At 35.7% G+C, this 72,089-nt stretch overlaps 1 protein-coding gene and 1 long non-coding RNA gene across 7 annotated transcripts in view; both read left to right on the forward strand.

Moving 5' to 3' along the window:
- The window catches only part of DGKB (diacylglycerol kinase beta), a 333,385-nt gene extending 312,514 nt beyond the window's left edge, over positions 1 to 20,871 (forward strand). For all 6 annotated transcript variants that reach the window (XM_039712589.1, XM_039712598.1, XM_039712580.1 and 3 more), the window contains 3 exons: positions 6,367 to 6,487; positions 8,224 to 8,284; positions 18,417 to 20,871. In XM_039712589.1, coding sequence (XP_039568523.1) covers positions 6,367 to 6,487; positions 8,224 to 8,284; positions 18,417 to 18,524 — 290 coding nt within the window. In that variant the 3' untranslated portion in view covers positions 18,525 to 20,871. The remainder of the gene's footprint in view (positions 1 to 6,366; positions 6,488 to 8,223; positions 8,285 to 18,416) is intronic.
- Positions 20,872 to 22,738: 1,867 nt separating this feature from the next.
- LOC120503301 lies at positions 22,739 to 54,694 on the forward strand. The gene is made up of 5 exons (XR_005627705.1): positions 22,739 to 22,847; positions 23,061 to 23,132; positions 51,163 to 51,256; positions 52,487 to 52,546; positions 54,525 to 54,694. It is a non-coding gene; the product is annotated as an uncharacterized LOC120503301 (long non-coding RNA).
- The last annotated feature ends 17,395 nt before the right edge of the window (positions 54,695 to 72,089 follow it).

Here is a 72,089-nt window from a genome sequence, read left to right on the forward strand (position 1 = left end):
TGTCTTTTTATATTTTGGGGATAAACTCATCATTCTGTGATTAATGAGAATTGGGAGATGATTGTGTACATGGAAAAAAAATCCATTACACAGTCGTAGGCTGAGCTGTGTTAAATGATTCCATCTGAGGATAGAGCCTGTGTGCTAGACTGGTACAAGATAAGATACTAGGTGAAACTGGAGTTCCACTGAAATCAGTAAGAATTATGTCACTAAATTCAGCAGAGAGAGGATTTTATTGATTGCATTCATTTTAAGTGACAAAACTAGCACTTTTGCATCTTACCCCATTATCCCATCAGGGCTATTAAGTGCACCATCAATTCTGATGGTGGAGCAAAATTCTACTGTATTCCTCACATATGATTAAATGTAGGTAATATATATCATTTGTGTATGTCCACAGAGGTATAAAATGTGTTTGCATTTTTGTGTGTTTTTATGTACATAAAATATCTGCATAATTTATTATCACCATATCTGAGTATCTCTCCAGGGTGAGAATTACATCAATGATATATCTTCCTTCACACTAAGAGGAAGGTTTAGCTTGTTTTGTTTTAATATTAGGAAAACAAAATATGAAGACAAAAATAAAAGCTAGAGAATCAATACTGGCGTGAAATACATGTATGGATCCACCAGAGATTTTCATGTTTACAAGCAAACTCAGCAACACAAAATACTTAAAACAGGGTCACATACCATAGATATAGGACTTGATATGTATCCCTGAAGTCAACATTAAGTAAGAGAACAGACTTTTGATAACAGAATGTTAACATTCAGGATTTGCTGATTTATTTTCTGTGTCTGCTCCAAACTTCACATGTGATCTTGGCCAGGTCAGTTCTGAAAACTCTTGTGCTTAACTTTATGTGGTAGAAATAATATTATGACTCTTCTGGGTCTACAAACAATATATTCAGCTGAATATGTGAACAAATATTTTCCAGGACCTAAACATATCTGTGTACAATTTTCACTTTGTAAAATGGACATAATAATATTATTTTTCCCCAATGCTTTGTCTGTTTTATTTGTCTATAAATTCTTGGATAGGAAAGCTGTCTTGTGTATATGTCTGCAAATCAGTAACAAAACAGAGCATTGACATCATCTGGGCCTTGAGATACAACTCTGATATAAACAATTACAAGTACTGAGGCAAATGTTACTTCAGGTAGCTTCTCTCAAGAAGACATAACAAAACCCAGGATGTACAGATTGCACAGAATTTACTAATTTTTTGTAACCAGGAATTAGAAAAAGGTGTTTGTATGAAATCAGGAAAATATTATGACAGTAAACACATTTCTAGCATTTTTTAACAACAGTCCCTATCACTACATATGGAAGGGACCTCACATTCCTGCATAATGGGTAACTGGAGATTTAATACATGCTGTGTTCTAGGAAGATACTGAAGCAATCATGTGGTGCAGAGCACTGAGCTTGGGAGTTTTTCAAAGATCCTCTGGCTTCATACCAGCTTTCAAATTCTTATCCAGTATTTTAACTGGAACCAAAAATTTCCAGAGTGATGATTACTAGGGTTTGATTACATTTAGTAAGCTATGGAGCCTCTTCTCTTCGAAGACAAACTGCTGCCAGAGACAGATTTACCACTGACCAACAGTGTTTTTATGCAAATGTGCCTGAGTGAGTGCAGTAACCCCAAGTTATAATAGAGTCATTCAATCTCTTGCCAGGACAGCAATATTTATATATTGTAAAGATAGATTGGATATCAAAACCAGTTCCATTACAGAGGGAAACTTCTCTATGTAAATCAGTTTTTCTAATCACACCATGTTTCTTCCCACCCACCCCCTACCCCATTTTGCTTTTCTTGCTTTATCTTCATAGATGAATTCCAAATGTGTTTTTCTCTTGTGTGTTCACTCTGAATATTGAAGCATTCAGCTAACGCCAAGATAATGGGTAACGTAAACTCATTAGGAAACTTTAAAGTCTCCAAGTGTGTTTCTCTGGGCCTTGGGAAGGGCTGTAAAGGGCTTACAGTCACATACAATGTTTTGTCTGTCACTTGTGCAAGTTTCTGTTTGAACTTCTCTTCTTCTGCTGCCTTGTGGGAAGAAATGGGCAGTCAGCTCCCCCGTGGCTTTATCTGCCCATCAGGAATGAGTGCAAGGGTCAGATGCCCCTCAGCATGCTGGGCCTGTCTGCTGACAGCAGTGCTCCCCTGGGACAGCTGCCTTTGTTTGCTGACAGGGCTAATATGAGGAGACACGTGAAGTACTTTGGTTTGTGGAAGAGACAGGAGAGACATGGTCCTGTGAAAACATTCCCACACACTCTAATGGCTCATTCACATAGAAAACAAGCGAGAGCCTTCAGCTCTTTCACGGAGCTCAAAGTAGAACAAACGGGCTGGGGAACCCCAAGGCACCAGTCAGAAAACACTTTCCTAATGGACTGAGATGCTCTCTGTGATAGCTTACCTATGAGACCTCAGCTCTCCTTTAGGCAACTACATGAACTGGTTAGAAAGAAAAACTGCTCAGTATCTGATAGTTGCTTTTATTCACTCTTAGTTGTGAAATTCTTCTTGAAAATCTAATATTCAGTTTCCTAAACCTAAACTTTCTAAAACTAGTTATAATGGGTGAAACATGCATTGGAAAATTTTATCATTAAAAGCACCAATTATTTCTCTTTAAAATAAAATCAATAGGATGAAGAAGAAACACAAGAAAGAAATGTGTCCCTAAAAAGAAAAACATAATTTGCTTTATAGTTGTTAGAGACACAGATACACAAGAATATAATTTGAGGATCAAAAAGAGTGACTTTCACAATGAGGCCTCCAACACAATAGGGATACATGTCAGAAAAATCCACATTGCAAACTGTTTTAAGTAACAAATGAGGCTTAGAGAGTGGCAGCATTCATTATTCTTCACTACAGTTTATAAGATGCATAAGAAGTCAGCAAGAATAGTGATACTGGATCAACCCACTAGTTTGTGTGGCTCAGTATCTGACCTCTAACACCAACCTGTATTAGAAATAAATCAAAGCAAACTTACAGTGATTCTTTTCTGTTAAGATATCCTACCGAATATGTATCATTTTTTATTTAAATAATTTCAGTTTAGTGTGGCCTCCTGGCATAACAACATATTATGTTAAAAGGATTTCCTGCTTGTCTACAAGTACTATAAAACTCAGTTCTTGCGTTTGAGAAATACTGAATTACATGACTGTCTTCACCTACTCCGTTGCACTTAGTATTTTGTCATCTTTCCTCCATTCATCTCCTTACTTCCTGAAGGCTACTCGTCTAATTTATTTTCATACAGAAGTTGCTCCATATTTGTTACCACATTTGTTCATCTATCATTTCCAGTTATTTTTCTTCCTCTGCATTGCTGAGTGAACTGGAACTACAAATTCCATACCTTATGGATGTACCAATTGCAGTACTTGATGATCATAAATTGAGCATTGAGCTGATATGTTCATAGAACATAGAATGTTCATTCCAGCATGACAGTACCAATTATAGTCCAGCAAAATAAGCATATACACATGGAGACACACACACCATATTTATTTCCAAATATTGTATCTATGTATATATATGACAGTCTACATATCTGTAGTGAGTGCTCTTTCTCCTTATGGGCATTAAGTTACATATATTGAGCTTTCTGCCTTTGTAAAGCCCTGTTACTCAGTACTATAAAATTCCTAAACTTTTTTTATAATTGGGTTTTGTTTTTCCTTTGTTGAATCTTCATTACACACTGTCTGCTTCTATTTCCAGATTATTTTGGGGTCTATGTTGAGCAGTACAGAGGCCCACACTGATCTTTCTGAAAAATCAGTGATAAACTTCTACCAGAATGAAGAATGACTTCCCCTTTCCTATCTGTTAATTTAATAGAAGATCAGATCTCCTTTAACAGAGCTTACTTAGTCTCTTTCAAAGTCTTTGGTAGAGACCTTTTAAGAAGAAATACCATCCCACTGTTTATGTCTTGGCCCTTTATATTCAACCAGTGTACCTATAGCCATGTAACATCCTTGAAGAGTGGGACTAAAATAGACACACTCCATTTTCCACTTTTCACTTGAGTTCTTATCAAAGTCAATATATCTCAAGGATTTGTTCAAATGGATATGACTATGCAAAAGCATCAGGTCAAATATATCAGCAATAGCAGGAGTGTGAACTAATGCAGTCAATAATTGCATGTTACATTTGCTTTCGTTTTTACTGCTTCTGAAGGAAAGTTATGTCTAATTTAAGCCTGATTCTAAAAATATTCATATTTGGCCTAAAATAACTCCACTTTGGGAATGTGCCATTGCAAATGTGAAGTTTTTGAAAGGGTTTCACTTTTTTTGGTAGATGAGAGTATTGTTCAGTTCCATCTTCCAATGTTTAATATACCACATTTAATGAAAAATGCAGTAGAGATCAAAGGGCAGGATTTGGCCCTTAATTACCCTGCTCCTACTTGGACTAATCTCACAGCTTCTGAAAAATTATGCATCAAATATATATCTCTGAAAATGTCACTGGGCTGAATGTTGCACGTGTTGCCTGAGCTGTCAGAAATAAAAATCTGTTCTTAATTATCCTTCCATTAAAAAAAAATTTCTAATGGCCCAGTGAATAGGAATTTGATGTTTTCTTTGGCTAAATATTTTAATGATCTAAAAAGTTGTATGTGCCTTTATAATATATAAATTTTTGATTAAGTCTCTGTGGCTATCAAGAAAAGCAACATTTCTTTAAATCTCACTTAAGTTTAAATGTTAGTTACTTATGTAAAACATTTTAAGAAAAAAAAAATGCAGTGGAAAGCCAGACATACAAAATTGCATGTGTTACATGGATACAAGCTATAAAAATATATAGCTAGAATTAATTATATTGTACATTTTAAACTTTTGACCATCTTATTGTTTTCACTTAATGGGCAAGAATATTGTTTATTTTTTTCTTTATTAATGTTATATGGAACTAATTGCACTGTGATGAGAAAATGAATAAACCAGAAAATATTAAGAAAGTATAAGAAGAAAAATGAAGGCTTTGGATAGTATCAGATTTTCTGCTGGAAACAGAATAATCCAGATCATAAATTCTATTTGCTTTTAATATATTTTTTCCGTCATCACAGTACTTCTTTCAGTTAATTACCTTCATTGAAAGCCAAAGAAGTGAACAGAAAAGACTCCCACTGAAACTTTGGAATAGCCTCATAGATACAATTTTTAGCATGAAATTTTACCTTCATTAAGGGTTGAGGGGCTTAAAATACACAGAGCATTGTGGTCTCTTTTCTTTGGAGTTTTCAGTGTGATGATAGACTCCAACATTTTATCTCAATGCTTTGCTTCACTGAACAATGTACCTTTTGGAAACATTGATGTTAACAGCCAATTTATAAAATACACATATTACACAGCTAGCAAAGAAGTGTTTCTTCTTCTTGTCCTTTTGGTCTTGGCACCATGTATTTATGCAGGAGAATATAAAACATTTCATGCTAAGCACTCTAGTTGATTCTGGATAATATTTCATTACCTTGGTTGCTTCTGAAAGCAGACTGCTTATTACTATTTAGGTATCTGTACCTGAAATTCTACACAGAATTTTTCCTTACTCTTTGAAGCTAAGTAAACTAATATTTGTTTTAAAACTTTTAGAATTTCAATACCAAAGTACTATTTAGTCAAAAAGAAGCGTGAAACAATAATATATAACTGCGTGCAAACAAGCATGATGAAGTTGGAAAGCTAGGTGGATAGTTAAGGTGTTTTTCTTCCTTTTTGCATTGCCTGTGTGTACTAATTAAGACACTGATCCAATGCAAAAAATAATAACATCTCATAATGATAATGCATGCACATTAAGGGTGCATTGGAGTTGTACACATTGTCTGGAAAGTACTGTATAGAGGAGGATCCTGTAGGGTCTGGAGCACTGACTTTTTTTTTTGCAGATTTTAAATATGTGTTGAAAAAATAAAAAGCATAAATTTATGCACTGTAAACATCTCATTCTTTGTGTGTCAGGTAACCAAAATGAAGGAATGTCTTTTATTTTCTCATATAATGAAATTATTTATTTAGTCTTCATGTATTAAAATAAACCATGGATATAATTATTCTATTTCAGAATAATTTTTGTTAGGATATTGTAGAATCATGGGCCCAGTTGTGTCCAACTTAAAGCTGCAATTCTCCTCGGGAATAATCATTTTTGCCAGTTCTGTTCTCCACATCTTTTATTATCAGTTTGTCTTCTGAGACTTCTCATTGGTCAATATGACTGCTGTCAAAATGCTGTCAAGACAAAATGTGGATTTTTTTCAACTTTTGCAGATCTAAGTGACCAGCTTATGGAAGTGGTGGGTCTGGAAGGAGCCATGGAGATGGGACAGATATACACAGGTCTGAAAAGTGCTGGAAGACGGCTTGCCCAGTGCTCATCTGTTGTCATCAGGTATCAGCAGCTTTAATTTACACTGCAGTGTTGGAGTGCAACTGGAGAGTTTTATATATTGACTTTCTTTTGTAGTATAATAGTCATAACTATTTATTTTTTTTTGTTGAAGTATCATTTTTTCATACTAAATTAATGTATTCCATCCATATTCTATGCCTATATGTCTTCCTTTCTTTAAATGTGTCACAAAACTAAAAAGAGGTATTTACATTCAATCTTCACATGTTGTATTCAAGTGCCATTTTTTGAAGAAGTGTTGTCAAGCATTTGGAGCAGAAGGAATAAGCCATGAACATCTTGGGGTTTATTGTTGACATATACTCCATGCAATTTCAAGCCAAAAGTAATTTAGCATTACTTTGTCACATTTTAACCCATTTATAATGCATACCACACCAGGGAATAGTAGTGTGTAATTAGTAATTGTAAAGCACTTTTTGATCTGTGGAAGTCAAAGTGCTCTGTTTTTAATTTATTTGTTATTTACTGAATTCTGACAAGCCACTATGATTAAATCTATTGGTATGTGCGAGCCGATGATGGTGGAGTACTCTAATCTCATTGTGTTTTATCATTTCTAAGATAAGAACATTCACAATAGAGTAAACTTGAATTACAACACAAGGAAAAAGTAATTGTTCTATCTTTTGGATTAAATAAGGACCGAAAAGGAATTGACCGACTCTTTTTCAGTCAAGAATTCCTCAGTAAGAATTTTCCAAAATTTATTAAACCCATAAGCTCTGCAATTAATGAGCCTAAAACAGAAGAGCAACAATAAAAAAATAAGTAGGAACCCTTCATGAACTATAAACTGAGAGCTCATTAAACATTCTTCCCTTCCTTCATTTATGGCCATAGGTGGTAGGGCATAATTCCATGAAGTGTTAGTTTGTTTTCAAAAAACATCCAGTCCAGAATTTCCATTGACCAACATGAGTCACTAATTTTTCCGTTATTACATTTATCCACTCCATGCTGTTTTTAATAGTCTTGTATGCATACAATTAGTATACAAAAAATACAGTTGGAAAATGTATACAAAAATATGGTTGGAAAAGACCATAAATGTAGTAAATTTATTTTTTTCTGTTCTCATTTTGTTACACTTTTCTTAATGTGACACCCAAAACTAGAGAGGGAATACTGTCTGTATCTTTCTGTTGAAATCAGCACCCCTTTGCTAACAATTCAAATTTATAACATGGCATGTTAAACACTCTGAATATAGTGCAGACGTCATTCTCTGTGACTGTTCTGACTAACTCAGACACAGTGATTCTAGTAAGTGGTGATGATAGACCTAAAATTTTTTTCTCATTTCCTTTATAGTAGAATAATATATATACTATATACTCGTGCAATCTAAATTATAAAAAATAGCACAAATTTGTTTGTCTTTTCTGTTAGTAAGGTTTCTTCCTGAAGTTATTGTGTCATTCATTCATTATTTCACAAATTACAGACTCTTCTTCCATGAAAGAGTAGTGTAACACTAGCAAGATACATTAATATTTGCCATGTTTTTGCTTTGTGTGTTGAAAATCAGACTAAGCTTTTAAAGTTGACTAGGTTACATTTGTAAGCATATTGAGTCATACTGGAAATTTCGTAGGAGTTTAGGGTGAATCAGGGTTATATCTGTATGCCATCACATATGTGCCTTTTCAATAAATACATTTATCAATTTTTTCTAGTTTCTTTTTCTTATATGATGAAATTTGTACCTTTAGGACCAGCAAGTCTCTGCCTATGCAGATAGATGGGGAACCTTGGATGCAAACTCCTTGCACGGTAACTGCAACTGATTATTTTTCTTTCTCCTCTTTTTCACTGGTAGAAATATTTCTTGTGTTTAGAAGACAACTGTTTTCATCAGTGTTAACTCACTTTTCTTGAATAACATCTTCACAAACTGTTTTTATATACTTCAGTACTCCCTGTATTTTTAATTTATCATTCTGAATTCAAACACAGGTTAAAGTGGAATTAAAAGACATCTGTTTCAGAAGTTTGGAAAATACTTGAGGAGTGCAGTCTCAGTATCCCTTTACCCAATATGACCATTTATTTATGATGGTGTATCAGATTTAGGCTCTCTATTGCTGAGGAAAATTCAATCCTTGTTTTGATGCTAAAATGTAGAAAGTAACTAATGTTAGTCTTAAAATTTAGAAAGCTTTTGTATTGTGTTTTTCAGAGTTCATATGAAGAAAGTTTTATTTAAAGCTGAATTCTTAACTCTTCTGCTTCAATTTTACAATAGGACTAATATTTTTTTAAGTCCTTAGAGTTTAAGGGGTAAATAAAGGAAATTAATTAGTTTCTTGTTTCAGTACCCGCACATATGAAGTGAGAGCACACAAACATTAATCAGGATAGGATAGGATAGGATAGGATAGGATAGGATAGGATAGGATAGGATAGGATAGGATAGGATAGGATAGGATAGGATAGGATAGGAACTTTGAGTGACTCTTTAGAGACAATGCAAGAAAAGGCGTATCTGTAAGAACTCTCCATTTTCATCTCCAATAAATTATAGAGGCTAACCAGGCATTCAGAGAGGAGGCTGAAGAAAGCCAAGTTCTTTATTGTCCTGTGTAATCTTATTAGTATGTTTTAATATAAAGTTCTACTAATTTTGCTTCCCTAAAGAAGACCTGTGCTTTTAAGTAGATGAATTGCTGCAGCCTTGCAGCTTGCAAATATGACAAAATAGTACTCTGACAAGGAAGAAATCCCACTACATACAAGTGGGAGCAGTTTTCAAAAAAAAGGGTACTGGATTCCTCTCACGAGCTTTATGTTGCTGGTAGGATTAAAATTTACACAAAAAATAAAAGTAGTGACGTACAGGAAGGTGCTAATGGGCATGAAACTGATAATATATGGGTTTGGATGACAGAAGAGGGTTGTGTTTACCAGATACACCATAGTGTACAGCTGAACAGTGTGAAGAATGCTGAATTCTCATTCTCTAGGGAAGTGCTCAGATTCTGCAATGTGAGGAGAATCATAGAAACACATACTGTGTGAAGGCTGAACAGTCGGGACTTTATGAGATTTGTTGCAGAAAACCATTTGGAGTTATGAGATATCATTATCTTTACCTCTTCTACAATGGTGGTTCAGTGCAGAGCAACAGCACTGAACCCAGCTTATTACTTACTTATTTGGGAAAAAGACATGGAAATTTTCAGTTGCCAGATTACGGAAGAGAACTTATGGAAGGTTGCTGGCAATAACATGTGCTTCTTTTTTTTCTTTTTTTTTTTTTTGTCCTGATGCTTGCTCTGTGCAGAATCCCTGTTATCTGATTGATAATGCTAGCACAAGCTGCCAGTGCAATTGAGAACAAACCTGGAAAAAAGACAGTTCTTACATTTCAATTACTGTCCTGAGGAAACAGTAAATTACTGTTGACAATTACTGCTGTCCAGTTTTAAAGGGGATAGAAAAGGGGATAGAAATGGCATATACTCTTCTGAGGAACCTATTCTTTTTGCTATACCATTTTTATGAGAATGTACTTGGCACTATGTAAGAAAACCATGGTGTTGAATGTACTTGTTTAGTCTTTGAGGAACAAATACATGCACTATTTGCTATACCAATGCACTTCTATGAATTTAGATATAGTATTTTTTTTTGTTATTTTATTCATTTTTGTGGGGTTTTTTTTCTGCTGAGCTTCAATATTTATTGCAATAGCTCCTTGCACTGTTGTATATGTGCCACCCTCTGTTTCCTACATCTTACAAAGTAAAAAATATATATGGTCCGACCTCTTTCTTCCCCACTAATTCTAACTACAGTAGAGGTTTTTTCTTTAAGTTATCTGCAAGTTGATAGGAATTCTTCCTTAGATAATAGGAAGATAATACCCACCTATGTCCTTAGACATAGGTGGATATTAGGTTTCTCTCAACCAAAGATCAAGATTTGATATCTGAGTTTGTGCTTCACAGTGATCTTTCTTTGGAAGCCAAAGCATACTTGATCATGTAAATACCAGGGTGATATCTGTGATGTGTATCCAAACCAGAGTCTGTGCAAAATCCCCAAAAAATCAAAATAATACTTTAGGCTTAGTCAGCTATGTAATCAGTCATTTGAGCCAGCAAGAGCTCACATTTCAAAAAACTGATAAGGAGGACAATATAAAAATCAATAGGTTTGTCTGTTTTAGAGAAAAAACTGCCATTTTCTCTCAAAATGAAAGCAGATGAATAATGACACATTTTTTTAATTTAAAAAAAAAAAAAAAACCATCATGGCCAGATAAAGAACTCTCTATGTTTAGTTCCCTAGGACACTTGTGATAATTTGGCTTTCCTTTCCTTTTGCCTCTTAGGAAGTTTCGTTCTTTAGTCCTTATAAGAAATTGAGGCCTATATATAAAGATGTATTGTGCATCTTTATATAACTTCCTGCATTGTGCAGAGACATGGGGAGACCTTCCCAGGCTACCTTTTCTCATTAGGATGCTGAGGCAAGGCACTTACTAGTTTACTGGCTATGTTGTTTGAAGGAAGAAGCTGCAGTTGTGTTTGGATATACCATCTCACTAGTTTTAGGAGAGAGAGGTCTGCACCTTGTTAGGTTGCACACATCAGTGAGACACAGCAGCTGAGCCTCAGGTTTTTGATTCTTTTGTGTCCCAGCCAGAAAGCTATTGTTAAAAAAAAAAATAACAAACCCAAACAGCAAAAAACAAAACCTGCTATCTTTCCCTCTTCAACTGTCTTTTATGAAGGTGAAATTTTTTTTGGTATCTCAGGAACTTCAGTGTCATCTAAGTTCAGTAGTGTTAAGGACTGACCTATAAATATTACAGAGACTAAGTGAGAAAGAAGTTCATAGAATCAGCATGTATTGAATCAACTCTTGCCCGACTTGCAACTACTTATGCTAAAAAGTACTTTGCTGCATTGCTTCAGGTTTTGATATAAATGAGAGTATTTTCCAAAAGATTTTCCAAAATAAATTAAATTCAACGTGATCAAAATTCTCCTGGTTTTCTATTGTGCCTATTCAGGAAAACAACTTTGGCCTCAAATCCCAATTCTATATGGGATACAGCCTGCACATGCAGGCTTGGAAGTTTACTTCCTCTTGAAGGAATCAATATGTTTCTCTTTGTGGCTTCTCCTTTTTGACTGGGAAGAAAGTTTCACACAAATAGCATGAGTTGCTGACACTGTCCTTTCTCATGCATATGGAGGCCATGCTCCTCCAAAATGATACTGTGAGCTCTGAGAAAATATTGTGGAATGTGGTCGATAATGCAGTGGTTTCCAGAAGCTGTGATCAGATTTTTCCGTCCTGTGATCAATTTTATGAGTAAACAAATTGTTGTGTGTTTCTTCTAAAATCTTCTATGATACATTGCTTATGCACCTATCATCCCTACGGGAGAGCGGGTACACAGTCATGTAGGTTCTGTGCATCCTTAGAAATGTGAGTGGCTTGGTGTAAAAATCTGTCATCCAGAATTATTCAGTATATTGAACACATGCAGAATGCAGCATCTAACGAAGTCACTCTGCTCTGGTATAATAAGATGAAGCATCTGAGCATCAAATTGTATTGTTTTCACTGGTTTTTTTTATAGAAGACTCTTTGGGAGAAGGAAAGATAATGTTAATATTATGTTAAACATCTTGTCTGATTAGCTGAGGAGGAAATTCTATCAGAGCTCTCCCAGACAAATATAGCAACATGAAAGATATCTATGGTTTCACCTGATCTCCAAACAGGTCATTAATAGTAATGAAACTTCAAAGACTCTCAAGTTAATTCAATAAACTTCTAGCTTTAGCCATCAGGGTTTTTTTAAGAAAAGTAATCTTTCAATTTAGCTACATAAATTATTAGCAATGTTTTGAAAAAATCTATAACAATGTTCCATCCTAATTAGAAATAACTGCAATTTATGTTCTTTCATCTATTCCTGACTTGCTTGGCATGATATCTGAAAGAGTGTCAAGCTTCTAGAAACACTAGATTAAAAGTAGAAGAAAGAAATGTCCGTAGAAGATGCAAGAATATTGCTTAAATAAAGAAATAAAAATAAAAACCCATAGTCAGAGCTCACCTAATGGATTGCCAGAAACAGTTTCACGGGTATCTGAGACACAGTATTTTCAGAATTGTTTCCTGATTGTATACTGTTAACTTGGAGTAAGTCATGGAATAATGTTACACAAAATTAGTATTTCAAAACACTGTCATTTGAATGCACCTTAAAAATAAGTTTAGAATGAGTGGTTTCTTTCCAGTTTTTCCTTTAATCCCTAGATATGTGATGAGCCAGGGCGCAGGGATCTTACTGTACTGTAGTTAGATACAGAGAGAAACAAGAACTTAAACCAAACCAAACTGTGTGCCAGAGCTAGGTGAGAAAACTAAAAGAGAGTTACAGATTTGCTTTTATACAGATTCATTGTTTCCAATACCTCACACATCACATGAAGCAGCAGCAGCAGCTGTATTCCAGACTCTGTCGGTAAAGTATCTTCTTTCCAAGTCTCTGGTTGTACCATTATTTTCTTATCAGTCTTTATAATGAGAGAATTTGACCTACTGCATCTGCCACTTTAGAGCAAACAGGAGCTGGGTCCTAGATATGGTGGCTGATTTCAATAAAATGTTAGCCAGTTGTTACATAGTTAACCCAAAAATGAAAATCACTAGAGAAGACTTTTGATGTTATATGAAAGTGCTTCACTTTTTTTCCCTTTTGAGAAGCAATGTGCATTCTGTTCCAAGGCCAGATTGATTTATTGAGTTTTTTAACATTTTATTTTGCAGCTGGGCATTATTTTTTGTGGTCACAGGTACACTGCACTTTAATTGTTTTTGTTTATGTATGCGTATTTTTTTCCTTAATTTCACAACAGTAGTTTTTGTAATTGACAAAGCAATTTACTGCATGTGTGCTTTCTGCACCCCAGACAAATACTCTAGCATGTGTAGTGCACCTTTCTTTCCAGTTCAGATTGTTAAGAAAAGAATTAGTTGTGACTAATTGCCAATTAATTTGCAGTGGTTTTTGGGAGGAGGGGGAAAAACAATTGCACCTACTAATTAAAATTTAAAATATTCCAGAGTGTCATCTTTAGGTATCTGTGGAATACATAATTTCCATTTCAGTTCTGTACTGGATCTGTAACAACCCTGAGCTGACAGCTCTATTAATTTAAAACCTCAGTGATACCTATTAGTACAAAACACGAAAAAAATGCCATTAATCATTTATTTTAATTTTGCAGCTCTGTCATTTTCTCAGTATGTTTAAAAATTATGATGACACCGTAACGTTTTCCAATCTACCTGTGTGAAGGGGAAACGGATCACACTACTTAGGAGAGAGACTAGAGTATATTATTAGAGCTTAATTAATGCCAAACTGATTAGATTTGATTGCACTTTGCACAATAATATTGTTTAGAAATTTATTTAAGATGTGTTGCATAATGCTTTTAAAACAACTAGTCTAGATCTGAGAGGTTTTGCCCGAAATGCCACATTATGCAAGTCACAGGTTAATTTTGCTCAGCAGTGCCTACATTCTAATCCTGTGATTCATAACATGATTCCCTATACACTCTTGATCACCTAAGGAAGAGAAAAGTATTTGGTACTCCTGTGATAGAGAGGAGTTTCATCCCTCCATTTCCTGTAAGAGGAGCAGCATTTGAGTATCCATACTGTGAGAAAACCCCCTTACCCTCAAAACAACCAACATCTAAACCCTGCTGAGAACATGTTCAAAAGTGACCATAAAATAAAAGATCCAGCTGGATAAGGCTGGGGATTTTTTCTGGCAGTTTCTTCTGTCTGTCTTTAAAATACAGTAATATGTTCTTTAACCTTAATTGAAATATTATCAGCAGAGCTGATTAGCTCTGTTTCCAGTTTTCTATTGTCAGCTAGTGCAATACTTTAGAACATGTATTTATAGCACTATGTCTTCTGAAGTAGTAAATAGTAAATGTTTAGGCATTCTTTGAAGCATAAAGGTAACCAGCATATACTGCAGAAAAAGGAACATGAAAGTAAAACTGACTGACCTAAAAGATACTGTTATCACGCTAAAAAATTTGATGCTCACTGCTTTTCTTATAGTGGATATTAATGTGGCTTCAAGGCATTTTGAAACTCTGACCTGCTTCTAAAACAAAGGCCTGGTTTATGAGTTTGTAAGTATTTTTAGTATCAAAAATTCAGGCTGCCTCTTTATCACAACATTTTCTATTGACATATAGGAAGATATTATCATCTCTTCTTTTGAGTATTATGCTCTTTCAATTTGACCTAGTGTTCCTTGCCATGAATACAATCACTGGACATACTTTCTAATACTGGAAAGGTGATTTCTGCAAATGCAAGATTTTTCTGCAGGATAAATATTTACTATATATACCAACCCTCGTGGGATAAAATCTTGGCTTCAATTAGTAAATAAGAGGTTTTTCATTGGCTTCAACATTTTAAGTTTAGCCTAGAATGTTGTGGAGCAGACTTACAACAAAAATCCATGGTATCTTAGCAATTCAGGTGGCTACATATTTACCTCTGAAATAGAATTCTATTATTTTCTGATTTTGTCTATATTTGAGTATACATTTATGCCAAGTATGTAAAATAATTTCTTGTTTGTTTGGAGATTTTTGTTTGTTTGTGGGTGGGGTTTTTGTTTTTTGGGGTTTTTTTGTTTTGGTTTTTTTTGGGGGGGTTGGGTTTGGGTTTTTGTTGGTTTTTTTGTTCATGTTTGTTTAGGGGGGGGGATTGTTGTTTTGGGGTTTTTTTGGTTGGCTGGGATTTTTTTGGGGCGGTTGTGTGTTTGTTTTTTTTTGTTTTTCTTCCAGCAGCAATTCAGGCACTCAATTTATGTTTAAAATGTTCTCTATATTACCCTCAAGTTATTACACATTTTCAATAAATTGAGTAAGTGATCTCAAAAATTGTTTTCCAGAATTCCATAGTAATTTCTACGAGTATATATTATCAATTCCTAAAAGTAGAGTAGGTTAGGATTTTAGCTTTCTGGATTTTTGTCTGTGCAATCTCTTTTTTTCATGTGCATGTGTGTTTGTGATTCACAGGTAAATCTAAGAAACATTAAAAATTTTAAAGGGTCTTTTTAAAAACTTTTATAATTGTGTTTCCACTGAAAAAAAGACATGAAAATGCTTGCTGAATGGAAGAGAAACTGAATGGTAAACGTTAGTCTTTAGACATTTCCCTGTATAAACACACATAGAATCTCTACAGAGCTGTAAGTGGGAATTTTTAACTTAACATAGACTCTGTTGCTTCCAAAATCTCTCTTTCTCTCTCTCACTCTCTTTTTGTCCTGCTATAGAACACTTTCAATGTTAGGCCCTGCTTTGACCTACAACACTGTTTCTCTGTCTGAGATCCTCAGTGCTTATTCCCATCTTGAAGTGAGCACTGTCACTTGTCACCCAAACTCACAGCTCCAACTCTGGCAGCACTGCCAGTGTGAGAACAGAAGCAGAAGTGACAGACCAGGGCAGAAATGCAGTGCCTGAGAGTATTGAGAAAGACAAAATTAGCCTTCTTCAGGCAAAGTACTGCAATGGTTCAGAAACATACTGATCTTTTTTCATCAGCCAAAAATAAGATGTTTCAATTTATTGAATTTTTTTTAGGGTAGGTAAGTGAAGAATTTGATGGTTATCATTGTTAACCAATGCAATGTTAATAGAAATACCATGACTAAGTAAAAAATATATACTTTAAATTTACACTTTATTGCAGCATTTTCAGAATACAAAATATTTTACACCATTGAAATTGTGCCTATTTATAAAGGTTGAAAATATGTCTTGGAGAGAGGCATGTAGGACTCATCCCCATGCATGGTAGTGGTTAATCATGTTCAGGCATGTTAGCTGATCTCAGCTGATAGGAAGCAACATGCTGAAGAGGTTGTGGTCTCTGAAACAGATGGCTCAAGCCAAGAAAGAACATTACAAATGATAAACATTTACTCAGTATGTAATTGCATTCATCCTGAGGAGCATTGAACAGCCCCAACCTGACACGCAATCTGTACAGGGTCTCAGGATTACCTCACCCCTTCCTACTAAAGCCATCTTTTGGGCTTTGCTCTTTTATTCACTTTAGGATGGAATTACTATGTTTTACCTCAGAAAGGAAATTTAAAGGCATTCCTACTGCCACATCATGGCCAAATCTTGCAATAAGCTAAACCCTTTATGACTTAAAAATTCACTCATACCAGCTGTAGGTTGCTTCATGTCATGATCCTCAGGATCAGGTTGATATCATCACTGCTCCTGATCTCCAAAATACGTCTTATGAAGCATGTGGAAGTTACAAAAATAGGCAGTTTTCCAGGACCAGATCATCAGCTGGTACTGACATCAATGGAAAAATGCCAGCTTACCCTAACTACAGATTTGGCTTCCAGAATGATGCCTGAAGCAGAATTTATTGTGAGAAAATATATTGGTGCCAGTCTTTGAAAGCCACAGTTATTATCCATGTGAAAGTAATCTACATTGCCAAGAACCCCCCATATGCTATATTCAATACTAATGAGTAGTGTTGACAAAAAGAGGTCCCACATGAAATTTGAAGTTAATGAACTAAGGTGGCATGAAAATGAGCATTTGGAGAGTAGAGTAAAGGCTCTAATAGAGTTAAACCAAGACACAGACTCTGTTGAGATTTTTATGTTTCTGTCTTCTTACATTGTAAAGTAAGTTTCCACCCCAAGAAATGTCCTGATCTATATTTTAATGAGCCTCGCCACGTGACATACATTTTTTGTTTCATTTACTATTAGTGAATGACAAGTGAAGGATATTCATTTTAACTTGAAAATGTCAGCTATGCACTTTAAGAGATATATTTTTCCAGTTTTTAATGAGGTGGTGTTTCTTTTTGAAAGAGATACCCATCTCTGATGTGGGTACTATGCAGGTGACAACTGATATTTAATAAGTGATGGTTCTTGTATTAGTCGTAGTTCACTAAAGAAAATGTCTCGGATTGCTTTTGAAAAACTCCTAACGTCACTAGCCCAAAGGCAAGATGTGACCTTTTTATTACATAATGAGAATCATTTATTATCTTACAATGTATCTTAAAGTCACAGACAAAATGCCACTTTGATAATTGCTTTCAATTAGCTTTGAGCATAGCATACATTCATAAAATGTCTTCTCTAATTTAGACTTGAATTAGAGAAAATTGCAGACATAATCTACTTTAAGGTTGTCTCATTTAAGGTGATTCGTAGTTCTATATCAAAGAAATCAAAATGGGTGGCTTTAGAGCAGTATTACAAAGTGTTTTAAATAGTCTTTTCAATATTTGAGTCCATTCTATTAACAATTAATTAACAAATTAGAATGCCAGTTCATCTTTTTGGACCTTTTCTTGTGTATTAACTTTATACTTTTGTTCACCATTGCTGTTTTGAAATTAAGTACTGTCCTGTAGTAAAAGAGTACAGCTTGATTAGATGTATAAATAAAGCATATAAAGACATCGCTTGTATCTTAATAACAGGCAACAGCTTGGTCTGTCAGCATGTATGTTCTTTCCAACTTTTAAATTCTTCCTCAACAGCAAGCAATAAATCCCACACTCCAAAAGTAAGATTGTATATTGGCATGTATTTTATTGTATGTGTTTATTAATTTTTTGTGTATAATTTAAATTATTTGTGGAAAAACTATTACACATAGACTGGTCTAGTGCATATGCAATATCATTCGTAAAAAAACCCAGGTATTTTCCTTTCAGCTTCAATTAAATGGTGCAGGTCTGGAAGTTATATATAAAGATAAATCAGGCATCTCAGACAGTTGGAACTGAACTAGCTCAAGGGGTAACTCTGTTTTTCTTCTTTCTTCCCCAGATAAAAATTACTCACAAGAACCAAGCCCCCATGTTGATGGGACCACCTCCAAAAACTGGTCTTTTCTCTTCTATCATCAAAAGAACAAGGAACCACAGCAAGGAATAAGCCTATGTAGTTTAGTTTAAATTAAAAAAAAACAAAATCAATTAGCTTTGTTGGGCTTTGGAATATTTATGCTGGGAATCTTTCAAGAATTTTAGAATATCTTCTATTTGCAAAATCTTGGATTTTGGTTTAACTGTTCTGTAGCTGAGCTGATGTAAAACTATGCTACTAGAAAAAAATGTTGTCACAGTTTTGTAGGCATTTTGCATGATGAAAGCAGATGTTTACATACAGTGATACAGCATATTTTTTTGTTGCATGCGTTACCATTTACTAATCTGTGGTCTAATTTTGCCATGGAATACGGGAAGAGAATGTCATGGATAATTTGATTTTCTCTCTGTTCTGTTTCAGCTTTTTCTACTACAATAACCATATGCCATAAGTTCAATAGTATCTCTTCAATCAAACATCTTTACACGAATAGTCAATCTGACCTGTTTCAGAGTAGAATCATTGCAGGTCTCATTAACCTGTATTTTTAGTTTATAATTTCTTTCTATCCTGAGAATATTTTTATTCAACAGTATAAGTATTAAAATCCTGTAAGTTATTCTGATAACTCCTATGTACATGAGTAACTGTACCTGCTGAAAACATCTAACAATATGCACAGTATAAATGGTCATGATTGTTCTTGTATAAGTTAGATAAAGTTTTTGTTAAGATTAAAAGTTGATGAAAGTTTGAGCAAAAACTTCGGGACTAAGAAGATCATGCTGAGTGAAGATAACAATAATTGCAAAACTAGCCATCAGTGTTTGTTGAAATCCTAGAATTATTTTCATAAGCAATACATCTCTGTAACATGGCAAACCTTAAATCATTCTCCACAAAGACCAATAGCATAGTGCATATGCACACAAATAACCAAAGCTCATGCCTAATTAAAGTGCATTTCCCACCAAAGATTTAGTGAAGGATGCTTCAGAGAAATGGGTTAATGCATAATTAATCAAACTCACTAGAGTAGACTCACTTCTGAAAATTTACAGTTCTTCTGATTGCATTGTCAAATGTCCAGACAAATGTTTGGGTAGGGAAAAACATTAAATTAATTTCAAGTAAATACTCACTTTTCATTTGTTTCATAAGTTGATTGACATAGGAACATATGCTAAATATTGATACATAGATACAAATTAAATATTAGAAAACTAAACATATTTTTTATGTCATAATAATTTATAAATTCATGCTATCCATAATTACTCATCCCCTAAGTTAATTGCTCAAGGAAACAATGACCTGTTGCCTATTACCCTTTTGTAGTCTGCTATCTGAAATCCAGACATTTCTTGTCATAATTTTGGTGAGGCAGTTGCTCAGGTTTTAACTTTCTTAGCTCTCTGAGAGACTTCCTAACAGCTTAGAAATCATAATACAGGGATTTGCCTGAGGTTTGCACAGCACTGTCTAATGTTGAAGGGAAGTCGAAGAATGGCAAATTTTTTCAGTCTTGCATATAAACAATCTCAAGCAAAACTTTTTGTGCAGTCTTAACATTGTTCTTTGTTCAGAGTGAGCTGCTTCTCAGCTCTGCATGTCTTAAGTTCTCAGAGATTTCATAAAAAAAAACAAGGAAAAAATAAAATTTTGCTTGAAATGCATGATTTCCCATTTTTATCCAGACTTTAAAATGTTAATTATTTATTAAATCTATTTTTCTATTGATTCATTCATCCATTTAAAAAAATAATACTTCATCATGCTGTAGTGCACGGTACTGTGCATGTATTTAAATAAAGTTACTATCATTTGTTCCTCAGTATAAGAATTCAACAGAGTCCTAATTTATATAATAGATATTAAAATAAAAGTCAGTATATAGCTGGTAAGGATTATGTCTTTGAAATATACAGTCTATGTTCTGTAAACATTAGGAGGTAAATGCCAATTAATGTTTTGTTCAGCATTAGGTAGAAAAATATGAAGGTGATTATTCGCTAAAATTAAGATCTAGTAATTCACCATTCTTGGGTCCAGTGGTGTTGACATTTACAGTTACCATAGGAGTAAACTAGTATTTTTCCTGTGCATTGCAAAAACACACACACACAGAAGCATTTGATGCACTGAACTACAAACATGCATAAGTATAGAGCAAAGGTTATTTGCAAAAAGAAGGAATTTGCTGATATAATATTACGTAAAGTGTATATTGGTTTTATGAAATTATGGTTACAGGTGATAAATATTTTCACATAACTTGACATAGAATTTTCTACCAATGCTCTCAACTTTTTTGTGGCAAAAATGTGTTTAACAACAATATATAATGTGTTCTCTATGATTATCTCATGAACATTGTAACTCTGAAAACAAATAAAATTATACATAAGCTATTACTAAATAATGTATGCAATTTTAAATGTGTCAGTCTGTAATAGCAAGTTGGTCACAACACACATTTTTATATAAAGAGGGATAGATGAGTCCATGCCATCAGAATTACATACAATTCTGAATAGACATAAAAAGTAAATCAGATCTGCTTGTTGGTTTGTATAAATTTTCACTGTAACATAACAGAACAGAGCAGCCATTATACTGAATTAACAGTTTTCATAGCAGAGACTGTCTTTCTGTTAATCTTGGTTGTTTGGGTTTTTTAGCATGACCTCTAATAATTTCAAATCATCCTCAGGTTGAAAGTATTGATGGTGAAAAGAAAAAGTAGAGGAAACATATTATGAAAAGAAAATGGTGTATTAAATGAAAAAGAACTTAAAAATGAAGGTTCTTTTCTTCACTTCAATATGCACAGAGCTAATATGAAATTATTCATTCGTGAAAGGAAAGAAACAAAGAATATATGCATATCTCTACATACAGCTCAAATAGAAGCACTGTTCCTAGGTACACTGAAGAAGGTATCTGCAAATCTTCTACTCTTTACAATGAAACATTCCTTAAGGCTTCATTAATGACATTTGCAATGTAAGTGACAAGTAAAATATATAGGTATTAAACATGACACTAGATTTGCAACTCTGTGATCATTGTGTGTCAACTGGGCAGTGTGCTGACAAAAGAGCATGATGTCTCAGGAAAACTTTTAACTTCTAATATTGGTCAGTCTCTCTCATTTCACATGAGTTCCTGTTAAAAAGAAGTGGAAGAATTTCTTGCAGAGACAAATACAGAATTACTGTTTCCAGTACTTTTAAGTACATTTGCTCACTCTTATCTTAATCTTCTCTAGGATTGCATGTACATCACAACAATGACTAGCTAATATCCAAAATCATTTAAAGCAAATAAAGTTACAGATTTCAGCATGTTTCACAATATCATTGTAAAACAGAATATAGTCAGCTGTGGTATGAAAGGCAGAAAAATCCCTTTTTTATTTTTCTAAATCTTTAGGTTACTATTTGTTTTCCAAGATTACGGCATTTTAGTGATTATTAATGATTTAGGGTACTAATGGTATTCTACAAGTTACTGCCTTTAACCCCAAATGGCTTCTGGGGCTTGTAACTGAGGCAGACCATAGCAAGACCAAGACTTTGAGAAACAGATACTTCGGAGAGGTGTCCCTCACCTCCCTGTGGGAGTGACTGGGGAGAATGGAAGAATTATCTCTAGACAAGGAAGTAGGAGAAGATCAGAGAGCTCTGCTATGGAACGAGGAAATAAAGTGAAGCGAGGTGCAGTGTGAGCCACAGAAATGTTTGTAGGTGACCTGGGAGGCCAGATGAAGGCACTCAGAGCTAATGAGCAGCAATGAGCTAGATGAATGGGTTAATTACCTTTATCTAGAGAGCCCTTCCATTTAAGGCTAAAGGAGTAAAGTAGTATTTCCTTGCTTTGAATGCAGAAAGACCTTGAGAAATTTGGGCTGAAGTAGACAATACTACCGGGCCCTTCAGGGGAAGTGAGCAGGACTTGCAAGGAAAGGGGAGCTGAAGGATTGTTGAGAAACAGATACTTCGGAGAGGTGTCCCTCACCTCCCTGTGGGAGTGACTGGGGAGAATGGAAGAATTATCTCTAGACAAGGAAGTAGGAGAAGATCAGAGAGCTCTGCTATGGAACGAGGAAATAAAGTGAAGCGAGGTGCAGTGTCATCCACAGCAATGTTTGTAGGCGACCTGGGAGGCCAGGTGAAGGCACTCAGAGCTAATGAGCAGCAATGAGCTAGATGAATGGGTTAATTACCTTTATCCATTTAAGGCTAAGGGAGTAAAGTAGTATTTCCTTGCTTTGAATACAGAAAGACCTTGAGAAATTTGGGCTGAAGTAGACAATACTACCGGGCCCTTCAGGGGAAGTGAGCAGGACTTGCAAGGAAAGGGGAGCTGAAGGATTGTCAAAAGAAGGTAAAGGACTTTATCTCTGCCTTTCATACCCTGAAAAAAAAAAAAATTGCCTTTGCAAAATAGCAGTTTGCCAGGCTACTAAATGGTTAGCCTGAAAATAAATAAATAAATTTAGAAAGCTGAGGTGGGCCAGAGGAGCACAGCTCAATGTTTTATGCAAGAGCGGTGAAGAACGTGTCAGCCTGTTGTCAGCTAATTGCTGCTTGTCTCCAGCTCCATCAGGTCTGAAAGCATTCTGTTTTCGCTCTGTCCATAAGGAAGGAAACTTCTTGTGGTCCTGCTGAGGTGAGTAAAAGCCTTACTGTAGCCCTGACTGGAAAATGAATAAAACATGGACGAGACCTGGAAGCTGTTAATGAGAAATAAAGTAATAGCTTAAGATCTGTGGCGTGTGAGGCGCTGAGGGTGTGCTGTGCAGCAAGGACTGAGGTGGAAACTGTCCTCATGTCTACCAGGGTTTGCTGATGTCTGCCCAACCTGGGCTTGTGCCATGGGGAGCCTGATGGCTCTTATTCCTCGTTTTTATTCAGACTATGGGTTTTCAGTTGGTCTTGAAATAAGGGGGTTTCACCTTTTCTGGTTTGTGTGTGTGTGAAGGTTATCAGGTTCTCTTAATTTTACAAATACCTCTGAAGAAGAGAAACTTCACTATGACCATTGACTTCCATTATGTGAAAATGCCTGACAGCTTGAAACTATTAATAGGCGAGGATACTTCTAGGCATCTAGAGTCTGGGTATGATGATATTCAGGGCTGCTTTCTTTCCTTTCTGATTCATGATTCAAAGAGACTCACTGAGAAGCACCTCAGGGCTCTCTTTAAATGTGACTCATACAAAGAGTAAGTGTTCATCAGGCTTTGTTATTTATATTAAGGGGGTTGATGGTAAAGAAGCAGATTCATGTGAGGTACCCACTCTAATAAACATGGAAAATAATGTACCAGCTCTGAGTGAGAAGTAAAGATTTTGAAGTTTTTGGGTCATTTTTTGTACTAGTGTTGATATGAAGATACTTAGCTGCTGGTGGACCTCTTTGAAATAAACTTTTGGTTGGTTGTTTTTTACTGTGAAGGAGCACAGAAATTTGCATTAATAAGCTGCTTTTTTGGACAGGGAAGTGAGCACTTCTTACTCTTTTGGTGAAAACCATCTTTATGAGCCAAGTTGTGCTGGCTAATAAGAAATTGTCAATCTTCAGGGCTGTCATTCTATTTACATTAAGTATGCAAAAAATAGCTCAGGCAATCAAAGCACATGATAACAACTATTCTGTAAATTATTTGTACCTGCAGAGAGAGATTGGTGATAGCTCTGTCCCTTGGTGAGGTGGACATTGCAACATGAGCATTGTCACTGTAACTTCTGCCCAGCCATGAGATTAGCTTTTGCAAAGGATGTGGTGTAGGCTTTGTTGGTGTGATGGTTTCTTCTTTTGTTGGGTTTTTGAGTAAATATGGATGTGTTCTAAAACTCTCTTTTTATCCCAGAATGAAAAGAACTGAAACTCTGATTCAGATAGATATATGTTTATCATACACACATATGTATGTAAGCAAGTAAATGCAGGAAGATCTATTTCATCTAAATTGAACTTTACTTCCATATGTTTCAATTCAGTCCATTATTCAAGTTAAAATGAAAGAACCTGTTAATTTAGGTAGCTTTAGAGAATTTCAGGGGGGAAATGGGTGTGTTGGACTTTTCTTATCAGTAGTATGACCTTGTTACAACAATATATACATGTAGATTAAGGAACTTTTACCTCATTGATATCAATCATTGTTTTCTTTTACTGTAATCTGAATACTTATGGGGTTTTCTTGTTGTTTGTTTTGTTGTGTTGTTTGGGTTGGGTGTTTTTTTTCTGGAAAACTACCTAAATCTTTCTTTTAATGTTTCAATACAAATAGATTGAAAGAAGCTTTGAAAGATTTGGTCCAGCTGCCTGATTTACAGAGTAAGCTTGGACTGAGATGCAAATTCAGGCCTTCATATTTTGTCAGTAGTGCTGGTCAAAAATTCCTTAACTTCTGTTTCATCCAAATTCATTCAATTGTGTGGAAGAACCTACCTTCCCTAATCAGTCCGCTTTTTCACTGGATTCCTGTTTCAGAGCAAAATAAGACTTACCTTTTAAATGTCAAAATATTTTGTCCTTGAATGTTAAAAGGAAATGTAAAGTTTTGTTTGGTTCATTATTTCTGGTTCATTAATGTAGTGATTAGCATTATAGTATAACTGACTTTTCATTTTAAAAAGAAAAATGTTAATAAAATGATGCTATTTTTAATTCACTACAAAGATAATTACTATTTCCTTTAAGAAAAAATTTCAGTTCTTGTACTTGTTCAAGATCCTGCAATGAAATTTTCAACCTTTGTGCCTCTACAATTGACAGCAGAGTAAAAGGCTGCTCATCAAATTCTAGTATTTATTTTAAGTACCTGCATTTTTGATATTCCAGTAAGTACACATCTCCTAAGTATTACATTCAAGGAGTTGCTTTCTCATTGTTTCTCGTTTTTCAGATGAATTTGTCAGAACAAGTCTGCATGGTCACTGGAGGGAAGAGAAATTATGTTATTAAGTTATCCTAATTATTATAAAATAAGTGAATCACAGAAGAATATTTTAGAGTAGGCATTGTAAAACAAGTTATTGGCAAGATCTATTTAATCTAAATGGAACTTTACTTCCATATGTTTCAATTCAAGGCAGGTACAATGCTTGGTTTTATTCTAAGATACAGAAGACACTGTAACTTAATTGAAAATAACCATTCAGTCATGGTGATAAGGCATATATATGTCCTGTAATTCTCAAAATCCCACGGTCTTTAATGCCTCTTAGTGTTTTGGGTGAATTATCAGCTACTACTGTGTGATGGGCAATTTGAACTATTTTACATCAGAGTTACCCAAAACATGTACACTGTCTGAAGTTTTGCTGTCTTCTTTTTGGTCACTGTACCTTTATCACTAAATACTGTCTACCCGATGTCTAACCCAATTGATACTATGTTAAAATTCTTGCTGTGACAATCATCAGACTTATTTTTATGATCTTGGAACACCAGGTTAGTGTGTTCCAAGATCATAAAAATAGAGTTAGTGGACTTGCATGAGGTTAATGGGGCTTTAAGAAAATGTTACATTTCTTTGGCACGAGATAAGGTTCCCTTCTGATGGGAGCCCTGTCACTTTTTAAGATATAACAACTTTCTCTGTCAAAGAGTTGAGATATTAGTCTGTGTGAAATGATTTATAGTTTTTCCTTAGCTTGCCTGCTGAATCTTAGGCAAAAAATAAAAAAATCTTCTGGCCGATGCCAATAGTTTCCTTTTGGTATGCATGTAGAAATGTGTTACCACGAGAGCTAGTGAAAGCATTCAGATATAACCAGAAAAGCTGTGCTGACAACAGGAGCAGTGATCTGTTCCTGGAGTCAGACTCGCACAGACAGAATTTGAAACGTTCAGAAAAGGGTTAAACTCCTTTTATTCGTTTCTAGGGTGACTTCTGTCTAAAAATGCAAGAGTACAAGTAGGTATTAAATACGTCTGTAACTCGCCACTGCTAACGCTCATGTCTGCGCAATATTTCTGCTGTTTTCTTATCTCAGATATAGCACAAATGGTAATTTTTAACTATTTCTACTATGTGCTTCCTCCACAAAGCACAATGCAGTAGCACAGCATAAAAGCAGAATTTAATAAATGCAATAAAAAATAGTTTTAAGGAGCCCAAGATACCTTCTTGTCCAACATTACAGGACAGTAAAGGGATTTGCAGGGAAAAAACCTCACATAATGCCAATTCCACCTATTCTCACTAGAAGTTTGCAACACAGAGGACTTCTAGCCAAATTACACTGTCATTTATTGTTTTGTTCTAGCTTGTTCACAAATGAATTTGGAGAGTTCCTATGATATGATCCTTATCAGAATATATATACACACAATTGCATAAGGGAGGATTGAGAATATTTTGGCAGATCTGGTTCCCCTTACGCGTTTGCCATGCTATTTCTGCAACACCAGTGGGGTTCCCTTGAGAGCATTTAAAGTCCTAATGTAGAGTGAGATATTAAGTCATAGTTTTGGAGATTGTGATTGAAATATAGCCTTGGTTGAGACAATTTAAACTGAGGTTAAGGATGTCGATGTGGAGTCCCAACTCCGCTGAAATCCTTGGTTTGCCATTGCAAACACTGAGCCTGGGTTTTGTCCCTGCTGTCTTGTGGTAGTGCTAGGAACATCTTTTCTGCCCCAGTTAAAATGTCTGCAAAGGAGTTCAAGTAAGAGATTGAGAAGTTATGTGAATTCACACATCTGTAAAACTTACTGAATGGTTGCACCTGCAAAGTTCCTCACACTATTAGCATCGAAATGAGGTCACCAGGTCTCTTCCTTTCAGCATAGTGCTCATGTTTTCCTTTCTCACTTTTCTACGTCCTTAGCAATCCTGTATTTCCGTCTCCAAAAGCATTAGCTTTAATATGCTGTATTAGAATATATTTTCATCTACACAGTTCTGTTGGTTGGTGGTTGGGCACTAGGCTGAGAAATGGAAATTTTTAATTTCTCAGGTCAAGGAACAAATCAGACTCCAGTTTTCTAGCAAACACTGTAAGCGCTATAAGCAATGTTATAAGAGAGTCCTGCTCAGTTAAAGGACCTGTCTTCAACTCCACCCTCTGAATCTCAAAGGCATGAGAATTTTCAAGCTCCAACTAGGTGGAGTTCACACATCACTGTTTTATTTTGCATCTGCCAATTCACATGCAAATTTTATGGATTCTGTGTGTAACTGTGCCTCTTCTCACCATTCAGAGCCTTAAAAATCTACCCTTAATGTTTGAATCACCCTGCTGGGGTAATGTAATACCGAACTTGAGTATGAATGAATAAATAGCTGCTTTGAAAGCAGCTTTTAGGACTTCCAACAGAATATTGACTTGATAACAAATTCTGTCCTGTTGCCTTAAGAGGCCCTGACACAGCGCTGCAAAAACCAGGTCTATGTGCAGCATAACACAACCCACTCCTAATTATTTCTGCCTAAAGTAGCTGCTGCTGTTGGATTTCTTGTCTTTCATGCTTAAAACAGCAGTGACGCAGTAGTGAGTCAGGCCTTTGCCTGACTTGCCAGGGCTAGGTGCTATATAAAAACATTTAATTTTTTTTCTAAAAGCTGGTATGTGTGTAAACCTTATAGGTCTAAGGTACGCCAATGGTGTACAAAGAACACATCTTCAACCTCCTACATTTACATACTGCCTTTTGTTTGCAGTATCAGCTAATGTCTGTGTACTCCAACTTCTGTTTTGTAATTTTTTTGGCACCCACTGCATACCTTCAGGCTTGCTCTGTCTTATGTATAAAGCCAATCTCATAGCTCATTTTTTCAGTGTTATTAAAATGTTAATCAACACTCAGTATAAAGCAGCATATTAAAACTTCAAGTAAAACCATTTTGTGACAGTTTTTATTAATAACTAAAAAAAATTGAATTTTCTAAAACCTGCTAGTCTTATTCCTTAAAAAACTGTTGCATGTGGAACTATAAAAATATTTTTAGTTAACTCATTGCTCCAATCTAGTGCTAAAGAAAGTCTGAGAAACTTATTTGAAGCAATAATTTAATTGTCATGTAACAATACTGAACATAGAGAAGATACAAGGTTCTTGTCCTTATTTATTTGATTTCCATTTTTTCTCAGTTTCATTCAGATATTGCTATACATGCCATTAAGCTGGACTCCTACTTAGCAGTTCTTTGCATTCTGGCTCATCACTGTTCTATCTTAATCTTCAGTCATTAAATAATAACTGAGTGTGTTAATTCTCCTCAATCTTTGAAGTTTTTGTTTGTTTTTCCATCACTTTGTTTTCCATCTGCTAGTTTGCTTCCTTTGCTTTGTTCATACACTTCTAATTAGAAGTACTTGTTATTTTGATCTGAGTCACAGCCCTTGTAAATTTTCTTTGCTATTCAGATCCATTCAGAGTTCACCTCTAAAGGATTCCTGGTCTGTCAGTTCACAATCTTATCTTCTGTCAAGAGCCATTCTCAAAATGTTTTCTTCCCTGACACCCCACCCCCACTTCCCTTCCTTTCTGGTTACATCAGGCACAGGTTATTTATTTGTCTTTACTTACGAGACCTTTAGTGGCTTACATCTACCTTGACAAAAAGTATTTTTATGTCTATGCCTAAAAACTTTTAATGCTGAGATGTCTCATTTCATAAAATCTCTTTGATAGAAAGCCAAATGCTTATTCATATGATCTACATCTGGTCAAGCCATACCAATATTCTTTAGCCAGTAGTTTTAGATTTTAAAGCAAATATTGTGGCTATTTTAGCATATTTAATACACAATCACAATTCCTATGGAAATGTCTACAAACCTACTCCATTAGTTTTCTTCAAATCCTTCTTTCAACTATGTACAAAGAGACCAGGTTGTAACTATTACCACAGAAATCAGAACCTGTTTTCTTTCATATTCTTACATATCTATGTCTGTACATAACAGCTTTAAAATTACAAGCTTGCTTTTAGGGATGGGGGAAGGGATCTCCATGTTCTGTGGTGTTAGAGCATCTCGCACAATAGGAGTTCTGCTCCACTACTACATCATTTAAATGTTAGGCCAGCAGAGAGATATCTATGTAATTTTATGTTGGCAGATGGATTTATAGCCCACTGATGATTACATTGCATGTCCCATCTGTACATGATCTGCAGGAAACATGAACCCAGCTAGATTTACTCTGTGGCAGTTTTAGCTTACTGTTCTGAAACTTTTGTCATCCATTCTTTCTTCTGTTGGTCAAAACCAGCAATCACCATATAACTGGGTTATATGGAGATTTCCCTTCTTCCCACTCCTTTTCCTCACAAATAGAAGAAACTGTAAAATCTTTGTTTTATAAGTGTCCTGTTGGAGTGCTTCTTTAAAATCCCAAATGATCCCCTGCCTAAAAAGAGGAAAAAAAAAAAGGTATGATGGACACGTGTGATCCCAAATCTGGCAACACTGGAGACTTTTTAGGAAGATGCTGAATAGATCAAGTTTGCATGCTTCCTTTCTCTTCTGCATAGACCAGGGAAGCTGGCCTTGGGGAATTTTTTAACATTTGATTGATTTGCCAGCGACCTGATCCAGAATTGGAAAGAAAGATGCAAAAAAACTTAGTCTGGATTTTGACTTGAATTTTCAGGTAAAATACCCTAACTGTGTTGGGCATGCAAGGTTAGAGCTTGAAGGCTAGGTCTGACTACCTGAGGTCACAAAGAGAGATTCCTGGCCTAAAGTGCCTCCCTAGGCACTCCCTAGTGAGGGAATGGACCACATACTCAGCTCTCAATATGCTTTATTTATTTTATCTGCTGTCTGCCTTCTGTGACTTGTTTCACTTCCATTCCTCCAGTGAGAAGCTGCTTTGGTATAGCTCATTCCATAACTTCAGTGGGGGAAGTTGCAAGAATAAAGAAGTGTATGTATTAAAAATGAAGAGAAATAACAAAATGCAGAGTTTGTCATAACTTCCAGTAAGCTACTTCAGTTTTGTTGCCCCTACCTGTTATTTCCCCTTGGTGTTCACCCAGGCAAGATGTTTTCAGGGATAAAAGAGAGAAAGTAAGATTACTCGGAGTCAGGGGAAATTAATGTGTTATTTGCAACAGAGGTGAAATTCAGTGCATTGTATAGAAGGTAGCTTTAATTAAAACCTCTGTTTCAGATATAAAATAAGTAGGTTGAACTCCAGGTGAAAGAAAGGCGGGGGGAATAAAAGTTGCATTGTCTTTCATTTTTCTGTTTTAGAGGCTGCCTAGGAGCTGAGGGCACTCCCTGTGCCAGGCTGTGTCACAGGCTCTGCAGGCAGCTGAGGGGAACACACTGGCTCCAGCCTCCTGGATCGGCTGCCTTTTCAATAGTCTGGGTTTCTGCAGCCTTCCCGGTCTCCTTTATGATGCAAGACTCTCTTAATTCTACATAGTACTGGTGACCCCATCCCCTCTCTAATGTGACCCACTGGCCTGACACCTTTTAATAAAACTTAGGAAAATTATTTAAGAGTAGTTAAAGGGTTTCTCCTGATATTTTCTGCCTTCTTGGACTACTCTTTTCAGTGTGTTTTCATCACTGTCTCTAGCTGCACACCTTGCTGATGCACCCCTACACTTCTGTGTTTTCCTGTACAGCTAATTCTTATCCTAGAGCTTCAGACATTCTTAACATAGGAACCAAAAATTTCAAAGAACTTACTGTATAGTATTTCTTTACAATATTTTTTTTTGTCAGAGAAATAGATATGTTTCTCATTCCACCCATTTGCTGACCAGGTAGTATGCACAGAGAAAGCTAAGTGTTAAAAGGATTAAATATTTTACTTCTCCCAAGATTCCCAGGATATATTTCTTTTATTTGTTGCAGTCTGTTCCCTGAATGAAAGTATAGAGGAAATATCTCTATTGCTACCTTGTGCATTTGCTATGCAGAAATGCCAACATTTGGACTGGAATCTCATTCATTGTAATGCAATTTCACAACAGTCATCTAAATCGTTCTAGATTTTACGTGAGATTAGAACCCAGCCTGGAAGGTTGGTTAAAGTAAGATGGATAAGGAATTGTTCTGAAAAGTATTTAAGGCTTCCTCATCTGGTTTGACTCTACAGCCACCAATGTGTTTTACAGATGTGAGAAATTCCAGATTCTACTAGCTGTACTGACAATGGTGCTCTTACTGCCTTCAGTGGTCCTTCCTTTCAGCAGCAGTATGAATTGCAAAGTCTGGCTCCCATCCCCAAGAGAACCTATCTGTTTTGGAGGAGATCTTTAATTCAGTGAACCTGTCTTTAAGAAGCAAAACTTTCTCAACACCACAGAGAAGGAATTATTTATCACTTATGCCAGAAGTGCTCTAGTAAAGTAAAGAGAGCGATGTGGTTTTAAATGTGTGACTTTCATTTTTACAATAAATAACTAGCTCTTACAAAAAGGTTTTCATTCTGTATCTTAGACAAGAAAAATCCAAATGAAACTAAATTTCTTTTATTTGCATTAGAAATATGAAATTGTTTGCTTTTTACTCTAGAAAATGAACTTTTGAGTGATCTCCCAAATTCTCAACAGGAACTTTCTTAGCTCTTACTCAGTTCATGTTGGGTGATGTTGTGGTCTCACCACTACTATATTTGAGGTTTTCAATTTATTCCAAAGGGGGACTTCTTGTTAATCTTCACAGGGTGCAAACTTACTTAAAGTTTGCTTGAGGAAGAGATTCAAGACCTTCACTGAAGGTTTTGAAAACTGACTTACAGTTTACAGAAAGGGCCTTATCAAGACAACTCTTTTCAATGAACAGAACAAAAAGCTATAGCCTGCAAAACCCACAAGTCAAGACTGGTTTTGTCAATTGAACACCTACTTCACCACAGGCAGCTGACTCGGGACCTAACCTGAGATGTGTGACTTTGCTTGTTCTTTTACTCCCTGAGAGCATTTGTTCACTGACTGCCATGCAGATAATGCATTGCATTTCACAGCACAGCAAGTTTAATCAGGACATGTCATCATTAATTTGTACCGATATGCACTGATGGACAGGGTTTTCCAGGAGCATGACTAGCTGTTTATCAAACGATCATCAGTTCTGGAGAAGAAATGGTGCAATCCCCCTGTTGTTTTACAGCATCTGCTTTATCATCTGCTCACAGGAGTATCTTTTTTCCACTCCTTCTCTGGGTTTCCCTTTGTAGCTGTCACTTGTAGACAGCTTCATTTATTTCTGCTGCTTTCTAATTCCTTTAGGAGAGATGTCTAAAAGATGTGCTTGATTTATTGAAACATGTTGTGTAACTGAAATGGTTAATGATGGGAAGACAAGACTAAATACCACAATCTGCATTTGATTTCTGAGGCTTTCCTGTTATTTACAAAGTGTCTCTTTGAGTACCATAAATAATTTACAGTTCAAAGTGAATAATTCTAAGTGCTAAAAAGCCAAATTCACATTTATTTCATTTGCTAATGTTTTCACAATATAACACAAAGCATAAAACCCCCTCTCACTGCTCTATAGTTTAACAAAAGAGAGGTTAGATTAGCACAGAAACTCCAAAGGACTCTTATAACAGTAGGTTAAGGAGAGGTATCAGTTCTTCAGTCTCCTAGTCCCTACTATGGTAAAATTCTAACTCCAAATGCAGAGAATTTTACCTGATAAAAGACACCAGGGTTAAGCTTTTAGCATGCAATTCTTATCTCACAAGTGCCGTTGTTTTATTGCTTTAAAGAATTTAACAGTGGGAATGACTCTGAAAGTTAATCCCAGAGAATTACTTAATTTTGTTTGGATATATTGTGACTTGTCTGCAATAGGCAGAAGTAGTGCACATAACAAAATTAAATCATAATCACAAATACTAGAAGAAAAAAAATACACAGAAATCAAAATGTTTGTCACTGATATGCAGTTGTGCACATCAATTTTAAACAATTATTTCTATTCTTGTTACTGTCATATAGTCTAAGCCAAGTTAAAGGAATTTGTAGAAGCATTGACTAGTTGAACACTTCCAGTATTTTATCCAAAACATATAAATCCTTATTTTATAATGCCTAGTTCTTTTTTAAGCTAAACATCCAAAATGCTACCAGCAAGACAAAAAAAAAAAAGAAAAAAGCAGCCATTAATGATGGGGCAAAAAAGCAAAAACTTAAACAGAAAAAGAAAAGCTTACTCTTTTAGGAATTGAACTTGATATCTGTATAATGATTATCACATCGCAAGATAACTGACCTCATTAAAAGATTTGCTGAAGGAGATCAGATCCTATCCCTCATTTTCTGGAAAAAGAAAAATATAGGTTCTGTCTGACATTTGCAGACCAAACAGATCACTCTAAGGATATCTCCTTTAAGGTGAAATAAGAAGTGAGCTGTATCTGAAAACTTTAGCCAATATTTGAAATCTTATATAATTTTGTTATTATGGTATCAAATATTAGCCAAAAAATTCAAGTATCTACAGAATTCTTGTAAAGAAAGGGAAGATGTTAAGCATCTGACTGTCTTCAGTTTATTACAACAAAATAGTCTTAGTACTACTAGCACTTATGAAAAACTTGGCCCATCAGACATATTTATTATTTGTCATTATTTATGCACCAGCTTTTCCTTCTGAATGATCGATGTTTCCTTTGCCCACCAAAGCTGCTATAAAGGATTGCTACACTCACAGTTAAAATTAGTCTCTAATGCTTAACATTACCTAATGACTTTACATAGTAGTGTAAACAGTGAAGAGAAAAACAACCAATGCCCAGAAGGAATTTTAGGGAAACGGATACCAACTCATCAGATCGACATTTCGGCACTGGGGACAGGTTCATAGTTGAGGTAAATAGGAGTAGTTGTCTCGGAGTCAGTGGAGTTGATTTATTACCAGCTGAAAGACCAGCGCTAGACCAACAATGTCCCAGCCCTGTGAAAGGACGTGTGCTATTCCCGGTGAATACCAATGGGGTGGGCCTTTTCAATGGGCCTGAGTGGATGTTTTGTACATCTATGTGATTTGGCAAGAGGTTCATTTTCTGAAGCCTGAAACGAGTTGCAAATTTGGAGGAAGAATTCAACCAGACCAAGGAGGGGGGAAGGAGAAAAGAAAAAGAGGCCAAGGTTTTTGGTAAATGAAACTGTAGGGACAGGATGTCTGTGCTACCCTTCTAACAAGTGAGATGGAGCTAAGGGCACTTCCACTGCAAGTACTAGCCTAAAAATATGTCTGCATTAAGACACTTGTGTCCTCACTCTCCAGTTTTTAAGAGGTCTCTCTGTTGTGGTACCTGATATACTTTGAACATACTTTGGAGCAAGCCCGGGGTGTATTTTTGGGGAAGGAATGAGTAGAAAGACTGTTTCATGAGGAATAACTGCCTTAGGAGAAGGACTTGGATTTCTCTCTGAATTGATGGGTTTCACTGAATTTGAATTTGTCAGCTGAAGAAATGAGGGATTTTGTGGCAAGCTAAGAAGGTGCTTTGTACCAAACCTCCAACTTTAACTCTCAGAACCCTCCATTTCCTCCAGAACTGTCAAGGAAGAGTGCAGAGACATGCAGGAGAGGAGCAAACTGGCTGCGATGCATTGGACACTTAGGCTGCAAGTGCTCATCCTCAGTTAAAGTACTCTGGTGCATGGGATGAGATTCTTAAGGAGTATATTTCAAGTAGCTGTTGATACATAGTTTTCTTACATGTATTGATGCCATTGTCCCTCCTGATACCTTAGTTTACCTTAGGAACCAGAGTGTGTGAAGTGGGCAAGTATTGCTTCTGGAACAATTACTTCCGCTTTTTTAATGAGTTGTTTGTCAGCATTTCACAAGAGACTAGCTGATTATTGAATCTTGTTCCAGCTGACACCATTAAGCAAAAGAATAATCTTTTATGAAATATAAAGATATAGCTATATATATAAGCATATTTATGAACTAGAGATTGCTATCATTAATCATTATTGTATTCATATTGCCTTAATAACTAAGGATGTAAAGCAAAAGAGAGAGATGGACAGTGTAAAATGCCAGAAATCCTTGAGCTGTATATTGAAACTGAAAAGTAGCTACAACTGCAGGCAGCTTTAATGATAATGTTAATTGTCTCCCCTCCCCCATCCCTCCAGCCTCCCCATCTCTGCTAGCATTCAAATCCACTATTTCTTCTGGATTTCATTTGGCAGTCACATCCCACTCAATGTGAAGGCGTGTAAAAGAGAAAAATCAGTCTGCTAGCATACTATATTGGACCCAATTTCTTACTCATCTCATGGCACCAAGACTTCTTTTATCTGCAGTAATGCCAACAGATAGAGCAAATGACAGATGAAGCAGTCACTTGCAACAGTTTGGCTACAGAATTAAGGATACTTTTTTTCCCCATTGTGAAATGCCCTTTGGTACTGGCAAAAAACCTCCAACAAACCAACACAAAAACAACAACAAAAAAAAGCGTGAAAAATTTGCGACATTTTCAAAGGCATCCAAATTAATTAGCATCCAGATCTCACATTCCTTTGTACCATTGCATGAGAACTCCACGTTTATTTTTCATAGATACACAAATTGTTGAAAGTCACCAATTACTGTCTTGTTAATGAGAGAAGTGTCCTTACTTTCTGAAAGGCTAGGGTTGCTCCTGTTAAGTTTTCTAGTTCACCAACATGTAGAATGCCATGGGAATTCTACTGCAACATAGGGAAGACAAATTTTTTAAAGGTAATAGCACTGTATTTCGATCTTGTCCTGTCTTAAATCCTATCAATTTTATTCAAAAGGTTTTCCACTTAACTTTTTTAGGATTTTTGATCTTCTCAAAAAGAAATTTCTTATTGGTAAATTTTTATGGAAACTTCCATTTTCATTTTTATTGTATTTCATTTAATTTTATTACTAGTTAGTAATTAGTTCTTGTGAATTCTTTTGAAATATTCTTGTACAAAACCACAAATTAGAATCGCAATATAATTTAGATTTATACCTCTCAAGATCATCAGGTCTTAGCTTCTTGCTTAAACCAGTCTTGCAGGCCTAATGCCCCTCAGGTTAGACAAAGACCTTGTTCGGTTGAGTTTTGAATATGTCCAAGGGTAGAGGTTCTGGTTTGTCTCTACTACAGTGTCCAACCACATTCCTGCTGAAGATCTCTTCCTTGCTCTAACAGTAAATTCCCATCCTGCAGTCTATTGCCTGTTCTCTTCTCCCCTGCTTAAACTGATCAATCTGCAGTGACCCAGATCTGCCCTTCCTTAAAACAGGTGTCACATCTCCCTGTCTCCACTGCTCAGAGAGCTCCCACACATGCTAGTCGATTCAGTGACTGAAGAAGTGTGTCTCAGTGAGACTTGCTGGCTCACTCAGCTGCCTCTGAAGATCAGTCTGGTTCCATGGATCTGCCTGTTAAATTTGCTTTGAGTCTTCCATGCTTCTTAGTAACACAAGTAATACGTGTCCCATTGTTGTTCCCCAATATTAGAGGCTGTCCTGAAAGAAGCCTTTGCAAGTTACAGCAAAGCAAAGGAGACATCATGTTCCTCATCTTTTTCTTGTCTTCTGTCATTAAGTTCCCTGGCCTATTCAACAATGGGTCTCCACTTAGTGTTCTGAGATAACAATAAGTTCTTAACTGCTTCTGTTGTACCTCCTGACAGCTGAGTTTTGGTTTTACTAATTTTACAACGTTGTTCCAATTTCTGTGCAATTCCTTTTAGCATTTGAGATCACGCAGAAGTTTCCTTTCTAAACTTACATACAGACTTCTGCAGGCTTCCTGTGCTTGACCTTTGGGCACATTGGAATGGACAATTCTTTTTCTTCTTCTGTTGCTGAAGGTCAACCAGCTCACCTGGCCTCCTTCAAGTCAGTTGCTCATGTGATTCTGCCTAGAAGTTTTACTTGACTATTTGACTTCCTCAAGTCTCTCAGGATTTTAAACTCTATCTCCTTCTCAGTTCTGCCAACGTTATCCTTAACTATTGCATTCCCAACCAGTTTTTATTTCTGAGTAGTAGCTATGCCAAGAAGGAATTACCCCTCCCTGCATCTTCATTGCTTGCATAAAAATTTTTCCCCAATGTACTCCAGGGATTTTGTGTGTTTGTGCTCTGAGATTTCCCTACTCCACCAGATATCAGTATGATTCAAGTTTTCCTTAACAAACAGGGTCTGCAGCTACAAGCCTTCTTCCAGGTTTTTCAAGAAGGCTTTGTCCATTTCATATCAAACAGTATGTCATCCATCCACTGCAGCCCTCCCGCCATGGTGTCACTTTCTGTCATGTCAAAGTGGGCTTGTGAATGTAGTCAGAAATTATGACCATGTCCATAACTTTTTTTTGTCACTGAAATGTAGAGCACAAATTCTTGTGCTGTTTGTTTGTTTACATTTTGTCATTTTCTCAGAAAAATTACTTACTCAGATTGGGGACTTGCTTTAAACCATCTGTGCATTCCCACGTTTAAAACCTTGCTGTCTGAAATGCAGGCTAGGGCACAGTTTTTCTCTGGTCTGCATGCCCTGAGTTTGTAGTATAATGTAGTCTAAATGTTCTGAGTGTTGATAACTCTCCAGTGAATCTTTAGTTCTCTGTCAAAAGGACCTACACATAACTAATGCGAGACCAGGAAAGAATACAATAGTGTCTTATCTTGGAGGATGCACTAGGTGCCCCAGCAAGCACAGGGACAATGACAATACAGAAACCAAGATATGGCATTGCAGCTGGGCTCTTGTTCCAGCTTAGCCTGATGCCTTAAGTTTTAGCTTTTATCTTTTTGAGATTCTATTCTGCTTCAGTGTGTAACTCTGAGCTTCATATTAAGAGTTAGCAAGCTCTCTTCTCAGGGTAGATAGACAAAACAATCCTTTTTGTGCTTGTCCAAGGAGAACTGTTACAAGCTCCAGGCCCAAAAAGTATAAACAACAGTGAATTGAAGAGGGAAATAGACAGAGGATGGAACTTCATAACCTAGAGCTATAATTGCACAATTAACTCCAACATGCAAATGGAACAAAACTTATAAAAGTGTAAGACCTTGTGACGGGTTGTCCATTTTTGTGACCATTTTGAGTTCACCTTGGGTGTAGCCCCAGCCAGGCTCTTTTACTCCCCAAGGTGTATCCATTGAGGCCTTTGAAGAAATACCCACTTTATTCTCTTAGCTCTGTCTAGCCTCTGTTCTTGGTCAGCCTTCTCAAGGCATCAAGCCTGTACTATCTGAGGTTCCTGTCAACAAACTGTGCTATGCAAGTAAAGCTTTTGTGTTTTATGTATGTATGTGTAGCCATGTAAGTATGACTGTACTGTGTCTTGAAAAATAATACCCTCTCTTACATCATGAAAGCATAAGCTGTTAAGACATTGTTTTGATTTACTGAAATTTATTATTTATCTCCACAATGAAAGAAAAATAATTACTTTAGGCTTTGTTTCACAAAACAAGAGAAAATGTTTGTTCTGTCTTGAAGGAACAAAAAGACTTTCGTACAGCCATGTACATGAGAATAACTGAACTTTGAAGAAACTAGCAAACGGTGGTTTAGTAATTGTGTGTTTGTTTTCCTCTTACCTGTTCTGTTGCTCAAAGATTTCACCTAGAATTTGCTAAACATCTTAAAAAATACCTGGGTGATTTGGTGTAAGAAAAAGGCAAAGTAACTCAGTTACATTGCATAGATCAGCAGTGGTTTAAGAGCAAAAGCTGACTGCAAGTCTTTATGACTGCAAGATTCACTTGTGAGCCTCTAAATATACAGAACTTTTATATGTCATGTATATAATATACGGTATTTCCATATATTGGAACTCGGGATTCTTGGACTCATAAAAGCAAAGTCCTTATATGACAGTGTCCTTGTCACTTGCCTGCACTGAAGTTGAAAATTCTGGTTCTTTTTGAGCCAGCTCAGATCTTTGGGAATTGTCTTTTCTCTTAAATACTTCAAATAAAATGCTAAATATATCCTCAGCTTGCTAAAATTAGTGCAATCTGGTTGCTAGCAAAGGAGACAGTAGCTTGGTAGATGATTTAAACAGATGACATGTATGTGAATGATTTCTTTAAAGACAATGGATTTATCCCCATTGTGAGAGGAGATTATGTGTTTAGGGTTTTTTCTCTGTAATGGGGTTATTTTTAAAAAAAAAATTTCATGACCCAAATTTTTGTTAGTGATCAGAAGGTACTCAGACAAAATAGCAATTTCTTTCTTCCCCTTCTGTGTAGGAAATAGCTCAATTAGCTATTTTTATTACTACAGACGAAATAGCAATTTCTTTCTTCCCCTTCTGTGTAGGAAATAGCTCAATTAGCTATTTTTATTTGCATGCTCCTATGTATGAGGAAAGTAGTTACCATCTCTGCAGAAGTTAGGTCCACTCAAGACAGCAAGTCTCATGAATTTCATCATCATCAAATAGGGTCTTCTTAACAATGCCTTGAAACAGTTTTCAATGTCTAGGATTTATGTATTTGTGAAATGTTTCTCAATTTTATTTATAGTTTTACAGATTTAAAAGGCACCTGAGGGCTTTGTTTGGAAAGAAATTTCCTTGCATTTCAACCAAGACTTAAAAAACCAATTTTTTTTTTATCCTTCTCGCTTTCATTTGCATGGGATAGTTACTCAGGATGAACAGGAGCATACATTATCCAGTTGAGCAAAGGAACTATTTTTCATTCAAGCAGATCAAATGGGGTTCATAGACACAGATAGAAAGGTAGTTTCTGTTCATCTAACATCAGTCAAATGAAGCTGGGACCCTGGATGTTTATATATTGATGAACAACTGCAGAAGTCTGTATGTAAGTTTAGAAATAGACTAATGTTTTTACCTCAGTGCTTTGACCTACGTCTTCTATTTACTACCTTTTTTATGACAGCGGTGAGTTATTCCAGCCTGTTTCTGATTTTGAATTGGAATGCATGTTGATTCAATCAGAAATTTAGGCAAATTTTGGAGTATATAACAAAGAGATGGTTTAGTTTTCTGAAACCCGAAGAAAAAAATGATGAGAAAACTAGAAGGGAAGCTCCACAGAAGGTGTACAAGAGACATCAGGGGAAATTTATGACTTGTTTGAAAGCTTGCATCATTAAAAAATTAAACAAGTGATTTACCAGAGCAATAAGGCAAAAATCTGAGGGAAAATTGAGGCTTAGATTTTGTAAGGATAGCAACAGACTACTCAACTATTCTTGGTCTCGTTTCTATAGCTGCTTGTCTGGCATACTGTCTGGAACCCTTTAATTCAGAAACATCTGGCAATAAAACTTAGAGATTACCTTTCGTGTTTTCATCACTTTCAGTCTCTAAGTCTTTGAGCGCTCTGCTTCCTTGTCTTTCGAAAAATAAATATAAGGCTTTTTGAATATTTTTCATAAGTTCATGGAATTGGATTTCACTTTTGTGTAACAATACAGATATTTAATCACTGCAAATGAGTTCCAGGTGCTGGAATCTTCACTCCTCAGGCTAAGAATATCTTTCTGGAATAAGTGCATCTCAGTAATTTTGTTCCTATATAAAAATGTTCATTTCATCTCTCACCCCTAACTGATTGGTGGTAGCACTTAACTATTTCCATTTTTTTCATCAAAGATGCCTCTCTTCTTCATACAAAGCTGTATTGGTTGATTACAGGACCAGAAAAATAAGTTATGTTTTGTTTATTTAATTTTGCTCATTAACATATGGAGTCTTACAGCTTAAAAGGAGATGCAGTGATTTAAGAATATAAATCTAGAAAAAAATGGAAAGTGAATAAATATATATTTTTTAATGAAAAAAAAAATCTTCCTGGAGATTTCTGGGTAGTATTTGACCCAATAGATGTATCTCTTAAAATGCAACATTCCTATAAAATAAAAGTATTGTAATTTTGGAAGCAGTTAGGGGTATCTATTTTCTCTATTTTTTTAATTTGAACATTACACCACTGAATAAAAACATTCATCCTTAGAATTATCTGCTACTTATTCTATCCATTTTGTTCCAGGATCAGCTGCAGATTACTCCTCAAGCAAATTTTCAATAAATATATTGATTGGTTAGTTTATTATATGACTCAGTATTGTTTCTGCCTTGAATTTTGACAGTTTTCTTTGGTCACTGGGTTAGAGCTGAGCCTTGTTTTTCCCTCAAGCTGCTGTCTACTGTTCTCTGCATGCTACACAAACACACATCCTAAAAAGGAGCAGTGCTTCAAGAGAACTGATGGACCTCTGGCATAGAATAGATCATGGAATTTGATTCTCTTCAGTATAAGTGGGTTTTAGTTTTATTAATTTTTATTTCTTTTATTGAAACGAGTTGCATTTTGACAAGCATCTAAAGTCATAACAAAGTAGACAAGCTGCAACCCATCATTCTCCCTACTCCCTCAGTCAATGTGGAAGGAAAACATTACATGACCCTTTTGTACAAGCAGATTTCTCTCTGATGTACTTGACCCACTACTCAAGGCAGGGAGATGTGAAGTGAGAGTCATTCATTTTCTTTATTACATTTGTTCCTTTCTCAGCTTTTTGTTAACAGGAGTTACAAATCGAATGCTGCTGAGGGAGGGGATCACTATTTCCCTGGATAACCTAAAAAGGCAGCGAGGATTTCCTTCTCTGGAATAAATAGTCAGTGGTCTTGTCCTTCCTTGCATTTGTTATTAGCCAGTGAGAATCCGGGAAGGATAGGAAAAGCACCTGTGAAAACAAATAACTTGGGGTTTGCCCTGAGCTTCTGTCAGCTCAGGAGCAAAACCAGGAGTACTTCAGCAGCAAGCACAAGGGAAGCATTACTCTGTTTACTGTTTGTTCCTTGAGATACACGCATACTCATGATCTTAGTTTGGGAGGGGGGTGTGTGTGGCATGTGTGAGGGTTTTTTTTGCTGGGGGAACAATCATAAAGGCAGCTTTTCCCTCTGTGAATAATTAGTAGTTTGACTGGTCACACCCTGGGCTCAGGGAGAGGACAGGCTCCAGTGCTGGTGGGAGCAGCAGTGTGGCTGTGATAAGACACAGATACGCTCAGCCAGGTAGTGTTTACTAACCTATTTTCTGGCATTCCAGCAGAATGGGCTTATCTGTTCAAATTACATTACGTTATGAGCAGCAAATAAATTTGCATTAGATTTCTCTGTTGCTTGGTTGGGTTTTTAATACATCAGTGCTTCAGATATTTTGTTACTCAATCTAATCTAACATCTATTATTGAATTTTCGGTTTCCTAATCTGACCTCCATTCTTTCTCAAACTTTTCCTTCAACACATTTAACACACAATAAAAACACATTTTCACTCATCTCTGTCTTAATTTAGAACACAGTGTACTTTTGATCTTGATTTGTTCCTTTCCTAGACATAGAGAAATGAGAACTTTAAAAAAAAAGAAGACAGAGAACATTTTGTGTCCTGTTTTTTCTTTCTGGTTGGTTTTGGTTTTTATTTGCTTGGTTTGTTTTTGAGTTTTGGGTGGGTTTTTTTTTAGTTTTTTGTTGAGAATTTTTTGTTGTTGTTTTGTTCTTGGTTTTTTTGGTTGTTTTTTGTGGGTTTGTTGGTTGGTTTTGGGGGGTTTGGATTTTTGCTTTTTGGGGGGCTTGGTTATTTTTATCTGCCTGTAACTGGCATTTTTTGTTCTCTTGACTTAATTAAAGACTTAATTTTTGGGATATTTTTAAGGTTTTCCCTTGATATCTTGCTTGCGGACATCACATAAAGGAATAATGGCTGCTGTTACTGAGGCAAGCTACTGTAGTTGACTTATATTTACAACAAAGTCTTATCTGTGAAAAGGAATTTATATTTTCAGGGTTTTTTTTCCTAACAGCCAACTGATCTAAATTCACCTGGTTTAAATTCATTCAGCAGTTCAAGAAAAGATCATTGATTATTGGTTCTTTAAAAATTCCCTAGTGTTCCAATTCTAGTAGACAGTTTCCATCTTGATGGTTTTTTTTGCATTCAAGAAACTGGTTTTTAATCCAAATACTGTATTGCTGGCAGACTGGGTACTTTGAGGGGTTGGGTTTTTGGGGTTATTTTAACTTTTTAAAATTTTTCTGGGTTTTACTAGAGTAACAGAGAGAAATGTATATTTGAGTTTATTGCACTTTAATATATGCACTGAGGTATCTAATAGTGCAACCTACTGTCTCGGACAAGAAAACATTCAGAAATTGTAACAGAAGGCATCCAGCAGCTTTAACCTGGAGTTAATGATGGATAATAAGTTGATGACAATACTGATAACAGAATTTAAGTCTTTTACCTTCGAGTGAAATTAGAATGAAATACCAATTAAGCTTGTTTTAGAACCCTTATTGTTGTTAATTTGCTTTGCAATCCAACTAAACCTCTCACATTTCTTAATTCTGCATTACATTGTGGTATCCAACTAAGAGATTTGTCTACAAATAGGAAATAAAAGCCATATGATCATCATTTAGTTTCAGTTTGAGGGCATATACTGCTGATTAAAATAATGTTATGAAACTTACTTATGGAGTGATATGTCAACTTTGAATTAAACCATTCAGAAAAGTTACACAGCTTAATGATAATTTCTGATACCTCTTTTCAGATTTTTTTAGTAGATTCTGCTATATTAAAATTTATCCTTTTTTAGAGCTTTTATAAGAACACACTGGGTACTTCTAAAGCAGCTTTGTTCAATGTATGAAAGCTCTTTTACAACTCAGCAGGTTTATAATACATGTTTATTTACCCCAAATGTACCTATTCATTTAATTGGTAGAGACTGACAGACTACTTTACTGTTTTTATCACTTTGCAGTGGCATCAACTAGCTTCCTTCCTGCTTTCTACATCAATGGAATAATGAGTCAAGTTTAATTTTTACTTCCCTTTCTTAGTGAAAATGATAACCAAGGAAGACTTTGGGTTCCTGTCTGACTGTATGGCATCTATTTTAGCTTGAGTCAAGTACATTTGTGTGCAAAATGCTATGCAGCAATGAACTTCTTACTGAAAATGTCACATTCTTTAGGTTTCAGACTTTAAATACAGATTCTCTAAATTTAGATTTGTCATCATGCTGAGAACAATAGCCATTCTAAGACTATAGCTCCTACTCTGCAGATCAGAAGGAAGATCTCTCAAACTGTAGCTTTTCTATTTAATGTGGTTGAATCCTAATTATCCTGAATACACAGAGTTAAACTTTTCATATAGTTACTGGAAAGATAAACATTTTTACCTAGGGATGAGTTAGATCTCATTGGGTTTCTTGTTTTGAAACAAGCATAAAGTAGGGTATTTTCACAGTGTGCAGATTTAATATTTTCTTCTGAGCATCAAGATCTCCTCTTCATTTAAATTGGTGGACTGCACAGACACAACTTACATACTCCTCGTGTGTGTGTCACACAGTACTAAGATCTTTTGTGGTCTGCTTGCTATCAGTATTCTACCAGTATTGTGTTTGTGCGGTGCTCCTGTGGCAGGAAGGAATGATGAATCTGACTCCACGATCTTAGGATGCTAATTTATTATTTTATGATAACATATTATATTAAAGAATACTAAACTAAACTATTCTGAAGAATATAGCAAGGATACTTACAGAAGGCTAGAAAGATAATAATGAAAACTTGTGACTCTTTCCAGAGTCTCAACACAGCTTAACCCTGACTGGCCAATAGGTCAAAACAATTCACATGAAACCAATGAAACAACCACCTGTTGATAAACAATCTCCAAACACATTCCAAAGGAGCAAAACACAGGAGAAGCAAATAAGATAATTATTGTTTTCCTTTTTCTCTGAGGCTTCTCAGATTCCCAGGTGCAAAATCCTGGTCAAAAGGATTTTTCCAGGAGATATGACTGTGACAACCAGCATGACAAATGTTTCTGAGAACAGAAGTTGATGGTGTGATCGTATCTTTTACTGATCTCCTTAGACAGGGTGAGAACGTGCTCTTGGACAGCACAGGGGACTTTAATACCTGCTGTAGTGGGTCACCTCATATTAAGGAAAATATGACAGCACTGGTGTGGTTTAGGGTGCAAGCTCCCTGGACATACAAACACACAAGTTCTGTGTATGTCTCAGCACAGTAAGCACCCTTTTCACACAGTTCTGTTCCACTTCTTACGTCAGTGCATCTGTTGCAAGCGTTGGTTAAATATAATACATAGAGCAGCCAAGGAAGCTGTTCCTTAAACCAGAATATCTCTTACTTTGTTTGTCTGTGGAGTTATTTGGAGAAGGGCTTGTGTTTCTAGCAATGCAGGGAGAGAAATTTCTTTTTGAAAAGGAAAATATGTTTTCCTGGGGTTTCTCTTGCAGTACATTTAACTACAGATGGATGTCAATGAAAATTCCAGGCACAAGATTTCTTGTGATATTGTCAACAAAGTTACTTACATAACAAAACTATTTATTAAAAATAAGTTGCTCTGATTATAAAAGTGCCACATAAATGTCACTCCTATTCCTACAGCACAAGAAAACAATAGAACTTCATGTATATAACAGAAGCTTCATGTATATAACAGAGTCTGCTTGAAGTTTTTGACAACATTTGGTAAATTTGATTCCCAGAGCAGGCACAATAGTTATTGGTACTGAGATTCAATATATAACAGAAACTTCATGTATATAACAGAGTCTGCTTTAAAGTTTTTGACAACATTTGGTAAATTTGACTCCCAGAGCAGGCACAATAGTTATTGGTACTGAGATTCAAGTTGCTAGTCTTAGCTACAAACTTAGTATTAATAGTTGTCTACTATTTTCAGGCACCATATTACTATTGCCAGAGAAGACATAAAAATTTAATAAAAATTAAACTTTTAAAGTAAGCAAAAAAATCCACCAAATCCATGGATAAAATAAAATTGTGCTATCTTACTAGATGAAGAATATAATTAAAAATATATTTTATTTGCTCCTTCATATTTTTTAAGGGTTTGTCTTCAGTACTGGGACTGTCTTATATATAGCCTCTGTATAAATAAGCTAAAAAATAATTTGAAAGTAAATGAGTAAAGAAAAATTGGGTACTTTTTTCATGTGATATGTATAACTGTTGATGAAATTGCTGATCTAAAACTAAACTAAATACTTCTGTTTGTAGATTCCATTTTAGAAGTATTGGTGTCACCTAATATTTCAGTTTTCTGTACATCTAAGCATTTAAATAAGTTCTATATGATGTTTACACTTAAAAAAGAATACCTACCTAAAAAAGAATACAGGGGATACATGTGTATGTCTACAATTTTTTTTTTATGTTGGCAATATTTTTGTGAGCTTGGGCACTATTCTGCAGTGGGATGCTTGTACAGGACTGGAGGATGCGGCCAACAGAGCTCACCTAGTAGCAATCAGAAGACATAATTTAAACCCAAGCTTTTAACTTGCCATCAAATGAGACATACTTGAATTCCAAATTTTTGAATTCCACATATGTTTTGATAATTATTACCTAATAGTCAGCATTGGATACCTCAAAATACAGATAGAAATTGCTCAAACCTCAGAAATATCTGCTGTATGAAACTTCTGTTTCATAAAGGCCTGTGGGTTTTTTTGTGCTTTATCTTTTGAACCTTACCACTTGTATGTGCACTACTTGTGTAAGACTTATTTTGTCAAGTTAGAAATTTAGCAACAAGCAAGGATGATTTTTATTTAATGTTTTCTTTTCTGTTCAAAGATAAATATTTTCTCCTTGAACTTTCTTTCTTCAGTGTGGTACAGAAGAGGAATTCAGGTACCTTTTTGTTCATATGAGTTTTGCAAAAGCAGAAGAGTCATTGCATGTACTGTTATTTCATGTGTATGTCATGATCTTTGAGCTTTCAACTTTTACCCTGTTGCAAATCAAGTTTCCACTAGCACAAGCAGCTCCTGAAGCAGCCACTTTGGCCATCGTCAGCCTACCTGGGTTTCCTGAGGATGTTCACCCTGTGGTTTCACAGATTCTGAAACAGGAAGCAATTTAGTGAATTCTATTCACTGGAAGGGTCAAATGCCCTCTACTTAGAAAAAGACACTGACCTAACAAGCATGACCAAGTGGAAATAACTTCTTGTGTTTGCTGCTCAGCTCCTTTATTGTCTTTCTTACATTGTGTTGAAACATGTTGTGTTGTTTCTGCTGGGGCTTTACATTTTTCACAGCACTACTCCATTCAATAGATGTATTATATGAACACAGTCAAAATTTCTATTTAATAACTGTAAACAATTCATAATTCAGTATGGACAGATCTGCATAAAGCAGTACTTCTCTCATTCTCTATTCATTGGAGAGGAAGCTGTGCAAATTAGGTGTGCAGTTCCAATTGACAAGCTCAGGACTCTTGAAGTTGCTCTTTAAGCTATGTGAATGATGACAAGATTCTTGATTTTAAAACCAAGAACAGTTGCTTTCAAAGCTATTTTCCCCTTATTACTGCTGTGGGAATGAATAAAGATTGAGGTTTTCTTCCAGAAACACAAAAGACTGAGGTTTTTTCCAGTACATTTTCCCTCTTCTAGATGCAGGAACAGAACTTGCAGAGGTTTGTAACTATTGCTTCATCACTATACTTTTCAGTGAATAAATATTGCTCATCGATAAAACCTCAGGCAGACGGTCAATAATGGTTGGGTATTAGGTAAGGCTACAATGAATGTCTGGATAAATTTATAGGTTCAAGGAAAAGACAACAGAAAACTCTGAAGTCTAAAGACAATAAGCATTCTATAGGGATTAGAGCCAAGTTGTTCACTGGATAGCAGGTATCTTCTTACCCTTTGGGAAACCTAAGAGTTATGTGGGATTTTATTATTAGAAATGCTAAAGAACAGTTATGTCAGCAACATTATCTTGTCCTAAAGATTCTTGCTTAGTTCCATATATAGTTTTATTTAGTCCCATTGGAAAGCAAAATAGATGTTTGTTTGCTAGGATTTATAATGAGTTATACCTTGCACCAGAGGAAGTTTCTTTAAAACTTCCAAATGTTACACATGGTCCATAGAGCTAGATATATGTGCCAAACCATCCTTTAACAGATTATGAACTTGGTAAATACAAAAGCAGGTCAACAGTGGTGATGATTATGAACTTGGTAAATACAAAAGCAGGTCAACAGCAGAAGTCATCCTCTGAGATGGTTTTCACATAGAACTCCTTTTTTCTATTTCTGTGGTTTGAATTTAATTTTTTTTTCTTTACTTATAGTACTGGACGTGCCTTTTTTTTTTTTTTTTTTTTTTTTTGGTGACACTTAACAGGTATATTATCTATTTCTTTGTAGACCTGAGAGTGAGTTAGACAGCTAAAGAAAAAAATATCTGAACTTCACATATCTAGGCAAGAAAGAGAATTCCTCATTTGTCCCCCTGCATTATAAGGTCACACTTGAGAGTTTATTATCACACTGGATTTTTCTCCCTCTCCTTGTGTGTTCACAGCCATTTAATTTGTCTGCCAAAACTACTAGAGAATCTTTATTTATCCTCTGTCTGCAATAGGTACCAAATGTAACATTGCTAGAGCTCATTTATGTTTTTCCTGGAAAGTTAGAAGCATAACAAATCTACTGCAGAACAGTCTTTCAGTCCATCTGAAATGTTTTCAGAAGCCTCTCATTGCTCACCTGTTTTGACTTCCTTTGCAGTCAGTTCTGGACAGCAGAATATGAGTTAGTGTTGTTTTGTGCCTGAGCAGCCTCCTTGACTGCTGCTCTTTACAGTTCCATCAGGGAGGTATGAATGACGTGTGTAAGAGTGTTTTCAAGTATAGAAAGGTCCTGGAGACTGCTTGTACACCAGCACTAACATAAAACTTTATGTCCTGTAAAATGTATAACTCAAGCCCATGTTGCAAATGTCTTTATAATTATCTAGTTCATTAAAAATTATCATGATATTTGACTCATAGGCACAGGATCCCTAAGATACAAAATATCATTCTTGGGAATAGTGGGAAAAAGCACATAAGCTCACCTTATTTTTAGTAGGAAAGGAGTGTGTTAAACCTGAACATTCCCTGAACCTGCATAATTAGAATACCCAAATATCATTTAGTCATTAACTATTGATGTCTTCATAGATATGTAGAAATGGAGTCCTATTCATTACTGTTTTCTGCTTATATAACACTCAGGGGACTTAAGGGGTCTCTTGGCAGCAGGGAAGCCTTGAGAGAAAGGTAATTTAGACAGATGATAACTGTTGTGTTAAAAGGAAAGTATTTCCAACATTTGGAAAGGGCCATTGAAGAATATGATGAGTTGGCTTTTGTTTGTTTTGCAGATCACTGTCAATGATTATCAATAAGGTTTTTTTGTACATATTTTTTACTAAGGTCTAGAGGTTGTTCAATGAAAGATATTCATGTTCATTTTCTTTAATATGAGGGATTTTTTTTTCAAAGATAGAAGTAGAGTTATCTACCCAAAAGACTAGTTTAGGAAACTTGGAAATGGTCATATTCCAGCACATAAATGGCAGAGCCAAAGTGGAGTTGGAGCTGAACTTAGCAAGGGATGCAAAGAACAACAAGAAGTGCTTCTACAGCTATGTCAGCCAGAAAAGGAAGGTTAAAGAGAGCAGTACCCCTCTGAGAGCAATGCTGGCAGACAAATGAGGAGGAGGCTGAGATGCTCAGCAGTGGTTTTGTCTCAGTCTTCTATGACAGTCTCTTTCCACACCTCTCCAGTGGATGGACTGCAAGATGGGGACTGGGGGAAAACGAAGAGGGACTTTGACCAATTTGCTAGGGGAGTCCAAGGTAACTACATGAAATTCAACAAAGCCAAGAGCAAGGGGCAATCTCCAGCATCAGCAGTCTGTGGGATGAATGGATGAAGAACAGTCCTGCTAAAAAGGTCTTGCAGGTGCTGATGGGTGAGAGGCTGGTCATGAGCTGGTAGTGTGTGCTCACAGCCCAGAGAGCCAAATGTGTCTTGGGCTGCATTAAAAGCAGTGTGGCCAGCAGGGCGAGGGAAGGCATTCTGCCCCTCTGCTTCACTCTCATGACAACCCAGCTGGAGAGCTGTGTCTGGCTCTGGGGTCCTCAGCACAGGAAGGACATTGAGCTCTTGGAGCACTCCCAGAAGAGTGCCATAAAGCTGATTAGAGGCATGGAGAACTCCTCCAAAGAGGAGAGAATTGGACTGTTCAGCCTGGGCAAGAGGAGGTTCCAAGAGAAACCTTATTGCGCCCTTTCACTACCTGCAGGAGGCCTAGAAGACAGCTGCTGAGGGATTTTTTTTTGCAAGAGCATATTGTAATAGGAAAAGGAGTAATGGCTTTAAATTATTTAGGTTAGATAGGAGAGTGAGGAGGCACCGGAACAGGCTGATTAGAAAAGTTGTGCAAGCATTCAAGGCCAGGTTGGATAGGGATTTGAGCAGCCTGGTCTGGAGGAAGGTATCCCTTGGAACAGGATCATCCTTTAAGATCCCTTCCAAATCAGACCACTCAGTGATTCTAGTAAAAAAAATAATTAACTTGCTAGATGTATCATTTCAGAGTCTGTCCGCAGGATGATGATGTTTGCTTGACAAAAGAAGTCCTTTGGTTTATTATTTATTTCTCTCCTTTTTCTCCCTTCCCCCTGCTTTGTGCTGTTGAAAGGCAGCAATATATTACACAATTTTCTGGTATCATGATGGTACTCTGAATCAATAAATGAATGCTCATGTTGCACAAAGGATACTGAGCAATTTTATTTCATAATAGGATGCAGAAAGTGACCATACTTCGCATTTCCTGCCCTCACAGTGGTTTTTGGCTTTCAAGTCTCCATCAATCTAAAGAAAGTAAGAGTCAAGTGAGATACAAGAAGCAGTGAAGAGACATGAAAACTAACAAGAAGGTAGGAAGCAGACAGATCTATACCAAAGTTCAGGTTACAGTCATACCTCTGTCTCCATGTATGTTGTCACACCACCCCCAAATTCTTCATATTGAAGAAGCTATTAACATCTGAGAGACAGATTATCTGAAGCAAAGACCTCCACTGAGCTCTGCATCACCACATTGCATTTAATTAACTAGCAAAACACCCTGAAGTAAAATTGAATTAGTATCTCTTAAGCTAAGGAAGGTGAAGAATTTCAGACTTAATTTGCCAAATGGTATTTCATTATTTCAAAGGCAATGTGAAATTCTTACATAAAATCAGTTATGGCCAACTTGGTCATTGATATGGTAAAATTCTTGAATGTATCTGTGCCTTAAGCAGAATTTCTTCTCTTTTGGACAAAGTAAATTGACATAATTTGCAGAAATTTTGTACAACAACTCTATGGTGACTGAGACAAATTATGTGCAATACCCTGTAAGCAAACAGACTCAGCGTTTCGCTCTCTAATTGGATGGGTGAGATAAGTTGTGAAGTTCTTGCTTTTCCTTTACTCTTGGAAAGTCCTAATAAAGATGTAGGAAGCTGCTTTGGAGTGCTGAAGGATGTTTTTGCTTACCTTCTGTCTTCACGTTTGTTTTTTTTTTTAATGTATGTAGTATATATCACAATCTATCACTCAGTTTCTACTACAGAAGCAATACACTACCTCTTTTTGGAATAAAGTCAGCACACAGGTATATGTTCACAACTGACTAAATACATTGAAAAGACAGTTTCCATACTGAACTTCGCCATTCCTGTTGTTTTTATAGACTGTTACCAGCATATAAATAGACATTTGTATTTTAAACATGGAATGTGTCTAAAATGTTGTCTTTTTTCATTCTTTTATAGTAGCCAAATGACACATAAGCTTTTTCTATTGAAGGTTTTTCTATTGACATCATAATGGTTGAGAAGTCAAAGGAAATGTAATATATAGGAATATTCACAATATGAGCTCAAGTTGTATTTTTTAAAATAGATCACAAGTCCAATAACCTCTGATTCCTTTCCATTATAACATCTCAAATACTGTCTTCTAAAAAAAGAGTTTAGAACACACCTTTTATCTGTGTAATTCTTTAAATCCCATATGCAGCTAATGCTGATCTTCATTTGAATAGGGAGGTATAAATACCTATGTGTGGAAAAAAAGTTACTGTCATTACACCTGATTTTGAACTTCCATTTCTTCAGTTAGGAGATGATGCCTGCACAAATGATAAGAGAATATGGTGGAAGCTGTAAAATTGTTAGGTAAGTTGGCATTTCCCTTCATGGAAGAACTTACGCGTATATAACTGTGGTGTGCTTTCATTATTATTCTAAAACCTGACTGTAGAATGTTCATCTTAATATTGGAATTATTACTATTTTGTATTTCTATCTGCAGTATTTCCCCTCATGTTCTATCCAGTTGCCTTTAATCTGTGGGCCAGAGGGTGAGTTGTGTGCAAAGATGAAAGATTTGGGGTAGTTTATTATGGAAAACAGATAATTCTGAAGAAATATTAGGTCTTCTATACATAAAAACTTAATGCCCAGAGAGGTCTCTGGATAGGGCAAGAAGTAATGTGGTTAATTTGACCATCAAGAACAACAGTCTTGCTCTAAGGGACAGTTAAGCAGTGGAGCAGTTTGCCGAGAGAGGCTGGATTTTCTGTTGCTAGAGATTTTTTAGAAACTTGTTAGACAAATATGTTAGGTGCGAGGTTTGTGCCACTGGTTACTCAGAACATAGGATGCACAAGACAGACTCATGAGGTGTGTTCCTGCCCTATTTTTGGTTTCTTCTATAAAGGTTCCAGGACAGACTACATGAAAATCATTACTAAAAATCTATTAAAACAATTACAATCACTTTACCCAGCAAACCATCTCTTTTAATTTTTTTCAGAGATGGCTTGGTTTACTGTGGCCTGATAGGTTCTATTAAATTGATCCTTGCCATTTATCATTCACCATCTGGTCTCTCCTAAGTGTTTATATATTGATTCCTTTGTTACTTAAATCTGACCGGGTAAGAAAAGGAAGCAGTTATCTTCTGTTCAGAGAAAACAAGTTAACCAACACCTGTAGCATGGACCCTGCAATTCTTACTGAGTTTTTATGTTGAGAAATCTGTCCAGCATTTTCAGTAGTCTAGTCAGTGCTGCTTTGCTGTCCTGAGTAATCCCTCACGTCTCACCCTACAGCAGCCTTGTGCCATGCAGTTGGCTTTAGATACCCTTGACAGGATTTACATAACCTCCACCACCCCTGAGAGGAAGTGTTTTCTTTAAGCTGCACTTGAGGCCCTTACAATATCACAAGTTTTAGTCCTTGTCACATGGACATATGTCACACAGACATTTGTTCTCTCTAGCATTAATATGAATGTCTTGAACCCAGAAGTATTGTATTGTAGTGTAACCCTATGAAAACTGGAAAGGGGTAAAAAGACAAGAACAATTTTTCTCAGCTAGCTACAAGACCTTGAAAATAGAAGAAAAATCTCAGCTGAAATCGGCTTTAGATTTTATAAACCATTCATGTGAAAAACATTTCCTAAGAATCTTTCATACCATCAATTTTTTATACATGGATGCTGTGATAAGCATTTTACATGAAAAATGCTTGAAGCAATTTCTGTTCTGAAAAAGGAAACATTAATTTAAAAGACAATAGAACAAAAACTTATGAGATTTTATGACGTTATTTTATTTTGGCATTCTTTGTTATTCTTGTCTTTTACAGTTTGAGTATCCATTCTCAGACTGACATTTTCAATCCTGAAATATAGAGTTAAGTGTTTCTTCAATTAGGAAATCAGATGTGTATTAATTTTTTGCCTGAGCTAGGCATTTCTTGCATCATATGTGTACAGTAGCAGTACATAATTAATAATATTTGCATTAGCAATAAAATTTCAGTAATTAAGATTTTATTTTTGCAAGGTGGGGGAACTTTAGAAGCCCTTATTGCCATCAGACAGTAATGTACCTGAAAATGAGTGCATCCTGTTGCAGTTCCTGTAAAGAATTAAAGAAATTCTTGTGGATTTATCATTTAAAATTAGTGAGTCCTATTTAATTAAATAGGCTTTTTAGAGGTGTTCTAAAACTACATAAACTTCCAGGAAAACTTGTTCTTCTGAATTGAATTACTGAACGTTCAAATGTTAACTAATAAAGCAGCTTTGCTTTAAAAATTACTGTGGCACATTTCTAATCATTAATTACTATTATCTATACAGAAATCAACTCCATTCCATTTACTTGTGTGCCACAATATTGCATGTTTTCTGAAGTCTTTCCTTCAGAATAACTGATGTAAAGCAGGAAAGTGGAACATTGAGAGTGGAGACATTGAAATTTGCAATGAAGTGTATTGACATGGTATAAGGTGTAGTGATATTAGTTTGCAACATGGAAGCACACCTGGGGTAAGTCTGCAACATCTATTCTTTTTTTATGATACCAAAATATTGTTGCAATGGAACTCAATTCACTTTCCTCTGCATATCCTCAACAATTTGTATTAACATGTCCAGTGAAATAGAGGGTCATAAGGCTTTGAAGCCAGTTTGAGGGAGTGCATCTTCAGATATCAAACCCTTCTGGTGCCTCAGACCCTGAGATTATCTGAAAGCTTCTCAAAGTTGCCTGACATCCCTTCATTTTAGCCCTGTTCTTCAGGGAAACAGTACTAAATTGGATTCTTAAAAATGCCTCTGTCACAGTGTGCATCCTCCCAGTGAAACACTAAGAAGCTTCTTATTGTGACTGGTTTATATGAATTGTCAAGAATTGCTGGAAACATGTTTATGATATGACACAAGGCAAGATAGTTGAATAATCAAAACTAATGCTTATGTTCTCTTCTTGGGATTATGTTTCTTTTCTGGATTTTATGGTTAAGGGAACAAAACACAATTAAGCACTGTGTGAGACTTAAGTAGGTAACCCTTTATGCCAAATTGCTAACCTACTATTAATGTTAAATATTTCCAGGGAACTATACCTTCCATCCCAATTAAGTTTAAAACAAGTAGCTCCCTATCTTCACCTACACGATACTACAAATTTAAAATTCAGTTATGGAGGCAAGTTTTACTCTAATTATTTCACACCATTTTATATGTGACATTAGGATAAATATTCCTTAGAGAAGATGTAGTGGAAGGTGTAAAAAAGTGGGATTTAATGGGATTAAACCCTTCTGAAATGAACAGAAATGTTTTCACCAAGTTAATATAGATATAGGTGAATATGTTGAATTGCACAAATAGAGCAGCTGAACAGTGACTGCAACAAAGATTAATTTGTGTCCATCAGCTATGTTTTTCTGCCAAAGCGGTGACATTCAACCAGTTCAGTAAACCTTCTTAAGGCTAAAACAAATTGAAGTAGTCTGAAATGCAAAATTTTTCATGTATTTGAAGGCTTTTGTTGTCTACAGTGCACTGAATTTTTGAGCACTGTAGTCTTTTAGAGAATTCGACTTGATGGACATGGAGATTACATTGTTTCCACAAAAAATACATCAAAATTTTCCACTTTTCTGTGTATTTAGTGGCTACAATGAAATTTTAATTATCCAACAATGGATGCTATTTCAGTATGCAATAGCTATACATGGAAGTAAACTATTTGCTTCATGTGCATTATTATGCAATTATTTTTGAGATGAAGAGGTGTTTTAATGCTGAAGGTGAGAGGAGTTACACTTTCTCAAGTATTACACAATGACCTTTTTTCAAAGTCCTCTTAAGTCATCACTAGAGAGTTGATGATGCTCTTACAAAACACTCAATTATTGATTTTTAAGCACTTTTAAGATTCTTGAGATGAAGCTTATACGCTTGTATAGTTTAGAAGATGCACCACAACTTATGCTTTGAAAAAGATGCCAGATATTTATGGTTGTGTGTCACACATGAGCTCCCAAGGAAGTACTCTTCTAGTTGAAGTGCAGTCAAATAAAAAGAATAGAAAAAAGTGAAAACCTTTAGCAATAATTAACAGTACCTAAAAACATCAGTATTTAAAACTCTATAGACATAACAACATGAAGTAAAAATGGTACTTTTCCTTCCATATAATTTATTTCTTATGCTATTTCTCAGAATCCTTAGAAATTTTGGTGGAAAATTCCTTTAATTCTTTCATGGAGACAAATGTCAAAACAGAAAATGGTGTTTAGTCTGTGGCATATTGCAAATTACTTTTGATGTTGTTATTGTTTCATTGGGGTGGGGTTTTTTTTAGGGTTTTTTTGGTTTTTTTTTGCATTAGGGAACTTAGCATACAGCACAGCTACTGTATAATGAGGTTTTTATGTGGGAGTGTCTATGAAGTAGTGACGTTTTTACATGCTTGAAGAGATGTGGATTAAATTTCCCAAACAGGGAACACAATCTCATTCACATAAATGGATAATAGTTTTCTTTCAAACTGTAGACATTTATTATGAGATTTATATTTGTCATTAGACTTCTGAATATATGCTGGAAATGCATAGCCACTATTGAGTTCAATATGGGTTGGGAGTTATTTGTCCATCTTTAGGCATTTTTATATCTGTCAAAATCATAGTTTTAACTCTGAATAGAATTATTCCTTTCAAAAACATAAGGATTAAATCAGTTTTTTAATTTGTAAGAATACATGTTCTAAGCAAACAATTATTTTGCAAAAGTACATATCTAAATAAATTTCTGAAATTATTTAAAAATACTTCTGATTTTGATTTTTGGACTAAAATTCAGAGATTGTAGGCAGACACACTTCTATTCATTTATGTGTGTTGGGATGAAATTTCAAAAACCCATCATTTATATACCAATATATGAGGTGTACTTACTGAAGTGTAAGTACTGATTGTACTTACTGAAGTGTAAGTACTGATTGTACTTATAATTTTCAATTTCTGTTTGTACTAGCTTCCAGAAATATTTTAATAATTTTCTATTTCTTTGTTGATAATCTGGTCCCTAAAATATTTTTAAATAGAGTGAACTGTAATTTTTGATCACAGAAACTAAATCTGGTTTGGTTAAAATTGCATAGACAGGACTGAAGTGGAATAATTTACTCAGGAATTTTTCTTTTATGAATAATGAGAATTTTAAAATTATGACAATTGTTTTGCAGATTACTAAAAACACTATTAATGTACTAAATTTAGGATTACTATTGTAATTACTATGTTTAAATATGCTACTTCTCTTACAAAATTTTTGAAGTCACAATGGTCAGTTTTCATCAATTAATTATTCGAATGTTTTGTAAATATCTTCGTACATAATTATTTTCACATTGCATCTTTTTGGTAGAGGCTGGGTTGTGCAATATATCCGGGTGAATAGCAAGGATAGCTCAAAACTGGGGAAATCTTAAATTGGCGAACCAAAACCACTACAGGCAGATAATGTGATGTCACGTGTACAGACAGAATGATCAATTTCATGTCCATATGTCTAAAATACTGGATGTTTCTTCAGAGATTTCAGAGGAACAACAAGCCATATGTGTGATTTCATGACGAGAAATTTCCCTTGCAGGCTCTTATCTGTCTTGTTTCTCTGTAGCCTCTATGTCACAGGCGATTAACAGCCATGTAGTTTGGAAAAGGGACACTCGTGTGCTTTGGCCTGACTGCTGCATACTGGGCAGGGAAACCTTCCAGGTGAAAGGAGAGATTTGTTCTTTCCCATAAGCAAGTCATCAGGCATAATTATAGTAATAAGGTCGGCAAAGCCTTCTGGGGTTCAGCATAGAGTTGCTGAGGTTCTCATTTAAATAATATTGTTTATTACAGACATCCCCATGGTTAAAAATGTAAAGATTTTCATTTTCAAAGAGGAGAAATGAAAAGCACTCATTTCTATGAAGAGTTGCAGGAAGTTAGCCTTAAGATATTGGCAAAATCGGAATGACATTGTGCAGATAAATAACAGACCATTTTGTCAGATTCCATTTTACAGCTGCCTGTGCTGTTAAAAAATGGTTCTACTGCTTAAGAATATTACTTTTTTAAAAGTAAAAGGGCTTAAAGCTGCTTTTTAAAGTGCTTTTTTTAAAAAATAGAACATACTGAAACCTTTTCCCAGGCTTTTCTATTGAAAAAAACCCAACAAAACAAAGTCAACACCACCCAACTCAACAAGCTCTCCACACCAAATGTCTTTGTGGTGCTACCAAGGGCTGATCCCTGTTCTCTCAGCTGAACCTGGCTGTGATGTTGAAGGGCAGAGGGGGGTATGCTACATAGCACCCCAATTGTTATCTTGTTATGCAACAAGGACAGTGTGTAATTCTGAATAGCATTACTGGGCAAGGGTGACATTCTTGTAATCCTCCTACTTTTATGTCATTTGTCCCAGTAAATCACTCTCTAACTTACAGTCTTGCTGAGTCTGTGTGGTGTACTGGTTCACCACCTACAGAAATGAGGAGCTGCCTGAAGTGAAGATTATAACTGCAGGCAGTGGATGCTTGTTCAAATTCTCTATTATGCTCTATTGGCATTTCATAACAGAGAATAGATGGATTAAAAATGTCTGCTGATTACTATACAGCTGGGACTTTTTAACGAAACGGCTGCATACTTGTGGTACACCAAAGAGCTAAACTATGTTCTCAGAAGCACTTAAACTGTGAATCTATGAAGACTCTTATTTGCAGGGATGAGGTCCCAGCTTCTGTCCCTCAGTGTGCTGGGTTATGTTTCTTGTGTGGGTGATGTTTCTGGGAAGTATGGAAAAGTTCTGGGAGTCTGGTTGATGCTTTAAGTTTTAGCTTTCATATTTTCCAGATTCTGTACTGCTTTAGTATAGCTCTGAACTTCATATAAAGTGGTCACAAGTTCTCTTCACAGTTTAGTTAGACAAAACAATCCTTTTCCAGCCCAACAACCAAGGACACTGGCCCAAAAACTGTAAACAGCAAATTGAGGAGAGCAATCTGGGAGGATGGGACTTAACCTGTAGCTGTAATTGGACAATTAACCCCAACATGTAAATGGACCAAAACTTTAAAAGTTTTGTCCATCTTAGGTCCATCTTGAGTCCATCTTGAGTGTAGCCATGGCCAGGCTCTGGTACTGCCCAAGGTGTATCCTTTAAGACCTTTCTAATAAATACCTACTTTATTCCTTTAACACTGACTAGCCTCTGTTCCAGGTAGCCTCTCTAGGCCTCATGGTTTGATATAGTCAAGAAAAATACAATGCACTCTGCAGCTTTCTGTCTCTTTGTTTCTTCACACACATTCTGTCCAGCTGCAGTGAAGCAAAATACACCATATTGCATAGAACCATTACAAATATTTGAATTGCATTCTCTTTTCAATTTAAGGGCTTTGTTTACTCAAAATACTACATCAAATAGGTGAACTGGAACTTATAATTAACACAGCTTACCAGGCCAAATCAAGTCCAACTCTAAATACAGTTATTGCTACCGTCCCATCAGCAGTGTGTCCTGTGTGGATTCAGATCTAGCAAAATTCACTTTTAAAACCTGAAATAAAGATTTTCCTGATATCTGCATCAACATTTTGCAAAACTTTTCACTGATATTCTGAAGTCTTATATGAAAGTCTTACACAAAATTTCACACTAAAATTGTAAATTATCTGTTATTTTTCCTGTGCCCATTCCTTCTGTTTATCTAGTGTTGATGTGATGATTTTATTTTTTACTGCACACGCTTTTTGTTTTGCCTACCACTCTGTAACTCCTGTAGATGAGACCTCCCAGGTGACATTAAACATCTCCCCGCTCCCCGTTCTTCTTATTCCCAGTTTCAGTGAACATAAAGGTTGTACACACTGTAAAGGTTTGACTTCTTTGGTACAAAACTAAACAACACTATGTGCTTTCCTAGTCCCATGAAAAGACCTCCAGACCCCACTAGTATTACCTACACCACACATTACCCAGAACAGCACTTCAATTATCATACCAGACAATATTACTGAGCTCATTCTGCATAATTGCCATCCCTATGGAAATTTTAGTCAAAACAAGAAAAATTATATGAGTTAGGCTAGTTAGACTAGTATCAATAAATAAAATAAAATTTGGAACTTTTGTACTAAATTTGTATTGACAAGGTAAATTTTGATTTAGAATTAGTGAAATGTGGTCTGCTCCAATAGTGACTCACAAAATTTGACCTAGATTCTTACCCTTTTCATTCCCTTAAATTTTTAATTTCTTAAAAATTTCTTAAATTTTATTTCTTATGTAAAAAAAGAATATTAAAAAAGAGAACTGAGACCATCCTACCTTGTCATGTTGAAAATCACTCAGCTGATGGCTATTGAGTGAATTAATCAGCTCTTGTAATTTTCCAGATCTTGTCTTCAGGGGTGCTAGATGTGGCTTGTTTGATATTTAACATTTATGATAGCTTTCTCTTTTAAAATAATGGCTACTATTTCACTATTTAAAACCCCTGCTATTAATAAGTAGAATGTGACACTATTATCATTGGCCTAAGTAAGCAAGAAAGCTTTTTTTTTCCTTCTTGTTATTCACTAATTTATCGTAACAGTGATAAATAGGATGAACATGATTTTGTATTCATGATGAGGTGAGTTTTGTTTGGTGTTTCTCTCTATTGTGATGTGTAGTATTTTCACAAGAGTTGCTTCTGAAGATGTTGCTACAGATAAGAGAGGTCTTCTGAACATACTCCTGTTATATTACACTATTAAACATTCAGAACAGCAGATGATATCCATATGGAAAGCAAGAAAAAATATAAGAAATGCTATATTCAGACAGAAAAAGAAACTGTGTTTAGTGGTCTTGCAAAAGCACCACTATGGTTGGCAAGAATACTTCTCATGTTGACAGTATTTGCTCAGAAGTCTAAGCCCAAATGCTCATCAAGAGTCAATTGCACTCTTCCCATAGACATGTTCCTCTTGGAAAAGCTGAGGGATGCTTGTCAGCTAGAATGGCAGCACAGATTTCTCTGCTATATTAAACCTAATATAAACTGCTACTTTTTAAAGGCACAGTGTGAGTACTTTGAGTTGCCATTCTAGCATTTTCCTGAAGTGATCAGTTCCCTACAAGATTATGTGTTTTTATATGTTTGGGGTTTTTTAAAGAAAATGCCAGAAGTATTTGGTCTCTCTTAGCTCTGTTTAGTGACATGCTTGTGCTTTAAGGAGAAAACTCTGAATTTAAGCTCCATAAGGGCTTTCTAAATGAGCTTGCAAAATTTGATAGGCTGCACAATCCACTAAGTCACATTTAGCTGACAGCACCACATGCAATAAAAGAACTATTGCTAGAAAAAGCCACAGGATAAATTAGAAACCCTTAGAAGTTTTAGTAAATTATCTCTAATACTCTTTACTTACTACACTGTTGCAGCAAAGTGGCATGGGAAGACTACTGAAGAATCTAAGCTAGTTTATGTGGAAACTATTTCTGTATTATCAGGAGTCCTCTGGAGTATCACAAGCCACTAGACAGCACCCATTTGTTGGTATATGGTGAAATCATATCTCTACTGAAGCTATTGAAGGAATTTTACAGACACCGGCTCATTTTTTTTGTGACCTGAGCTCTAAAAGAAAAAATCTGTGCAGCCTACAGTTGCTCTTTTCTAGTAAGAATGGCAGCTAAAACAATCAGAGAAGCACTAGTTCAATCATCCTTTGTTACTTTACTATTTACTACTAGAAATTAGGCCAGCATCCCTGGCATTGATCACCTCTAAGAGGTAACAACTTCCTTTTTAAAAAAATCATGGCTACTTATATTTTCTTTAATTTTTCAAGCTCTCAGCTTTGAGGTTTAGTTTACTCCCTTTTTTGCGTTTACTGGTGTGGATGAAATATTCTACTCTAGGATATAGATATGTATTTTATGGACATCCATATTTTTACTGTGTGATTCAGCCAAAATACTTGAATATTTTCTCTTTTTACCTTTGTAATTTGTTTATAGTATTTTTAAGTAATTTGACTTTATGTATATAAATGTAGAATCCTTGTGTATGAATTGCGTTATGCATGGCTGTAACAATTTCCTTATTGCTTGTTTTTGAACATTGCCCAAGAATATTCTATCAAACTAACAAAAATATGTAATGTACACCCCTTTTACTATCCTAAGGTGGAGCTATGAGTGGAATATTTAGCTTTTAAGTAATTTTAGGTCTGGCTGAGTGCATAGGTGCTTCTTTGCAGGTGTATATTACTTCTCCTTTTCATCTATGTTATCCAAGGATCTGTGTACCAAAGATGGCATGTTGATGGTCATGACATGGACTTCTCAGGGAGGCAAAGGTAATTTTTATCCTGTTAGTTTTTGAAATTAATATTTTGTCATCCGGTTAGGAGACCTTGATGGTAAAGAATGGCATCCAGGCCAGACAATAAGGCAAAAAAACCTATTATATCAACTTAGAAGTCCTCCTTGGTAGGTTTTTCTTTGACTTGCAGTAAAGTGCTACCCCCAAAAAACTTGGTACATTTTTTGTGCAATGAATTGGATTTACACAATTAAATTAATAATCAGAGTTGGCAAAAGAAATTGACGTAAGAAGAAAGCAAGCAAGCAAGTTCCATAACTGAAATATGTTTTCATTTGTATCTTCCTTGTCCGAAGGGGGAAAAAAGTCACAGTGACTCAGGGGACTGTGCTTAGTAAATTTTAGCTTTCTTTTGTAAAATATGAAGGAAAACATCGTTCTTCCTTAGGCTATCATCAAAAACATAGAGATGATAATATAAAGATTCAACAGAGTTTGCAACAGAAACATCCTGAATAAAGTACCAGATTGCAGAGATTGTAATCTTAGATATAAGGAGTCTTATATTTTTGGGCTTTTCTGAGGCAAATCTACAATCTGAGGAATTTTATGACATTCTGAGCTTCTGTTCTTATCTGTACTAGATTCTAAGTGAATGAGAAGATTTTTAATTTTTTTTTTTAAATGTAGTCTGGCCCTGTTCACAATGGGACTCCAACATTTCCTGTTAGAACATGATTTATCAGGAATTTAATTAATCTCCAGTTCAAACTGTAGGTACAGACCTTTAAATTTAAAAAGAAAAATAACATTGAAATAGACCTAAACTTAGAATTACAATAAATAGAATAAATTAAAACCTAAACTAAAACTACAAAAAAGAAAGATGAACCCAAACCAAAATTGGAAAAAGGAATGTCAGTCAAGTCTGTTATGTTCAAAAGCCAAATATGATTTCTGTATTTTATATCTTAGGTTGATGGTATAATGTAATTAAATACTCTCTGTCCTATCAAACATAAACTATAGCTTCTGTATTGCTGTTTTTCTTAAAGATGTTTATTTCTTGTCCTTCTCTCTTTCTCAAGCTAGATATGATTTTGAAACACAAGCAAACAAATGTCAATTCCTTTGGCCTCTGTTCTGCCATTCCATTGCTGAAATTCTGCCCAATTTAAAATTTCCATTCAGAATGAGTGGCATTTGTTGAACTGGTGGTTGTTGTAGTTATTATTATTTTATGTTATTTTAACACTCTTTTGCAAAAGTCATGGACTTGTGCAACCCTTGCTGTGCCTATGCATGAGATTTTAAAAAGCAGCTGCTTCTGTGGATCTTTTTCACAATAGTTTTTTTTTCCTGAAGACAGTCTGACCCTCACAAAAAAACCCCTTTTAAGTCTTGGTCTGTGATATTTCCAAACTTGTATGTGGAGTAGGTCCCACCCAATTTAATAGTATGCCAACCTAAGGAATACAGAGACCAAATAAAAAGGTACAGTGAAGAGTAAATAAGATCAGTGGAACATTTTTCAATATTTCTTCCACCTTCTCCTTCTTTAAAACAATATAGAATATTGTAGAGACTTTGTATTCAAAATGTCTGCTCTACATTACACTTTTTATGATCAGAATTAATAGGCAGAATAATATGCACAAGAAAATAGATGGAGCAGAATGGCTATGAGGGTTTCTTATGTAAAAATTGTTTTTCAGATTTACAGTAATTTTTTCAGCCTGCAGTGTGGTAGAAAGGAAGATAAGACTATAGAATGTTACTGTGCTACAGGAATCCTTCTTGCTCTTTGGGACAGTACATGTGCTGTTTGCTTATTAAAGCAGCAGCCAGTTCTCAGAAGATATTTTAGTTATAGAACCGATTTTTTTTAAATATGCATTAATGGAAAGTGACTGGAGAATACTTCTATAGTTCTACAGTCCTGAAAAGACTAAAATTGTGTGAATTCATAGCAATATATTTCAGAGAGCAAGAGCTCGGTGGCTTCCTTTAACCTGCAGTCATTTTACCTTGCTTGCTTCCCTATGGTGAACCTGTAGCAGTAACAGCAGCAGTTGCAGATGGAATTAGAGCACATTTGGCCCTTGTCACATATATCAGGGCTTGAATTCCACCTCCCGCTTTCAGTTCCTTTTTTGTTTGTTTGATTGATTGATTGATTGATTGATTGAATGTGGGACATTTAAAAATATTACTCTTCAAAATAGGAAAAAAAATCTTCATGACAAAATAAAATCCAATAACTGCCTGTAACTTCATGCCTTATTAAAACATAGTACTTTCAAAAATGAAAATCCTAACATTCAAAGATTGCATGTTCTTCCCTTCTCCCCTCTTTTTCAAATACTGAAAACTAATGAATTGCAAAATTGTGAATAATGGTAACCTTGCGCACTCTGTGTGGAAGAAGCCTCTAACATCAGAGCTGAGTTTGGTGACCCAATATAGCTAGGTCAAAGAAGAAATGAAGTCCTGGAATATTACTGAAATCCTCCCAGCATGCAACATTTGTCCCTATTATTGATCCTTGGTATACTCGCAAGAGCCAAATTTTCCTTTTTGAAAAACAGGTATAATTATTGTTTCCTATCTTGTGAACAGATTTTGGGCCATGCAAATACAAGTTTTTAAGCACATTGAATTCACCAAATGAAAAGATCACATCCTGCTTCTGAATGTTCTGTGTTTTATATTTATAAGAGTTCAAATGATATCTCCTTTGTGGCATTTATTATTTTGGTGAACATTGAATTCACCAAATGAAAAGATCACTTCCTGCTTCTAAATGTTCTGTGTTTTATAAGAGTTCAAATGATATCTCCTTTGTGGCATTTATTATTTTGGTGAAGACTTGCACAATTTGCCTGGTGGGACCCTAATCTATAGTTCCTGTATATCCTAATACATCTGTACATATAATTTTAGTCTCCATTTTTAATTTTTTTTCCTACCTCACATTTCCTCCCAGGGAAGAATTTCCCTACCACATGACTCAACATAGCCGTTTAGTCCTCAATTTAAACCTTGCAAACATTGGCTTTTCCCAGTCACTGTCTACCTACAGCTTTCTTGTATATGAACTTCATTTTCTCTTTTGGCATCTCTGCCTGTGTGTGCCATGTAGTGCTACCAAAGACTAACTCCTTGTCGTTATTGCTGTCCTTTCCCAATTTCCATGTTCTCCTCAACCAGCATTCATAGATGCACCCCATCTTTGGCTCTTTGCAATACAGTTTATCCCGAGTGTGAGATTGGCTGATCTAGGTAGCTCTCTAATACCTGTAATAGCCATAAGAGCAGTAACAACAGCCTGCAGTGCCCCACCTTTTCTTCTTACTTTTTGCTTTGGATAGGAAAAGTTCTCATGGAAAGCTGAAGAACCTCGTGTATTGTGTTCTATCAAGTGCTGCTTTAAAACTTCTAATTTAAAATGCATCTGCTAGGCACAGATAGAAGTGATACATAGCTACTGTCTATTTTGTTACCTCTGCTTCTCAAGGATACTGGGTTTGGATGTGAGGGAGAACACATTTTCATTTCTGTCTTGATGAACAAACACCTCTGCTCTCTAGGGCAGAGTCCACCATTTTTGTTCAGCACCTTCACAGGAACAACAAAGCTCGGCTACGAAGGCCGGCATTCTCAGCAAAATAGAAAACATATTAAATATGGAAAAAGTGAGAACATAATGCATATGATCTCGCACAGAAGTTAACATAGTCTGTTCTTCTACATTATTTACTCTATAACAAAATACACACCCTACTGCAAATGGGCACAAAAAAATTAATTCCTTGCCTAAACACCAATGGCAACACATGCATGCCTCAGTCTCTTAACAGCAAAGCCACTTCCCAATTAACTGGAAAATGGGGCAGGGTTTACCCCTGAAACAACATTTACAGTGTGCTTTTTAACTAATGTCTTGATTTATTTAGGTATTTTTTATCATTTTACTGAGTCTTTGCTTCTTAAAAAACCCTAAGAAATACTGTTCTCTGTTTTATAATTATTTTTTTCTCTTAGTAAGCATCTCCTTTCAGTATCTTGTCATTTTATGTGCATGGAGCTGTGTTTAGATTTTATCTCTTTTCTTTGACTCTTCTTTTGCTTGTCTTGGAATATTCAGGTGTTGTGCACAGCCATCTGGGCTTAGGGATGGTACACAGGTGGAAGTGGATGGCTAGGTCCTAATGGTTATGCATGTTTACTATTTCAAATGTACAAATTATATATACAATATAATATTAATATAGCCATTGCCTGCCAATAGTAATAGTTTTGATTATTGCTGTAACTATCAAAATTCATAAATGAACAATTGTAGAGAGAGGTAATATTTTTTACTAACCCAGTTGATGCAGTTGCTAAAAAAGAGGAAATAGGCTTAAGGTCCTTCTTTAACTCTACAAGCTTGTAGGTTATGCATGTTTACTATTTAAAAATGCACATATATACAATATAACATTAATATAGCCATTGCCTGCCAATAGTAATAGTTTTGATTATTGCTGTAACTATCAAAATTCATAAATGAACAATTGTAGAGAGAGGTAATATTTTTTACTAACCCAGTTGATGCAGTTGCTAAAAAAGAGGAAATAGGCTTAAGGTCCTTCTTTAACTCTACAAGCTTGTTTGGTTTTTTTGTCATTATAGCCAGTCATTTAATAAATGGGATTGCTTTTTCCTACTGACCCCTTGCTGCTATGTTAATATCTGTGCTCAAGCTCTGAGCATGTCCAATAGTGATCTTGAGTGAGAGTCTGTAATTCTGAAAGGGCACGTTGTGTCATCTTTGTGTCTTCAGGGTTTCAGGAGGGCTTAAAGGATGACCAAAACCATTTAATGTGCACTAAACAACTTATAAATGAGAGATTTTCCAGCAAACTTAGTAAACACAATCTTTAAGCATTTCTCTTCCTGTTCCTTGCTTAATGTTTGCCTCGGATTATAACTGCATCAAGAGATTTGAGGTTTTCTACAAACTCTATGAACTACAGTGGGGCAGAAATCTCACAAAGTATGTGAAGGATTCTGAAGTGTTTGCATGATTGTCTCTTGATACCCGTACAGGAGGACATGCAAATTACAGCCATCTGTGAGATTATGCACAAATTTTTTTACTGGCCTGATATTCAAGTGACTTCTAGGCTACTTGATTATCAGTTTATCTTGGCTGGCCATTTCATTAATTTAATTGCAAGGAGAGAAACCTGGAAACTCCACTGACGCTGCAAGAACCCATTGCAATTTACATTTAATGTTTTAACTTGGTTTGCTCTTCCAGTGACTCATACATTGCTATATTAGGTCCTGGACTAGTATAATTTTTATTTCATTTTGATTTTCTCAGTTGGTAAGGAAATTAGTATTGTTGTGATGGGATTAAGATGATTTATACAACTCAGTCAAGAAGTCTTTTGAGTTTTGTCTAGTATTTTGCACTAGAGCACTGCCTGATTCTTTGGTGTTGGCACAGAGAGCTGAGAATTCATCCTGATCATGGATTCACAGTTCTAGATGATTCACTCTTGTTGTGTAGTAATTGTCATTGAAATTAATACATATGAGTAGCATTTTTGCTCCTCAAAGGTTCAGAAGGAACTAGATTAGAAAAATCCAAGTAGCTTGATGCAGCTAGTATCTCCACAATCAATAGAAACAGACTATTATTGTCAACAGTACTTCTTGAGTTAAGAACTCAATGCTCATTTTCTCACTTTATAGGCACAAAACCCCCAGTGAGATGACAGTGTAGGTGCCTGTGCAGGAATTACCCAGAAGACCATTAGGAGATCCAGAATACTGAGGTTACTCTGCTCCAACAACTCGGCCGGTGCTCTAAGTGAGTTGCCAAGCATTTTCCTTTCTAAAGCTTTTATACTTTGAAGTCTTGGTTATGATGAAGGCTGAATATATTATTAAACTTAACTTACTTTTCATCTTTCAGGGAATCATAGAATGGTTTGGCTTGGACAAGGCTTTAAAGGTCATCTAGTTCCAGCCGCCTTGCCATAGACAGGGACACCTTCCACTAGACCAGATTACTCAGAATTCCATCCAGCCCGGTCTTGGACACTTGCAGGGATAGGATATCCATCACTTCTCTGCAAAACTTGTTCTAGTGCCTCATCACCCTCATAGTAAACAATTCTGTATGCCCTTGTAAAAACTCCCTCTCCATCTGTCTCATAGGCCTCTTTATGTACGGGAAGCTGCTATAAGGTCTCTCTCTCTGGAGCCTTCTCTTCTTCAGGTGGAACAACCCGAAGTCTCTGAGTCTGTCTTCATATGACAGGTTCTCAAATCTTATGATCAGCTTAGTGGCCCTCTCTAACAAGTCTACATATTTTTTATTTTGGGTGCCTTGGTGCTGGATGCAGTATTCCAGGTGAGGTTTGCCCAGAAGAGAGTAGAGGGGAGGAATCTCCTTTGATCTCCTGGTCACACTTCTTCATGGAGCCCAGGGCATGGTTGGCACACATTGCAATAAAAGACTTGTCTGGAATTTTAATTTCTTGCACTCATTGTGAAATATTTTAATTTTTATTTTCCTCTGTAGCATAATTTTCTAGTATATAAAGATTTTCTGAAAATTGCCCTGCATTGCATTATCAGCTAAACAGACATTGAAATGCAGTTGGTTATGGAGGCCTCTAGGTTTGTAATTCTAGGTCTAAATGGCAATGCAATGTGCTGTTAATTCATACAGTCAAACACAAACAACAGTGTTATTTTCTTTCCTTTTTTCATTGGAGATATTTGTTTGCACGTACTTTTAATTCCATGTCTCTCAGTTTTGCATACAAATATAATCACCATTTTTTTTCTTCCTACTGCTTCATTCCTGATTTAAGGTTTAGTACCTGATGCTGCATTTGAAACAAAGGCTTTACAGAAAGCCATAATGTTGGGCAAGTATCTGCCCTATTAATTTATCTGGATTCTTCTTTTTAATTTTGATGTTATATACTATTTTTTTATATGACACTATGACACATCATGATAAAATAAGCACTGTTAATCTTCTTAAAGAGTCAGCGTCAAGAGGTTAAAATGTGGTCAAGGGTTAATTTACCAGACAGAAATCTCATTAACATTATGGCTTTCTAATATCTAATATCTAAAATATCTAATTATCTAAATATCTAATTTATCTGGATTCTTCTTTTTAATTTTGATGTTATATACTATTTTTTTATATGACACTATGACACATCATGATAAAATAAGCACTGTTAATCTTCTTAAAGAGTCAGCGTCAAGAGGTTAAAATGTGGTCAAGGGTTAATTTACCAGACAGAAATCTCATTAGGTTTTCATGGATTTGCTGTAGTCAGTCACATACATAGTTGTTATTTTAATGAGTCTTCTATAGACTATGTTTTAAAAGTTGCTGCTCAACAGTTGTGTGGATGGAGGGCATCCTTTTTTTTTGTTTGTCAGGCTCATCAGTGGCATCAAAGTTTACTGGGGAAACGCCTGGAAGGGATGGATAAAGCAGAACAATTTCCAAAATCTAGTAAGGTTTTTTTAAACGTAGCTTTGAAATGTATCTGCATATTATGCTCCAGTTGTGACTATCCCTTTTCTGAAGGATTTTCTTTGGTATAAGCATAATTTTATGAAGGTGTCCAAAAGGTTTATTTTTGTCATCTTAAAGTATTTTTGAGTGTATTTCCATGTCTTCTTTTCAAGTAAATTGGTTATCTTTATTTTTTATTCTTTTTTATTTATCATTGAACTTAGATTTTATCATATTTGATTATGATGGTTTATTTCTTGATTTGAAAATGTGCTTAAACTCTTTCTACATTTTCCAGAAGAAACCAGTATTTATTGAATCTCCTCTTTGCTCTGTCTGGATTTACTTTTATTTTTTATATTACAGCAATTATTTGTAACTTCATAGTGTGTCAATTTGAACAGAAAGTATGTATTTCCTTGTCCATTTCAAATAAATGTGTGAAGTATATATTGCCATTCAGAAATTGAAATCATATATAATTTTCAATATATGGTGAAGCTTTATAGAGTAGTTGAACATGTCTGTTTGTAAAAGAGAACTAGTATCTTATTTCTAAAGCAGTATTATTAGAAAAATAGATTTAAAAATAATTTTTATAGTAAAATAAATTCAGCACTCTTTTTTAATGTATTTTCAATTTGGTAAAAAACTGTTTCACCTTTTCAACTAAAAATGCAACTGTTTTTGAAGTTATTTTTTCAGTTTCTAAAAGGATTATTGAAAAATAAAACATACTTAATAATACAGTACTATTAACAGTAGTTATGTTTTAACTACTGTTTCCAAAAAGAGTAGTTAAAACATAAAAACTTTACAAAAATCCCCAAAATTGCAAGAATTTTGAACAAACATGTAAAATTACAAAGTAATTACTATGCCTTCACCAGTTAACATATGAGACAGTTATGACTGATGATGATACAAAATTGCAATTCAGCACACAGAACTACATCTACAGCATCCTCCTCTTAATAGTTAATGAAGTTTTTCTGAGTACCACTCAGCACAGTGGATGAACAAAGATGAGGATAAAGAGGGCTTCAAAACAGCTTTACTCTTCCTTTCCTCCCTAGCATGTGTAACAGGGCCAGAGACAGGGAGGAGGGAAGGAAGAGATGTGTGGCATGAGGAGGAACAGCAAGCATACCGTGCTTCTCCTGCCAGGATGCATTTATTGCACAGCTTCTCCTGGAGTTACAGCCCAGCCGGGACCACAGAGAGCTCGGCTGTTTGCACAGAGTCCACCTCCTGCAGCTCAGTAAAGCAGGATGCCAAACCTGCGCACATGGAGGGGGGTGGCATGTGCTGGAAGGTGGCCAGACTTTGTAAGGTGCAGGTTGTGATGTAGGGAAGTGCAAGGTGGGACCCAGCCCACGTGGATTTCATAGGCGATTCCTAACATGTAACGGCTCTGTGGCAGCTTTGGAAACTTCACTTGATGTTGGTTTAATTACATTGGCTGACTGACACACCAGCAATTTTTAGTGCACTGTTTAAAGACAAGAAAATCCATTACTGATTTTGCTTTGGAAGAATATGTGGTAAAATCCAGTGCTTTGGAAGCTGGTTGATGTGTGGCTCAGCATATCCATCCGGTGGGGTGGGGTGGTCAGCTGGAGACAGTAGCTTCATTGGCTCTGCTGGTCCAGGGGTTAAATTGGACACTTGCTTCTCAGGGTCATATGTGTAGCCACAGCCTTCCCATAAGCTCAGCAGCTGCTCCAGTCTGAGTATGGGTATAAATAAGAAAATTACGGCCTCGTTAGAGAAGCTGTGAATGCCCCATCCCTGGCAGTGTTCTAGGCCGGGCTGGATGCAGCTTTGAGCAATCTGGTGTAGTGAGAGCTGCCCATGGCAGGGGGTAGAATTACCAATAATTTGATCACAAAAGTGGCTTATGGGAAAAGCAACTGAGAGACTTGGTCAAGAACAGAATAAAATTATTATAGGTTTTTACATTTAGAATAACATTACTCTCTTGTAATTGCAGG

Source organism: Passer montanus, unplaced genomic scaffold (assembly GCF_014805655.1).
Source record: "Passer montanus isolate IOZ18808 unplaced genomic scaffold, ASM1480565v1 scaffold10, whole genome shotgun sequence".
In the NCBI taxonomy this organism is placed as follows: Eukaryota; Metazoa; Chordata; class Aves; order Passeriformes; family Passeridae; genus Passer; species Passer montanus.